This window comes from Cynocephalus volans, chromosome 1 (genome assembly GCF_027409185.1).
Source record: "Cynocephalus volans isolate mCynVol1 chromosome 1, mCynVol1.pri, whole genome shotgun sequence".
NCBI classification, from domain to species: Eukaryota; Metazoa; Chordata; class Mammalia; order Dermoptera; family Cynocephalidae; genus Cynocephalus; species Cynocephalus volans.
Window position 1 is genome coordinate 81,839,518 of NC_084460.1, and position 72,089 is coordinate 81,911,606.

The following is a 72,089-nucleotide window of genomic DNA, read 5'->3' on the forward strand; positions in this document are numbered from 1 at the left end:
TGCTTTTGCACCACCAGTGCAAATATCAACACAACTAAAAAATGCAAATGTAGTGTTATTATGGCAGTAATTTTGACCTCACGAAATTCTTGAAAGGGTCTCAAGGCCTCCCAAGCTGTCTGTAAACCACATTTTAAGAACTATTCATCCAGTGGAAAAAGCAAAAACAGAGTGAGCCTCTAACCAAGCAATACTTTCTCAAACCAGTGACACACATGTGATGTACACACATGCTTACCTGTACAAGATAATGTCATATGTGATGGACTATATGATATATAAAGTAGGTATATTAAAATCCTCTGAACATAGAAAACAGAGAAGAGCCACCCCATAGCCATGAAAAGTATGACCAATTGAAGAAAAAATTTCAAAAAAAAATCAGAACCTCTTACATTACCAGTAGGTCTTAAAACCCGTAGCAATCAAAATTCAAAAGGCTTATACAGTGAAAGACTAGAAACTGTTATACTTCATAAGGATCTTCCAGAACTCAACTTTAGCCTGAATTTTCCAAGGCCCAAGCTATTGTCAGTCAGAAATCAATTTAATATTTTAAAATTTTATTTAAAAAAATCACATGATATTTGATGTATATACAAACATGTACAGCATAGACATAAGTTGTATGGCATAATCATAATAAAATGAACTCTGATGAATCCACAATCCAGTTTAAGAGCTAGAACTTTTGCCAACGCCATTAAACCTACCTGTGTCCTCCTCTCCCATTCTATCCCTCTACCTTCCCCACCAGAAGTAGATATTGTCCTAAATTTTGGATTTATTATTCCCTTAGTTTTAAAACAAGTTTTACCCATATATATTTATCATTAAATCATGTTTGATTTGCTTTCGTGCTGTATGTAGTTTTGTAAAACCTTGTTTTTTTCCAGTTAACTTGATGTTCCTATGATTCATTTATGTGGTGTTGTGTTAGTACTTTGTTTAGGATTTTTGCATTTATGTTCATGAGTAAGATTGGCTTGTAATATTCCTTTCTCATATTGACCTTGTCTGGTTTTGATCTTGAGCTTATACTCACCTCATAGAATGGAGCAGGGGAGTACATTCACTCATTTATATCTCAAAAAAGTTATAGTATATTGGTAATATACTATAAATATATCCTATATGTATTACTAATATATATTATAAATATACTATAAAATTATAGTGGTAATAGTGGTATTTTAGTACAGTGGTAAAGAGCATGGATTCTGAAGGTGCCAGATTGTGAGTTGATGGGTCATGTGACTGTAATTCCCAGGCACAGTGAGAATAACTTGGGATGAGGCCAGGGGATTTGTATTACCCAAACTCGACTCCTTTCTGAAATCAGTATATGATGAGGTCTATTAAGTTAAAAGCTAGAAAAAATAATTTGCTTGTAAGCCTTTAAATAGGTTCTATTCGAGGCTTCTGGTCAAGATGGCGGAATAGATGGTCCCCAGTGTCACTCTCTCCCATAAACCAACCAATTCACAACTATTAAAAAGCAACGACAGGGCTGGCCCTGTGGTGCACTCGGGAGAGTGCGGTGCTTGGGAGCTCAGTGGCGCTCCTGCCGCGGGTTCGGATCCTATATAGGAGTGGCCGGTGCGCTCACTGGCTGAGTGTGGTGCGGGCGACACCAAGCCAAGGGTTGTGATCCCCTTACCGGTCACAAAAAGACAAAAAAAAAAAAAAAAAAAAAAAGCAACGACAGCCAAGCTGGGGCCGCTAGAGCTCAGGGGAAGAGGAGGAGAGACCCATGGAGTGCATGAAGGTGGGAGAAGCCAGGATGAGAGAAAGAAAAAAACCACTCCTACCATTTTGTGCCAAGGCTGCTTTAAGGCTGGAACTGCTTAGTACACAGAGCAGAAGCTGGCAAAAGCCACAGCTGTGCCCTTCAGATGAAGTTGCTTGGAAGCAGCAGGGGAGAAGAGGGCTGTGGTGGCCCCCAGGCCAGCGCTACCACCAACAGGATTCCTATGGACCCACATAGGACCAAGGAGCCACAACAACTGAAAAAAAAGGAGCCACTCAGAGGCTGGTGAGTTATTGCAAGGGACTGGAGCATGGCCCGTCCCATGAGAAGTGTTTGGAGCACAGGTGGTGGGGGAGATGGTCCCACTGGGGGAACACTGGGGCACAGCAAGGACAGCTGATCTGACCCCTAATCAGCACAGGCCTACTCAGAGGAGACTGGTCAGGAATATAGAATTGCAAGGGGTGCAATTTGATGAAAAGACTCAGGCCCAGACCAGAGTTTCTATACAACCCAGGTGCACCAGATTTCACCAGACCTGGAAGTACCTATAAAGTCAGCCATTAAAACCTGAGCTGCACAAAAAGCTTTCCCTAGGGAAACAGCAGCAAAGCAGCAATTAACTCAATCACACAGCTCAAGTACTGGTCCCCATAGGAAGTTCCTCCATTTCAGAAGTAAGCAAAGGACAACAAATTAGTTTCAGTGCAGAGTATAAGTGGTGGGAACAGCAAATAATCCAACACAGAACTGGAAGAAAAAAGGACCCACAACCAGAGACAAAGTTTGGTAACTATTAAAGGTTATATTTCACCAAAGAACACCTATAACACCTAGAAGGACTGGAAGTCCCCTGGGCTACCAAGCCCAGAATGGGTGAGGGCTGGGGGCCTCAGCCATGCCCCCCAACACCTGCAACCAGGTCCGAAGATGGGGGCCTCAGGCCTTGGCCACACCCCCAACACATGCAGCCAGCCCAGCAGAGACCACTGAGCTGCCACAGGAAGAGCCCCAGCTGGGAGTGGGGGGCCTCGGGCCTTGGCCACACCCCCTCAACAAGTGCAACCACACCAGCAACAACCACTGGGCCACTGCAGGAAATGTCCCAGGATCTCCTGAGCTGGGGCCGGGGAGCTGAGGGCCTTGTCCATGCCCGCCTGCTCCCCGCCCCCTGCACTAGCAACCAGCCCAGCAACGGCCAGCAACCCTTAGCAAGACAGGCCCCGGGTTCCTGAGCTGGGGGGGTGGGGGACAAGAGCTATTGCCACACCCCCTTTACATCTGCAAGTGGCCCAGCAATGACCAAGCCACCACTGGGAGCCCACCAGTCTCCCCTGTGGGAATGAGGGGGGTGCCACAGGCCTCAGTCTCACCCCTCCTCTTTCCTACTCCTTCCATCCCATTTCCTTCCCCTTTCCCCTCTCCCCCTCCCTCCCAACTGCTCTACAGCAATATTTTAGAATGTCAAAAACTAATATTAATAGAATTTAAAAAGAAAAATAATAAATAGGTTCTACTCAGTGTCGGATGATGGTACTACCGGCTATGATCCCAAAGTCCTAAATTTTCTGAATGTTTCCACTTTAGTCACAAATGTAGATTATTATAAACCTTAGAAATATCCGTATCAAAATGTAGACATGATCCAGTACCCTTATAAAACAGCTACAGAATGTTCAAGTGCTCATTGTAACCACTGGGTGCCCACAGGATAACCTTTCTCCCCAGGAAGCCGGATGGGAAATAAAAGGCAAATTTTTAGAGATGCAAATTAGAGAAAGAAACCCGTAGAGACATGACTCCTTCAGTTGCATGAGATTCCCCTTGGGTATGCCCTGTGTTTCTCTGGCTGTTTAAGAGAAACCAAACCTTTATTTGTTGGCAGGATTGTCCTCAGAGCTGCAGGACTAAGTCGATGTTGGGGGCACGATTGTGAGATGCTTTACGAGTGTTTCAGTGCTTCACTTTCACGCTGCCTCTTGCTCCTCTACTTTAGGGGTGACAAGTGCGACAACGGGAAACTCACTTCTCTGTTGTCAGGAACAGGTGTCGGAGTGGTCAGAACTGTAATTGTCCATTTTTTTTTTTCAGATTTCTTTTATCTTTCAATTTTGAATGATGCTGAAAGGGAAGCTTCACTATAAAGCTAAAACTTTGAAACTCAAAGATTTTAAATAGAGATATTTCTTTTTCTTTCTTCTTTTTGTGGCTGGCTGGCACGGGCATCTGAACCAGTGACCTTGGTGTTATAAGGCTATAATTTAACAAACTGAGCTAACGGGCCAGCCTACAAAAGGAGATGTTTCTTTCTTGTGTATTTATACTTTTATATTTTAGAGCCCCAAATAGTAGAACTCGTGCCATGTTCTCAAGCTCCGAGATTCTTTCCTCAGTCATGTGTAGTCTACTAATGAGCCCATCAAAGGCATTCTTTATTTCTGTGGCAATGTTTTTGGTCTTTTTGATTCTTTCTTGGAATTTCCATCCCTTTGCTTTCACTGTCCATCTGTTCTTGCATGTTGCCTACTTTTCCATTAGAGTTCTCAGCATATTGGTAACAGTTGTTTTAAATTCACAGTCTGATAATTCCAACATCCCTGCCATATCTGAGTCTGGTTCTGATGCTTGCTCTATCCTTTCACAACTGTGTTTTTTTGACTTTTAGTGTGCCTTGTAATTTTTTGTTGAAAGCCACACATGATGTACTGGGTGAAAGGAACTCCAGTAAACAGGGCTTTACTGATTGGGTGGTACGGTGTGTACAGGAAGGGAATCTTTCTGTAGTCCTATGGTTAGTTCTCAATCTTTCAGTGAGCTTTTATTGCTGGACTGTGGATGTCATACATGCTTCTTAGCCCCCCCCAACCCCATTTTAGATGAGATAGGATAGCTGGAGGGAGGTGAGTTGGGTATTTCCCTTCACCCAGGTCAGTTAGGCTCTGATAAAACTCCAGTGCATTAGGCTGTGGTAAAATATTTTCTTCTAAAAGGAACCCTCCAACATTGTTGGTGGGAGTGTAAATTGATACAGCCATTGTGGAAAACAGTATGGAGATTCCTTAACTAAAAATAGATTTACCTTATGACTCAGCTATCCCGCTACTGGGTATATACCCAAAGGAAATGAAATCAATATGTCAAAAAGACACCTGCACTCCCATGTTTATTGCAACCCTATTCACAATAGCCAAGAGATGGAATCAATCTAAATGCCCATCAACCCATGAACGGATAAAAAAACTGTGGTATATGGAATACTATTCAGCTATAAAAAGGAATGATATCCTATCATTTGCAGCAACATGGATGGAACTGAAAAACATTATGTTAAGTGAAGTAAGCCAGCACAGAAAGACAAATACCACATGATCTCACTCACATGTGGATTCTCCTTTTAGAGAGTAAGATAATGGTTACCAGAGGCCATGAGGAGAGGCGGATGGGGGAGAGAAGGAGAACTGGTGGACTAATGAGTACAAAACTGTGCTATCTACCCTAACCAAATCATTGAGCAGTATATGCATGTATTGAAATAATACACTGTACCCTACAAAAATAATATAAATAAAATTGAAAGAAAAATTTTCTTCTGAGGACAGGTCTTGTGAAGAAATCAGAATGCTCTGGTGTATTTCAAGATAGTTACTATCCCCTTAACCACCCCTTCAACCCCTCCCAGGAAGCACAGGGAGATTTTATTTATTTATTTATTTTTGATAATCACTGTGAAAACCTGGTAGGGTTCCAGGAGCTAAATTCACCAAAGTTTAAGGCCCTCCTAGAGTTTTTAACCTCATACTTGTCTCCACTGAGCCTCCAGCATTTCATCAATTACAGTTCAGGTTTCCCTGACTTGGTGCTGATTCCTGGAGAAGTTTCTGTTCCTGGGTTTCTGCTCCACTAAGTTGTGATTCTCTGTATCTGCTGGTCTCTTCAATTTTTTAGGCAGCGGTTTGCTCTGGGACCTCTCTTCGCTAAGATGAATTTAAGAGAGTTGTTGATTTTAACATTTGTTTAGGTTTTTACTTGCTAGTGGTGACTTCCAAGCTTCTTAAATGCCTGACTGGAAACCAGAAGCTGGTATGTCACAGAACTCTTTAAAGTTAAAAACTTTTAGGTTAACTCACTCCTACATTCTCAAAGCACTTTTCAGAAATAGTAAGTACTGTGCTTAGTAGTCTGGTGGAAAGATTACTTGGTATTAGGAGACAGAGGCAACATAATAGTAATTGTATTTATTAAAAGATATTGTCAAAATGACAAAACAACTGACTGCTTTTGAGTGAATTAGCCAGAGAACATGAAGCACTATGAATAGTTTGGAAGGACAGTAAGTGCGTCCAAAGTGCAAAGTATCAAGAATTTGTTGTACTAAATTTTATCTGTCGGCTTAGGCTGAGTTATGCTGTGGTAACAAACAGCCCCAAGATCTCAGTACCTTATGACAACAAAGGTGTATTTTTCACTCATGCTACATATTGATTGCAGATTAGCTGAGGCTCTGCTGCAACTCATTTTGAAGGACCTCCTCTGGGACTTGCCAGTAAGAGGAAAAGAGAAGCTTTTGTTCAAAAGAGGCACACCGCACTGCGGCTCATATTTCTTGGCCCAAAGCAGCTCATCCCACGTTCAGTAGAGTGGGGATGAATATACCACAAGGACAGGCACTATAAGTTATGGCCAAGCATGACATTAGTGTGGTGGGAGGTATTATCTTCCTACAGAACAGGGTATCAGATATTTTGAATATTAGTACAATTTGCCATATAGGTTCTACCAAGTTCCTCCCTAATTTGTTGTGATTTGGCTATTTAGAATTCTCTTATCCAAAAATTTCCAGGACTGCTACTGTGCAAAGTTTTTAGTGGTCACCTTCATACCTATTTTTAAGGTTGAGTTCCTTTACATTCACTTGCCAGAAAATAAAGAGACAAAGCCATTTCTCAGGTAAAGGTTTTTGTGAAGAGCTCTTGGGCATTTGGTGAGATTTAAGACAGCAGTTTCTCTCAAGGTAATTACAGCCTCGTTTTCTAAACAGTGCTTCTCCAGGAAGTCCTTTGTGTAAGCATATGTTTCTGGAATCTGCATTGTGAGACAGATGGCGGAAAATGACTCCTCTTTCATTACACTTCAATTTTGGTTCTTGAGAAGCATGTGGTTACCCCTGTTGTCATCGAGTAGCATTCGTGTAATAATACGAAATATGCTGATAGAATCATGGTCAGTTATTTCATCTGTACAGAGATGGGGATAAAACTGCAAAATGGGCAGGATTAGGAACAAGTATAGATAATTTATTAAATAAATGGGTAGAGAAAATGCAAAGTAATGAAAGCAAAAACTACTTTTTCTAGCAACAACTAGAGTACGAATCATCAAAAGTCAGGTCAAAATATTAAACAGAAATCCTGTGACTCAAAGGTCATAAGCTGGCAGCTCACAAGATGAGTCTGGGCTACATATAAGGTTTGTTTGGGAAACACCATGTTTTAAATATCAGGAGATGTTATGTAGGAGAGAATCCAGATATCTGGCTTCTCTTGAAAAATGGAAATATTTGTCAATTTTTCCCTGTATTCTTGAATGGCAAAGTTGGCTGGAGCTAAATTACTCTCATCTCCTTGGCAGATAGTGTGAATCTCCAGTTCTCCGCATGGAATCTAGGTGTATTAAAAATCTTAATATGAAAAATAAAACTTGAAGTTTATCGAAGAAAGTGAAAGAAGTGAAAGACAGTATCTTTGGGATGCTGTTTGAAGACAGATTTCTTAAATAAGGCTCTAAATAGTAAACACCATACAGTAAAAATTTTATTTTCATTAGAATTAAGGATTCTTATCAACAAAGTTTATCACAGACAAACAACCTACAGGAAACCAGATTGGAAAAGCTATTTTCAATGTATAAAACCAACAAGAAATTAGTATCTTGAACATTTAGGGAATTCTAGTGCATAATTTTAACTCATAGCAAGAAAAAGTCAGAAAACACAGAATACTAATAAGTAATTAATAAAAAGGGAAGCTTTTATAATAGTTAAATATCTTAAATGAATATAATAATAAAAATACAATTTAATATAAATTAACTCCATTTTCTAAGAATTTAGTTGACAAAAATTATGAAGTAAGATAATATCAAATACTGGCTAAAGATATGAGGACATGAGAATCCTCATATATTGCTAGTGGGAGTATAAACAGCCATCCCAGTGAGCTATCTTGGCAGTGCAGAGTGAAATTAAGATGGTGTAAATACCATGCCTAGGAATTCCATGCCTAGAGAAATTTTAACATCTGGAGAACCACTTGCATAGAGTTTTGCAAAAAATGTCCTCAAAAAGGCATACGAAAATGTTCATGGCAGTATTACTTCTACTAACAGACAAAGGTCAGGAATAACATAGGTGTCCATCTCTAGGGGAATGTATTAGTAAGATGTGGTACATACATTTAATGGAATACTATGCAGTAGGCAGAGTTGGATATAAATATGATTTATATATCACAATATAGATATGTATTTGAGTATATCTAAATAAATATGCATGAAAGATGGTTTGAGGATCAAACTTTAAATATACTGTGACTTGAGGACTATTCAATTCTGTAAATCTAAAGTTATAAAAGATTTCAATTAGAAAAAAAAAAAAAAAAGAGTTAACTACTCCTTTACATTTTGGCCAAAGATAACTCTATTAATTCTTCTTCTTCTTTTTTTTTAAAAATAAATTCCATGGTTTGTCCTGGCCTGAGCGGGTCCACTGTCAAGCACTTATCTAGCTGTTGCAGTTTTTTGTTACCCAGGGACACATTTGTGGTCTACTTTTTTTGTTGTTTTCAGTGTGTTAATTTATTTACACTCAATAAAGTCCTTCCACACATAACTGCTGGATAAGCTACACCTACGCAGTCTTTCTAGAAAGCCAGAGGGAAAATCTCTGTGAGTGAAACTACCCTAGTGCTGCTGGGTTTGAAGAGGTAGATGGTGGCTGGATTTTACAAGACCCCTTTGCTTTCCTTTATTTTCTGCCTGTTTTTACATTAATCCTCTCTGTGCAGATCTGACTAAGTGGGTGAAGCACCTTCCAAGTAACTGTGTTAATGATGAGCCAAAATCTGGGTTGCTAAAGAGTCACACTCTTTCATTTACAGAGTCTGGGAAGCCCCTTCTGACCTTTACCGTATTAAAGTTTTATTGCAACTGTGATATTTAGAGAAAACACATGCACAGGACGGGAACAGAAGGCTTGCCAGTCTTCTCAGCAGCAAGCCTCCCAGCAGGTTAGATTTATTGGGCTTTTCATTTTCTTTCACCATTTGGATTTCCACATACTTTTTACTAGTTCAGTCTTTAAAGCAGAAATTTCAGCCAAATTGTAACAAAACACTGCAGACTCAGTCCCCCAAAGCCAAGAACAACTGCTGAACTCTTCCAAGTTGGCTGCAAAACATCTGCTAAATCTCCTGTGTTCACCTCCCCAACCAAAGAGACATCACACCTGCAGAACTGGGATTTTGTAAAACAAATGGAAACAGTATATCTTATACTGCTTACCCCCCCCCCCAATATCTTTTGCTCCCTGTTAATGTTTCTAGTTTAGGAGTACCTGAAGTGATTTCACAATGCTTAACAGAGCATGGTTTGTTCCTTAATCATGGGTCATTCATTCATTCAATAAGTATTTGCTGAGCATATGTGTAAGATATGAGGCTCTAACTCCCACCAGGTAATTGTTGTTGTCCTTTTCTTTTTGTGATGAAATCTTGTATTTGTGTTTTTTAGACTGCTCTGATCATAGTTCTATGAAATGAATTAGTGTTGGAAATAAGTTGCCAGTCTCTTGTCAATTTGTCACATGGCTTTTCAAATTGTTCCATAGAGAACTGATGTTCTTGGAAACAGAAGACATATGGGTGCCTTACAACTCTGACTTAAATTCTCACTGGGCACTAAGATGAGCTGTTAGGTTTAAGTAAACATCACTTGTTTTTCACACCGTGCTGGGGTGAGGCATAGTACAGTACAATACAGTACAGTACAGTGAGTGGACCTTAGATTCATATAATAGCTCAAGCAGCAACCTTGCATTTTCTAGATGCATTTTAGATGCTTATTAAATGTTGCCCTCCCCTTATGACTGCCTAAGAAGAACATAAAAGATGTAGGAAGCTCAGGTCTTAGTCCTCAGGAGCTGATAGTCCAGTTAGGGAGATGAGACAGACTCTATGTAAAACCACAGGAGACAATGCCTCTGAGGAGAAACAGAAACAGTGTGAGATAACTTATTTTGTCCTCTCATCACCACCAGTTCTGGAAATGAAAGATTGACTTTTCTTTAAACAATATGCTTATGCTTGATGTTTTTACTTGATGTCCAGAAGGCTTTCTAGAAACCAACAACCCTTCTCCTTGGGGAAATCAAATGCTTTAATTTTAGATTAGGCTCAAACACACTCACACACATGCACACAAATATTACAGTGACTTTAGGCCTCCATTAGGATATTCAGCTGAAAGTTGTGTAAATATTTGATCCATCTGGTGACAGCTCATAGAACATGTTATTTCCAATGTTTGCAAATAACAATCTAAATAGAAATCTGCTTGAAGAGATTCTATTCAATGTGTATGCACTGAAAAGCAATTTCCTTGCCATATTTTATATTAAAAGAATCAATAACCTTCTCTATATTTACAATTGTATAAATGTCTTTATGCTATTTGAGGTTCAGGTTATGGCAAGAGAGCTTGAACGTATCATTTAATAGCATTAGGTCAATGCAGGTATTATCTCTAGCAGAGGCCTCTTTTTGAAGCAGTTATTTAAAATCCTCATTGGTCTTATGCCAGCAGGGTGAGTGGAAAAAGCAAGGGCTTTGAAGCTAATGAGGCTTAGGTTTTAATCCATATCCCTTAGAATGAGGCATTCAAAATTTTCTGGGATGGTGGTGATCACATTTGGACAGGGGACATGGAACATTCTGGAATCAAGGATTGAGACCTTTCCCTTCTCATGTTAACTGCTGTGAAAACATCTCTGATATTTAAATCATGCCATAATGGACATCAGTGTAAGAAAGGCCTCTTGGAACCTCCCCAAGAGGCACTTACTGGGAAGGGGAACCTCAGCCCTACACCAGTGCCTCAGTTATGTTGGGAAAGGAGTTGGTTCTGGACACAGCTTGGTCTGAAGCTGGAATATCAAGGCTTATGTTTTGGTGGTGTGCTTAGCAACACTTTGGAGGAAGTCTTAACGTCCAGCTGGGGTGTGTGCTGACTTTACATCTCATGGAGTTGTTGGCCTCATACACGGAAGCGGTATAATTGCAGGTTCTTGGGTGATCAGCTTCTGGGGCAGCTGTGCTATTCTGAAGCCTCAAGGTGGCACTGGTGAGCTTTAACTCCACTAGTGAAGTTGAGAGAGGGGGTGTGGAGGTGGGAGGGTGGAGGGTTGGGAATAAGGGAATCCAGGTGTGGTGACAGCCAGAGAAGGGAACTGACGGAGTGTTTAATGGAGTCAGGGACTGGGGACCCCTAATCACTCTTCCCTGGAGAAGCAATTAACAAATTAATCAATACTAGTGTTGGGACTTAAATGCAGGTCTTGTTCTGCCTCCATTTCTGCTTCTCTCTCCAGTCTGATCATTCCTAATGAAATGATGTATGTATGAACCTCAGAGACAGAAACAGGAATGACTTATTGGCTAGGCTTTCACTCGATGGGGGATTGCCCGTTGCTCAGGTGTCAGTGGCCACTATTCCTGAACCCATGCACAGCTCAACTGAAGTGCCCTGTAGGAACTCCTGCATCCCTCAGTGTAGTTTTTAGGAGATCAATGTATTTTGGCCTTTTCCTTGATCGCTCTCCCTGTGTTGTAGTGTTCTCAGAGGGGTAGAATTCAGAGATCCACATGGCATTGTTCACAGCTCTCTGAATGAACTTGGGCAGGCCTCAACCTTAATGGGTATTGGGGACAAAAACACGTATTTTACTTCTTTACATGTTGCTAAACTACAGTGAAAAAATGCATATGGAAGTGCACTGCAGTATGAATGGAAGAATACAAAGCATGCAGAGAGAGTTTTTAATGGTTTTTAGAAGACCAGAATGAAATTTAATATTTCCTTAAAGTAAATTGGTATTTCTGTGTTAAAGCCCACCAATGAAAGACCATCAGGAACTCAATTATGGTAGTTCAAAGAAATTAGGTTAATTTTAATTGTTGTAGCAAGACTGAAAGCACCCAAAGGAACTTGAGGAGTTGGAAGAAGCTTCTTATGGGATGTGTGTACATGATGGGTGATTGGAAGAGGGTTTAAGAAAGTGAGGACCAATTCTGAACTGGATGTTTCAGGAAGAAGGGGTAATTTTGTGATCGTGCATCTTCATCATTTTTATCTATAGGACAGAAGGACCACCGTGGGATGGGAGTTATCCTTAGTGAGGGAAAGGAGCAGCAGCCACTCATGTTGGAAAGAGGAGGGGGATGTTTCATCATTTTTTGTGGTTGCAGAGTGGCCTTATCTGCGTCTCATTCCAAATACGGGCATGGAGTGCCCATACATGTTTCTGTTCTCTGAGTGTGGTTTGTGTGCACCTGAGAACATCATGGCCAAGCTGTCAGCAGGGCTGCTTTTCACTTTCTTACCTGGTTTTAGGTATATTTATTTATCCCCATTTCTGGAAGGCAAAGAAGGAAGTCATATTCTAGAGGGGGCCAACGCCGAAGACTAGGACAGAGGGTCTCTAACTGGGTTTTGGAGATTGTGTAAAGAACAAGAGTTAAATTACAGGACCGAAACAGGGAACAACAGCAAGCAAAAGCCAAGGAGTGGAGCATAGTAAGAAAGGGGCATGAATGGGGTAAGTCTGAAGCCAGAGGCTGAGTGCGGCTCCCATGCAGGCACGTGCTTGGACATGGGTACTTATAAGAAGTACACTGGTATTTGTAAGGAGCACATCGGTACATATAAGAAGCACATGGATACATATATGGAGTGTGTAGGGACTTATAAGGAGCATGTGGGTACATGTAAGGAGCACGTGGTTACATATAAGAAGCACGCAGAACCTTATAAGGAGCATGGGGATTCATAAAAGGAGAAGCCAGGGTCACATAAGAAGCACACAGTTTCATCTAAGGAGCATGTGAGTACATATATGGAGCATGTAGGTATATAAATGGAGCACACAGGTTCATACAAGGAGACAATAAAGGGTGAACAGAATTTCTGTTTCCCGACTTCAAATCTAGCAACCAGTCTCCCCAAGACCACGGCAAAGTTATTCCTTTTACCTCACTATGTCCTTCCTTTTCCTTATAGTCCGTATCTGTATATATAATGTTCATTCTAATCCTTATTTTATCTAGGTAAAATGGGAGGGGTAAACTATTAGCAGTGGTTACTTCTGAGATGTGATATCTAAGGGTTTAGGGAGAAGTCCCCCCTCTTTCCTTTATACTCTTATATAGTATTTAAATTTGGGGGGCTAATTTATTTTTTAAATAATTTATTACACTAAAAACAAAAATAAAACAATGTAAGAAATGGTAGTGGTGCCAGAATATACAAAGAACTCAAACAACTATGCAGTAGAAAAACAAATAATCCAATTAAAAAATGGGCAAAGGAGATGAATAGACATTTTTCAAAAGAAGACATGCAGATGGCCAACTGGTACATGAAAACATACTCAGCATCACTAGTCATCAGAGAAATGCAAATCAAAACCACATTGAGGTATCATCTCACCCCAGTTAGACTGGCCATTATTAAAAAGACTAAGAATAACAAATGCTGGTGAGGATTCAGGGAGAGGGGAACACTTCTACACTGGTTGTGAGACTAAATTGTGCAGCCATTATGGAAAACAGTATGGAGGTTCTGCAAACAAATACAGATAGAGCTACCATATGATCCAGCAATCCCACTGATGGGTATATATCCAGAGGAATGGAAATCATCATGTCAAAGGGATACCTGCACTCCCATGTTCATTGCAGCTCTATTTACAATAGCTAAGATATGGAACCAACCTAAGTGTCCATTGATGGACCACCGGATAAAGAAAATGTGGTACATATTCACAATGGAATACTACTCAGCCATAAAAAAGAATGAAATTCTGCCATTTGCATCAACATGGATGAGCTTGGAGAAAATTATGTTACGTGAAATAAGCCAGAAAAAGAAACAGAAATACCGCATGTTCTCACTCACAACTGGCTGCTAGGAAGGAAAGAAGGGGCAGGGGTAGGGAAGGAGGGAAGAAGGAAGGAATGAAGGAAAGAAAGAAAGACCATAACAATAAGCTGAATTTTCAAAAGGAGAGAACAAACCTAAGGATGCTGGAGAAGGGGAGAGGAAAGGAGGGGGTTTGGGAAGTGATAGATTGGGCAAAAGAAATATCATGATTTGTAAGAATGAATATGCTAATAATAAATAAAAATTTGAAATGAAAATTTAAAAAAAGAAATAGTAGTGGTGGTAGATTGTGTGATTTGCCAGTGATGCTCCGTGAAGGATGAGTTTAGAATTATTACTTCTTTTTTTGTGAATGGAAATTCAAAATTCCTTTTTGTGAAGAGGACGGTGTAGGTGTCTTGGATCTGTTAAAAAGATAGTTTTGATGAAAAGCTAAAATCATGAATCTCATACAAACATAAAATGAAAAATGTTAATGATTTTATTTAATTCATTAACTAATGGGGATCCAGTAAGATGTACAACCAGTTCAAGAGAATTCAAAAAGCAGACACATATACAGGCAACGAGGAATGTTGAAATGAATTTGCATAATAAATGCAAAACTGGCTTCTTGGAGAGAGAGGAACATCAATTTGCACTTCTCCCTGCCAAAATTCATTTGCAGTCTATGGACAAGAGTCATTTGCATTGCCATAAGTTATGTACATTTACAGAGCTGTAAAATATCTCCAAGACAGTGACCCAAAGGCAGACACAATCCTGAAGGATAAACTGGACAGGACACCCAGTAATCTTATTTGCCCAGTTCAGAATAACATTTGTTAAAATTTAGGTGTTCCTGCCTGAGACTTATGCTTATGATTATGTGTGTTAAAAGAGAAAAGGGAGAATATTAAAAGAAATAATAAACTGGTTAGTTAATTATCATAATTTTATTCTGAGGTTTATGTTCTGGGTGATAAGTGACGAACCCAAAATGATTGTAAAAAAATTCACCAACTTAAAGAATATGTTAATGACATGATTATCAGTGAGTAGCACAGTCCTAATGGAAGAATGCTTTAAAAAATTGATCTAATTGCAACCGGGAGGGTTAAGCTGTAGAAAGAAAATAGGAATGTTGAGGAGAGGCAAGTAGGAAGAGAGTCACAAAATAACATGTGTCCAGCTGATCACTTTGAACAAACATCAAGGTATCTGATTTCTCTCACCTGCTTTTCTTGTTTCTTCCTTGTCATTTCTTTGTTATTTTTCATGTCACTGCAAAGTATGCATATTGGGTGCTCTAGTGTTTGCATTTGTAATAAAAATTAACAGAGTTTTATTTGGAAAAAAAAATAAAGATTTGGGAATGGGATGAAGAAGAGAAGAAAGGTAGAGCAGAGATTTGGCAATTTTTAAAGGGAGGAGCACTAGCCACTCTTTCCCCACACCAAAACAAACCAAACAGATGTATTACCAAACCACAGCCAGGGAAAAGAACCACAACTTCCTCCTGATTATGGAAATAAAATGGAAATTTAAAATAAAGTAAAAAGGACATATTTGAGGTGGTATCAGTTAGATTCTTCCCTTTATTTATGTGCTGCACTGGGACAGTACCCCTATGTCCCAGGAGGGGCAGGCGGAAGTACTATGATTTGGAGAAAGACATTAAAGTTTCTTTTCAAGTCCCCTTCTTTGTTTTGAAAGAGTCACCCCCCCCACCAGCCCCAGGCCAGCCGGTGGCTCACTTGGGAGAGTGTGGTGCTGACAACACCAAGTTAAGAGCTAACATCCCCTTACCAGTCATTCTTTAAAAAAAAAAAAGAGTTACCCCCAAATTTTGAAAACCTTTTGTTTATTAGATGGGATATTTTACACATTTTCTCAAATGTAGACTCTGCAAAACCAAAGAAGTGTAAATTCTGCAGACGGAGGCCCCCCAGGGGAATAGCTCTGCCTCTGGTTCTAAATGCTATGAAGTCTCATTAGCTTGGGCTTCTCACATCATTAATTCCATAGAGACTAGTCTGAGTTTTATTCTGCAAACTGGTTTTTCATAGATGGTGATAATTAATGGTAGAACCAGACTGGTAATGTCTAGGGTGGTAATGATTTATATTTACAAAGGCAACTATATTCTAGGCAACTTAGAAATATCATTTGGATATTTAGTTAAATTAGGCACGTTTATTATTTAGACTGCAAAGTTCTGTGAGGACAAAGGACAAGTGTACATTCTGGTAAGATCATTGGAGTTGCCAATCTGGCTTACTTTGAAGGTCTCTCTCAACCACGCTTTGAATAAATGAACCAATCAACAAAGAAATATTGTAGCACAATTTGAGTTACTACATGGATCTAACTAAATTAGATAAAATTTCTTTTATGTCAAAAATCTCTTCATAATGGTGGTTTCTGAAGAGTTGCATTTGGTGCAAGGTAGTTGTGAGATTGCATTTTGTAATTCCACTAACTTTTATGAGAGACCACGTCTATGAACCAGGTAAATTTATTTAGCTTGTTTCACTGAACTATGTTTGAATAACCAGATAAATTAACTTGTCAGGTTTCAAAGTGTTTCTGATGTACTCAGAAGTGACTTCGACAATTAACCCAAAGAAATCAGATATTACTGAACACTTGACAGTTGTACACAGAGAATTATATACTGATAATAGCACTTATTAATGTAAAAAAAGAGACATTTTCAATGCTAACAAAACATATAATATTAAATAGATCAATTAAAATGTGCAAATATCTTTTAATATATATCTTCTGGTTGGTTTTCAGAGGGTGTGTGTGTGTGTGTGTGTGTGTGTGTGTGTGTGTGTGTGTATGAGTGTGTATGAGTGTGTGACATAAGACTTTTTCAGGTTGATTTGAGCTATGCCCTTTTCCAGAAAGCCAGAACCCACTTTCCAAGGTCTTAATGAATTCTATCCAATGCAACATTGCCATCCAGTGTTAGGCATCTCAGCAATGCAAGGGGACCTAAAAAACTGGATGTAGAATTTTATGGCTGTTATGGGAAAACAACGGGCATTTTTTGTTTGTTTAGTGTTCCCTTTCTGCACTTGAAATTTAATAACCTGAATGAATGACTACCTTAGTAACTAAGGGACAAAGAAACACAACTAATTTCTAGTGTTGGCTAGGTACTTGATTGTGTGCCAGCAACTATGTTGAGTGCTACACCTGCTGTATCTCATTTAATTCTTTTAACAAGCTTAGTATTGTCGCTATTTTTTTACATATGAGGGACTCGAAGTGTAGAACAGTTAAGTGACTTGCCCATGGTCACACAGTAAGTGGTACAGCCAGTCTTCAAACCCTGGAGGCTGGGCCGCTGGCTGGTGCAGGGATCGAACCCTAGACCTTGATGTTATCAGCACCATTCTCTGACCAACTGAGCTAACCGGCCAGTCCCAGAACTGACATTTTTGAAATAATTACTAGTGTACTTGCGTCTTGGTAATTTTAAAAAAAAATACTTCTGTAGTCATTCTACAGTTAGAGCCAGATCATGAGGCTTTTTGTGCTCAGAAAGGGAAAAGCAGCTCCACCTGGAGCAAAGCAGCTCATGGAGTTGTTAAGAAGGAGGCTATAGCATAGGAGAGTTGTTTCTAGTAAGGAAAGGGAAAGTAAATAGAAAGTACTTCTGGTGCTGGCGGAGAGGGGTGAAAGAAGAAATGGCTCTCCTTGTCCTTAGGGTTGAACACAGGGTGGGTGTGGTTAAATGTGCAAACAGGTTTGGGGCTATCAGAGAGTGTCCAGACTGGAGAGATTGAAAGCACTTGAGGGAAGCCCTGGGTTTGTTATGGCACCTTGTTCAACATGGTGCCATTGCATGGGCTCAGTTCAGAAGTGATGTTAAAGAGAGGTGTTTCCATGAATGGGCCTAAAATAGTGCTCCTATTCCCCATGGCCTGTGCTATGCACACTGGAGAATCACAAGTACTTGCAGGCTGTGTGGGGGTGGAGAGGAATACAGAGGCCAAGGAGACTGATAGACTAGAAGAAGCCTGGAGTCATGGAGAGGAGGTCACAGTCAAGAGGCCTTGTGAATGGAGGCATGACTAGGCGTCCAGTTATTGCTGGGTACCGACATGATAGGCACAACAATGACCACATGGAGTGAGGCCAGCAAGGACCGAGTATGGCACATGGACCAGAGGCTCTTCCCCACCTTGTCATGAACTTTCCCTGGAACTCAGAGGAAGGGAGAAATGGTTGGGGATATTTGTTAAGAGGAGAAAAACCAGCATAATGGAGAGTCTAAATCTGAAATACATTGAGCCATTAACTTAAGAGAGCAATTAAAATGGAAAGACAGAGGGCCATCCCGTGGCTCACTCGGGAGAGTGCGGTGCTGATAACATCAAGGCCATGGGTTCGGATCCCTATATAGAGATAGCTGGTTAGCTCACTTGGGAGAGCGTGGTGCTGACAACACCAAGTCAAGGGTTAAGATCCCCTTACCAGTCATCTTTTAAAAATAATAAAATAAAATAGAAAGAGAGGCTGTTACCTTTCTTTGGCAAAATCAACCCCCCAACACCATTTCAATTCTAACTACATGGCCATCATGCAGCCAAACTGCAGACAAAGCAATTGGTAGAAAATAAAGTTGCATTTTGTGTACATCGGAATTGTTATAAATCTGATTCTGTTACATCCTATTGAAGTATGACACAAATATTGGAAGTCACTCTGGCAAGTTGAACAGTTACCTACCTCTCCTAAAAACAAGCTGACCAATACTAAAACATCATGTTGTATATCTTAAATATATACAATTTTAAAAAAAGCAAACAAAACAAAAGAACCAACTGACCAGCATGACCCCTATTTACTAGAAATTCCTTTAAGCAGATGTCAGTCAGCAATTTCTGGCCACATTTTCCTCTTCACTGGAAATCCCCAATGGAGTAGGGGAACTACTGGTGATGCCCCTACCTTTTGTTCTGAAAGACAGGTGGGCAGCTGAGGTATCTGTACCTCGTATAGGCCAGTCACTAAATAGAAAAGTCATCTAAGCCACTAAGGAGTTTGTGAACTAAAGAATATTGCTTAACCTATCTGAGCTCCAGGTTCTTCACATATAAAGTGTACATAATAGTAAAGTAGTATTCATTTCATGTAGTTTTTGTAAGGGTTGGTGAACAACAAGACAAATATACTGTGGAATATAAGACACTGTCATTCTCGCAATTAATACTGTCCTCATTGCTGTTACCATTGTTATTAATTGGCATATGTCAAACTCACGGTTAGAGACCTTGCTGTGGATAAATAATCTAAGCACATGCAAAGCTGTGTGTGGTTTTATGAACGACCACATATCATTCCCTTAAAACCAGAGCTATATAACTCAGCATTTTATTGCATATTGCCTCGTTTTCCAATTATTTTACTTACTTTTGTTGATTCTCACCATCTAAATGATTGTTCCTAGACAGGAACTGTGTCTTATGGCACATACATGTCTGTTCCTGCAGTAGAAGTTCTAAGATGATATGTATAACATGTACAAAAGCTATAAAAATGTAACTAGAGATTAGGAGTACTCACTTTCAACCAATTTATAAGATGAAGAAATTCTTGAAAACATGCTGAACAAATAGTACAGGAAAATCTGTACATATAAATTAGAAATTAAGAAATCAAACAACCCATTAAAACTCTTAAAAATCCCAAATCCTTTCATTATATTTTCTTATTGTTTGCTTCATTGGTTACATTTTTTTTTATTGCCTGTTCTCCCTTGCCATTATTTTAAAAACACAGCCTTAGGCTCACTGCAGATTAAAAAATCAAAACAAAAGCTATAGCATAAAGAATACCCATTATCCTATCCACTTTAATAACTTGGTAGATAGTCTTCCAGATTATTTTTTATGCATTTAAAAAAGCAATTAAACCACCACACCTATTCTTATCAGAAGTTATATAACCAATTCCATCCTGTGGACATTCAGGTTGTTTCCAACTAGTCCCTTTTGTTGAATATAGGTTGAGTATCCCTTATCTGAAATGCTTGGGACCAGAAGTGTTTTGGATTTTGAATTTTTTTGGATTTTGGAATATTTGCATTACCCTGTGGGTAGCATGTAGACCTTTTGACATTTTCATCAGTATCTTTACACCACAGAGCAGAGAACAAGCAAAAAACCACAGCGAGTAATGCACATAGGTCTTGGCCCATGTGGGACATGGTGGGGAACCTGCCGTTGGCATGCATGCACACATGCCTTTCGCTACCCTTTGTGGGCATGCTTGCAGGGGAAACTGGACTTGCAAGGAAAAGATATATCACAGCTGAAAGGGGACTGGGAGGGTCTTTTTTTCCTTGGGGATGCTGAATAAACTGTTGTGCACCTGCGTTTTGACTATGACCTGTCACGTGAGGTCATGTGTGGAATTTTCCTTTGCCATATAATGTAACATATTCCCAAGGTTCCAGAGATTAAGACATGGTTCCAGAGATTGAGAGGCCATTATTCAGCCTACAATAACCATTACAAACAGTGTGAGCAGGTGCACTTGTTTGGGAAAAATACTAGGAGAAAAGGAGGAAAATATCCTTTCCAAATCTAGGTTTTATAAAGAGTGATAAAAATGTTTAAAGACGTACAAACAATTATAAAACTGCCCAAATTTCTAATACTGCCTAAAACAATGGTGTTCATTTCAACCAGTTTGAAGTCTTGACCAACCTGTTTTCCATCAAATAACATAAAGTTCACTATGGAAGTACAAAGAGAGGCAAATAAGGTGACCTGTGGGGTTGCCTGTCTCAGGATGGGAGTGTCAGAGGTGAAAGGTCAGCTGGGATCTGGAGGAAAGCAGTGAAACTGGGATGGGCACTGGGAGAGTGCTCCTGACACAGGGAATGTGGCACTTGTGAGTGAGAAAAGACCTAGACCTGAAAGAAAGCGTCTGTCTTTAAGGAATTAAAGTAGGTTTATGTGGCTTGTAGTGCATTTTGTGGTGGCAGTGGAATGGAGGCGGGTGGCAAAAGAGGAAGCTGGTTACTTAACGAGGGGTTGGATCAAGATGGACCTTCTAAGACCTGTTGTGAATTGAGTTGATCTTAAGGAAGATGCAGAGCCCTTGAAAATGATCTGGGTCTTTTGACACTGGACTTAATATCGTTAGGATGGTAACACTCCTCAAATTGATCTACAGATTCAACACAATCCCTATCAAAATCCTAGCTGGCATATATTTTTTTTCCTCCAGAAATTTATGAGCTGATCCTAAAATTCACATGAAAATAGAAAGGACTCAGAATCACTGAAACAATTTTGAAAAAGAAAAACAAAATTGGAGGACTTACATTTCCTGACTTCAAAATTTACTACAAAACCACAGCAAGAAGACAGTAAGTATGACACTGGCATAAGGATAGACACATAGACCAATGAAATAGAATTGAGATAATAAATCCTTATACTTATTGTCAATTGATTTTTGTCAAGGTTTCACAGTAATTCAATGGGAAAAAAATAGTCTTTCCAACAAATGATGCTGGGCTGGTTGGTTATTTGTTAGCCAAAAAAAAAAAAAAAAAAAAAAGAATTTAGACCTTACCTTATATCATACACAAAAAACAACTCAAAACAGACCATAAATCTAAATGTAAGAGTTGAAATTTGCAAACACCTAGAAGAAAACATATAGCTTTCTTTGAGTTGTTAGCCATTAGTGAAATGCAAATCAAAACCACAATGAGATACCACTTCATAAGCATTAGAATGGCTGTAATAAGAAAAGATAATAACAAGTGGTGGCAGGGATGTGGAGAAATTGGAACCCTCATACATTGCTAGTGGGAATGAAAAATACTGCTCAGGAAACAGTTTGGCAGTTTCTCACAATGTCAAATATGGATTCTCATGTGACCCAGCAATTCTACTCTAGGGTATCTACCCAAGAGTATTGAAAACACAATAGACTTGTACACACAAAAGACTTGTACAAGAATGTTCATAGCAGCATTACCCATAATAGCCAAAGAGTGAAAACAACCCAAATGTCCATCAACTGATGGATGGATAAATAAAATATGGTATATCTATACAATGGAATATTGTTTGGCAATAAAAAGGAATCAATAAAAAGGAAGAAAGCACTGATACATGCTAAAACATGGGTGAACCTTGAAAACATGCTGAATAAGAAGAAGTAAAGATGACCACATGTTACATGATTTCATTTATATAAGTGTCTAGAGTAGGAAAATCTGTACCAACAGCAAGCAGATTAGTGTTATCTAGGGGGGGCAGAATAGAGTCATTGCTAACGAGTGTGGGCTTCTTTGTGGGGTGATGGAAATGTTCTAAAATTAGTCCATGGCGATGGCTGCAACCCTTCAAGTATACTAAAACCCATAAAATTGTATATTTTAAATAAGTAAATTTTGTGGCATAAAAATTATATCTTAGTAAAGAAATTAATAAATTAAGTACTAATATATATTACAACATGGATGAATCTCAAAACATGCTATGTGAAAAAAACCACACAGAAAAAAATACAAATTATATAATTTCACTTAAATACAATACCCAGAATAGGCAAAGCTACAGAGACAGAAAGTAGATTAAGTGGTTGGCTGTCTAGGGCTTGGAGGGAGGGAGGGAGGAATAGGAATGAGGTTTCCTCTTTAGGATGTTGGGAATGTTCCAAAATTAGATTGTGGTGATGGCTGTACAACTCTGCAAATATACTAAAACAATATTGAATTGTATACCTTCAGTGGGTCTGTTTTATGGAATGTAATATCTCAATAAAGCAGTAAAATCTTTAAAAAAAATGGTCTGGGGATTGACAGGCTCAACTTTCCCTCACTGTGGGAATGGATTAGGAGGGGCAAGGTTGGAGGCAGGTGGGCATGTGAAATTTTTCAGGTGAGAGTTAAAGCAAGCCAGTTTTCTTGACTTCAAAATTAATTAAAAATAGATGTTCATTCTCTACGAGCCTGTGATTATAATAGTTTCTCAGCTGCAGTCAACTGCTCTCCATCTTCACAATTTTTGGTACAGCCACAGCACACTGTGGCTACTTCCCATGAGATGCATCTGAGAGGAAGCCCTAGGTTCTCTGTGTGAGGGTCACTGCTCATCAAGTCAGACGACTGTGAGGCAGGGGATTAGTCAGGCTGTCAGACTATTTCCCTGACAACAGATGCAGCAGAAGAGGTAGTAATCTGTGGCTTTCTCCATTCAGCAAGGCAGCTGTTTAAAAATTTTTATGCCTGCAGTGTCTGAGTAACTTTCTCTTTGGCTATAATTTAAGGCTTTCTCTGTTAAGACACATAGGGGGTAAGAAATAGTACTGACGTTTTAAAAAATCCAAAAGCTTACTTCTTATGCACTTCAAGGCATAACTTACACACATCAAGTTACAAGCAATTCAAGTTATGCACATCAGTAACTTGAATCTCAAACAAACAATACACTTAGGAAAATTGATGTATCTTAGTCTTCCTTTTTTCTCATGATAGAGATACAGGCAAGTCACAATGTCACAATGTCACAAAATTCACAAGATTACAGGCAGTAATTGAAAAAAAAACTGGTGGAGATGCATTAAGAAAACTAGTATGCATTTTGTAAAGTAAAAACAGCAATTTTAACACATGTAACTAGGTGTTGTGTTCATTTCTCAACAGTTTAGAAGGACAGTTCTGCAGAGGAAATAAGAAAACGAAGTTGAGTAGAATATCCATTCACTTGCTGGTGTGGCATGCATTTATCACCTAGGACTCCACATGATTATGAAGCTAAGGGAATGACACAGAGAAATATAAAGGCCCAGTAACCGCTGACAAGCTGTGCCGGACCAAGTGAATGCAATGTAGCCGTGAGTTCACCGTGATGGTGATAAAGCTCTGGAGTCTCAGAAGCACACAGCAGTTCATCTGCAGTGGATTTGGGGTTTGAGCTTTTCCTGGAAATCAGATAACAGCTTTTAAATTCTCTTAGGCTTTGTTAATGAGATGGTTCTCAGAACCTTTAGGGGCTCAGGTGTTCTCTTTTGCTCAAAGGCAAAGACAAGTCTGGACAGATGTGTTATTTCCTGGCAGGAAGCCTGACCTTGGCCAGGGCCCTTAGAGAACTGCAAGGATCAAAAACGTCCAGGGGAGAGTGGTGAAAACATACAACTCACAGCCTCAGATCTCAGGGTCTGGGTGTGGACATATGGGATTAAATACACATAGCCATGTGCACCAACACACATCTGGTGTCTTTTGCCCAGATTAGGGCTCCTTGAAGTTAGAGCTCTGTGGAAATGGCAACAATCTCAACCATCTTTCTATAGCTAACAAAGCAACTTGCTCCTGCTTGCCCTGGCTGCATATTATTAAGCCTCCATTGAATTTGAGCTGTGGAAAGGCTCAACCAGAACCAGAACATTACTGACTTCCTACGAGCCCTTAGACTCTGAAAAAAGATAAATAGGCCAAAGCTCCCTGTTTTGGGATGATGGACCTGAGGCCTAAAGAGATGAAGAGAGGCCAGACCATGAAGGAGCTGGACCTAGAATCCACTCTCCTGGACTTGGCCACAGAAAGCACGTGGGCTTTGGTGTCTGCACTTTAGCACGTACTAGCTGCGTGGGCTCGTGTTTCCTCATTTGTAAAGTGAACAAAACCAAACCAGTCATATTTGACTGGTGTCAAAGGTGTTATGAGGACAAAATGAGGTGCTGAGCATCCATCACTGTACATCTCATGGCAGCCCTCTGCATAAGGGCATGGATATTGTTTTCCTCATTCTTTGGCCCATCTTTGATGAATTCTGCTACATGAGGGGAATGTAATCACTGTGGCCCTGGTAGAATATATATACTGTCATCCTGAGAATTACAAAAGCACTGGATACCAGATGCCGCTGCCTGAGTCAGAAGTTTCATCAATGCTGAATCTAGTCTCTGACCTAGAGGAAGAATAAGATACATGAAAACAATTTATAGAGTGTAACCTGCTGTAAAAACGGTAGTTTTCTGTTATTATTGATATAATTTAAAATAATCTATTTTAATGATGGTCTTGAGCACAGCTTTTCCCCAGAGGATTAAGACAAATCAGCTTTAGTGATAAACATACTTTCATGCAAGTGTAACCCTTGGCAACAAGAGGGGTGATTGCTCAAAACAGCTGCCTTGTGGTAAGAAAGGGAGATCAAAAATGAGTGAGGGATAGTTCCACATACTTCTCAGAAAGAGAGTAGACTAAACCCCTGCAGCTCAATAGAGTCATTCTCAGGCTGTTATTGAGGAGTGGTCTGTTAACCAAGCTGGCATTTTGTTCAGAGAAGCATATCTGCGGAGAGACTCCCCTGGGAATCAGTCTTTTCTATACTTCTTGTTAGCATCATTTTAAAAGTATGAGGGTGGAACCTGTGAGCCATCCACATTTTAGAAAACTAAGACTAGTGAGACATTTGACAGGCTGAGATGTTAGTCAGGGGCCAGTGGTGTGTCATCTGCTGGCTCCCTTGTGAAGGCAGGGTCAGCTGTGGGAAGACTGAGGCACAGCCCTACAATTTCACCAGTGAAGTGGTACTGGGAGACTCTCTTTTGGGATTCCCTAGGGTCAGGTGGAGAATACACTTAACCAGCGAGTGGCACATCCTTTAGTGAGGACGCAGTTAAGAAAATGTGCTACATGTGGAAGGGGGTTGGGACCCAGGTGGTAAATAAGGGGTGTGTATATGGGTTGGAGTGTTACAGTTGAATGAGCATGTGTGGAGGAGTTGTAAAAAGGGGAGCACTTTTCTTTCCAGTAGTATTTTTTTTTGTTCATAAAAGAAATGTAAGAAATTGTGTTATATAAAGTGGGAAAATATAGAAAAGTATAAAGAAAAAAACTGAAATCACATAATCTAACACCAAAAAGTACTGTATGGGTATCAACTTGGACTAGAAATGAACATGAAAATGATTGGTTTGTTAAGGTAGTGGGAAAGGGAATCTTTTCTCTTTTCTCTTTCTTTTGATTTCTGGTTTGCAGAGCTTTCATCTAGTCCTTTCAATGGAAACATAGGTGAAAGAGAGCTATATAATGTTAGTAAATTTTAGAAATTTGAAATGCTATTTTATATGCTATTTGATACCTGTTATCTTCACTTTAAGTGTATTGTCAACTTTTCCCTTGTGAGTAAATATTTTTTTAAAAACATTTAGATTTAAATGGCTCTTCTGGGGGGCTGGCCTGTAGCTCACTCAGGAGAGTGTGGTGCTGATAAATGGCTCTTCTGTATTCCCAATGAATAGACCATAATTGATTAAAAAATTGCCTATTGTGTACATTTTGTTTGTTCCATTTTTTACTATTATAAATAAAGCTGTGCTTAATATTCTTATACATCATGTTCATGTGGATCTTCATTGCTTCCTTGAGACCGTGTCAAGTAAAATCACATGGTCAAAGGGTATAAAATTTTTCACGCTCCTGGTGCATATTGCTGGATTGTCTTCTGAAAACAGTCTACAAATTTGCATTGCAAGGGGAGATGCTCGAGAAGCGGCAAAGAGGGAACTGGAAATCTATGGTAAGTTGACCTGGAGAAAGAGATTGGGGGATGCATCTGAGAGGGGCCTAGCAAAAAAGGGAGGAGAAGGGATTCTCAGAAAAGAATCCAGGGATATGAGCATGAACCAGCTACAAAGGCAGCTACATGAGCTGAGAGCAACACTTCACTTCGAAGTGCAGGTTAAAGAGAGTGATGCAAATGAAAAATGCCCATTGAATTCTCATGGACTTTATAAAAATTTCCTAAGGTAGTTTATTATTATCCTAGTCACTGATGAGGAAATTGAGGCATAGCATTTAAGTGACTTTCCCACAACCAAACTAAGACAAGTGGCAGAACACAGGTTAAAAATGATGTCTTCTATTTCAAATCCCATGGTTTCTCACTCAACTTTTCCTATATCCTTAAAGAAAGAGCTTGGCCTGATGTCACCTTTTTTTATCTCTTGCGATGAAGCTGTATACCCCTCTCACCTTCGGGGCTAGAGAAGCATTCACAAGGGTGGCTGAAGTGTCAATGAATGAGGCTGACACATGATAAACAAGAAAGGGACAATTTCTATGAAATGAAATGACTCTTTCAAATTTAGAACCCACTATTATGTCATTATATATTACTGCTATGCATAAAGAACTTCTTGTGAGGCTCTTCAAAAGGATTACTCCACTCCTAGTCCAGATCCATAAACTACAAATGAGCATGAAGCTCCATGATTGATTGAGACATGACAATTATGTAGCAAGTAGTGGCAAGTTGAGTCCCCTGGGATGAGGTACACACACTTACTGTAATGCTCCAACAACGTGCCTCATTAAAACTTGTATAATTTCAGTGCTGGCAATTCCCTCCAAACTCACCTTGTTAAAATGTCCAGCCAAAAGAAATGCTTGGTTCTAGGATTTCTTGCATTTTTATGGGCTGAATTGGGCATTGAAGGCAAAGACCAGAAAGAAGAACAGACCTGTCAGTTGCTGGGCAAGTTTGATTTGAATGGGTATGTTGATGCCAAAAACCACTCACTTGTTATTGGAGGACTGTTTCCTATTCATTCCAGGACCATCCCAGCAAATGAGTCTATTTTGGAGCCAGTATCAGCAAAATGTGAAGGGTAAGCCATTTTTTTAGTCTTTTTACTCTAGTTGCAGGTGTTGGGGCAGACGTGGTGGGTGTGGGGGGTCAGAGTCTGGAACTGGAGCCGTGATGCTAGCCCTGACTCTGACACTATCTGTTTGACTCAGGATAGGTACTTCCTGTTTCCAGGTCTCAGTTTCTCCAAGTGGATATTCTAGGATTGCTTAGAAACTGGAAAACCTTGGTCTCAAGTGAGTTCTTTCCCACTTCTGTATCTCAAACAAACAAACAAACAAACAAAAGCAGGTTTTGTATGATGTGGGGGTGGTCTGTGGGCCTTGCCTAAGAGTGTGTTAGAAATGCAGAATCTCCATCTGAATCCAAGACCTGGTAAATCAAAATTTGCATTTTGACAAGACCTCCTGGTGATTCACATATACATTTGTGTTTGAGAAGCATTGATGCAGAATTATATAGTGTTGCAGCTTTATTGTTAATTTTTTAAGACTAAACTCTCCTAAGTAAAAATATGCAATATGGGGACGCTGATTTACTTTTGAGGCAATGTTCATGGCGAGATTTCTTCAGCTGCTGGAAGACTTCTGCCTCAGCTCCCCTCAACCCCGAGTTGTCATGTTAGGAAATAGGATCCATGCCTGATAATCTGAATTTGCTACTAATCCATTGTAAGAAAGGCAAACGTGGATTAGATGTTTGGGCACACACACACACACACATACTCTCTCTCTCTCTTTACACAAGAAAATAATGCCAGAAATGAAAAGAAAGAGAAGCACTTATCCACTATTCTATTTCTATAACAAAGCAGCTCTTTTCACTTTCCTATATTCTTTTTCTTCTTTTAATTTATTTTTGGTCACAGAACAAGTCTTAATACATTTAAAAAGACCAAGATCATAGACAATATGTTCTCTGACCACAGTAACAGAAGGAAATTTAGAAAATTCACAAATGTGTGGAAATTAAACAACACTCCCCTAAATAACAATGGGTAAAAAGAAAAATCAGGGCCGAGTCCGTGGCGCACTCGGGAGAGTGCGGTGCTGGGATTGCAGCGACTCTCCCGCCGCGGGTTCGGATCCTATATAGGAATGGCCGGTGCACTCACTGGCTGAATGCCAATCACGAAAAAGACAAAAAGAAAAAAAAAAAAAAAGAAAAAAAAGAAAAATCATGGGGAATTAGGGAGTACTTTGCGATAAAAATCGAAGCACAACATATTAAAATTTATAGGGTGCAGGGCTCATGCAGTGCTTAGAGGAAAATGTATACTTGTAAACTCCTATATTAAAAATAAGAAAAATCTCAAATCAGTAATGCAAACTTCTACTTTAAGAAAATAGAAAAAGGAGCAAACTAAACTGAAAGCAAATATAAGTAGAAAATAACAAAGATTACAACAGAAACATATGAAATAGGGAATTTAAAAACGTTAGAGAAAATCAACAAAACCAAAAGCTGACTCTTTAAAAGATCAACAAAATTTGCAAACCTTTATCTAGATGGCCAAGAAAAAAAGAGATAGGACAGAAATCACTAAAGTCAGAAATAAAGCAGGGGCATGGTAGAGCAGTTGCTCCTTCTACTACTCCGGTGTGGGCTTTGAGGAGAGAGACATCCTCATCTCTGCTGGTGACTCTCCTTGTGTCACTGCAGTCGGGTGTCTGGTGGGCCGCCTGCATGGTGGCTGTGGCTAGTGCTGTGGTGTCAAGCCGCTTTTGCAGCAGCTGTGACTGTGGGGGTGGCTGTGCTGGGACCACCTGCATGGAAGTGTTTTCGGCTTGCTCCTTGCCTGCTTCTGGGCAGAGGAGACTGCCCTTGGCTCCTGCCTCCATTTTCCTATATTCTTTTTCAGCCCTTTACATTAATGCATCCGTAATTTTTGCATAGTTGTTACCATAGCATAGACACAATTTTATATTGGGTATTTTATATTATATAGTAAGCATTTCCATGATGCTGCATGGTAATTATAATTGTAAACAAATGTTTTAAAAATTTTAGCAACTTCTTATAACATTAGATCATCCCTGATCACAACTCCTCTCCTTTGATCATTTTTCTTGCTCCATATTTGAGATATCATCAGAGGGATGAATCAACTGTGTTGTTGTTGGCAAAGGAAAGGATCACAGTCAGCCTCTACTTAGCTCTTTCCTGGACCTTGTAATTGTTTTCCATTCTTATGGCGAAGCAAAAGGAAGAAGGATAAGAAGGGCTTTTGCTGACAGCCACATCATTGCAGAGTCAGCTCATTATGTATCACAGACGTTTTCACTTCTTCAATCATTTTTTTTGTAATATTGTGCACTAATATTTCATAAATGGAATCACTTAATCTGTTCTCCATCTCATTGGAACTTCTGAAGGTTATTTTTTAAGCAAGGTTCGATGGAAAAGCCAATATAAGTACTTTAAAATAAAAATCCACTCCCTCAGTAGAAATAATTTGGCATGTCCACGGGGTTGAAACAGTGGTGAGATGTACATCCCATTTCAAAAATAGAAATATTTTGGGATTTGCATGATCAATGCAACCAGGATTTGGGTGGCTACTTCTTGGCTTTTACATTATGCATTTGGCATAGATGCACGTGAAAGAAAAGACAACATGCTTATTTTAGGGTTAACAGACCCCAACTGAAAGCTACCTTTTCCCCTAAGGAACCACCCACTGACTAACGCCTTACAAAAGCTATTTCCTTTTCAGGTTTAACTTTCGGGGATTTCGCTGGATGAAAACCATGATCCACACGATCCAGGAGATTAACGAGAGAAGGGATATTTTGCCCAACATCACTTTGGGCTATCAGATCTTTGATAACTGTTTCACCATCTCCAAATCTGTGGAAGCGGCTTTGGTATTCCTTACAGGGCAGGAAGAAAACAAGCCCAATTTTAGAAACAGCACTGGAGCATTGCTGGCAGGGATTGTTGGAGCAGGTGGATCGTCCTTATCGGTTGCTGCTTCAAGAATTCTGGGGTTGTATTACCTACCTCAGGTATCTCAAGATATTGTGCTGGGTACTGATTTATAAAGAAACACAAACTGTGTTTGGGGAAATTGCAGCAGATAGCAAGTGCTCAGGTGAGGAGGGGGAAGGTGCAGAGGCAAGCAGGGCTGGTGATGAGGCTGCTGCCCTAATTACTATGTTCAGCTGGGCCTTTGCAAGTGTGAGCGGATGCCTACTTAGAGGTGACTTGTGTCTCTTCTACATCCCTTAGCATCCTGCTTTAATACTCAGCTTGAGGTGATCCAGTGATTTGTATGTGGACATCTCACTAGACACAACACTCTGTAGCACTGTGTGAAGCACAGTGTAGGTGATTGATAGACACCTGTGGATTGATTGATAGATGGTGCAAGGAAGTCATTTTGTTTCTTGCCTATAATAATGCTTATTATTCATGACTGTTTTTGTTCATACACTAACATACGGAAACAGGCCTAGGAATTTCATAAGATGGCTAGAGTTTGGGGATGCTAACTTTACAGATTATTTTAAATTCAGAGACAGTGACACATTTCAACATAAGAATAGATGACATTAGAAAAAATGGGTTATTAAGAAAATATAAAAGTCTATAATTTTTCTGAGGATGAGTTATTAAAGCATCAATATTCAGGACTTATTAATGTGAATGATGTTTAAGCTTATTTGTGTTACTGAAGTAATGGGAGAATTTGAAATAATTATGAAAGGTAGCATTTACATAGTATTTCTTATAAAGCTACAAGTGCAAAGGTAGGCAGCAAAGGAAAATGCCAAGAAACAGAGCCAAGAGGAGAGGCTGAGTAACACATTTCACTTCTGAGGTGTGGGCTTCATGTAGTTCAGACAAACTGCTGCTGCTGTGAGCTTGATCTTTCACCAAATACTGACTGGTCCAGCCACCCACTAGAAACCTGTAGATAGATTTTCTCATTATGTCCTTGTAGTAAACCAGCAAAGGAAGTAAAAGAAATCTATGTCACAGGTACTTTCACATTTATCTCATTTAATGTATTGAGCAACCCTAAAATGTAGATGTCATTACCCTGATTTTACTCATGAGGAAACTGAGGTTCAGAAGGTTTAAGTAACTTGTCTAAGATATTACACTGAGAAACTAGCCAGAATTAAAAATCAAGCATCTCTGCTTCTTAAACAAGATTCTTTCCTACATATGGCTTCCATGATGCTGCTGCTTGCATGATTCCAAAGAAAGATGCAGACTTTAGCCAATGGAGTAAGAATAGGACAAAAGGTAGAGGAAGGAGAAGGAAGGAATATTCTGGCACTCATGAAGGAATTGACAGTCATGGAGCTATGGAATTTTAACACAGGAGTTACCACTGGAGGTGATGTGTTAATAACATGATATGGGAATGAAAGGGGATAGGGAAGAATGTGACATAAGTCCTTAACCGTAGTCAGTGAGGTTGAGAGTAAGCTACAGCAGAAATGCATATAAGGTGGTCAGGAACTCATGGCCATCTGACCTCCATTCTTAAGTTCTCAGTTAGGGAAATACATATAAGGATCACTGGCCAGAAGAGAAAAAAAGTACATTATCTTCATTTATCTAGACAAGTGCCTATAAAATGGGGGCTTCTAGTAACTTTGTTGGAGAAAATGGCTTAGACCTGAGGTTGAAATCGTGCTTTCTACCACCTTTCTTTAGCTAAGTCTTAGGACCTACATGCTCAGAAGTCCTGGCAAAGAGAAACAAAGAAAGAGAAGAGGAGCAAAAGAGGGAAAGTGGTGGTAGGAGAGAGAGAGAGAACAGAAGGGAAGGGAAGGTGAGGGAAAGGGATGGGAGGGGAAAGGAGAGGAGAAGAGAAGAGAAAACTGGGCCTGTCAAGTGGACTGGGAGGCCACTCACTCCATAACCTGGATGCACGAGAAGTTAGACCTGAGAAAGAGCCGGGATGGCTCGACTCACCCCATCTCCAGGGAGCACAAAGGAAAGGGCAGATGACCTCCCTTTCAATGACCCCACCTGTGAGAAGTAGTGCATTGAATGTCATCATGTTAATAATTAGTTCCTCCAACTCCTTTGATATGAGGTGGGAAAAGAGTTGATAGGAGGCCCAAAGTGTTCTCTCCAACAGTCCCCACTCACTTATTAGGGAAAGGAGTAGAAGTCATTTCATCTAGGGAAGTATGTGAAAATAAAGGGAGAAGAACTGTTAAGTTCCCTTCCTCTCCAATAAAAATACTCTGAAATTGTGTAATTTGAGATTTTGCTACTGTTTCTAATAACTGTATGAATATTTTCAATTGTAGGTGGGCTATGCCTCCACCTGCTCAATTCTTAGTGACAAATACCAGTTTCCATCTTATCTTCGCACAATAGCCAGTGATAAGATCCAATCCGAGGCCATGGTAAAACTCATCCAACACTTTGGTTGGGTCTGGATAGGTACTATAGCAGCTGATGATGATTATGGAAAATATGGAGTAAAAATTTTTAAGGAAGAAATGGAGAGTGTCAACCTCTGTATTGCATTCTCTGAAATCATTCCCAAAGTCTATTCCAATGAGAAAATGCAGAAAGCTGTTCATGCTATAAAGAACTCCACTGCCAGAGTCATTGTGCTTTATGCATCTGATATTGACCTCGGTCCTTTTGTGCTGGAAATGGTTTACCATAACATAACCGACAGAACATGGATAGCGAGTGAAGCGTGGATCACCTCAGCCCTCATTGCAAAGCCTGAATATTTCCCATATTTTGGTGGAAGTATTGGGTTTGCGATCCCAAGAGCTGATATACCAGGACTGAAAGAATTTCTTTATGATATACATCCCAACAAGGATCCAAATGATGTTCTGACCATTGAATTCTGGCAAACTGCTTTTAACTGTACTTGGCCCAATAGTAGTGTCCCATACAATATTGACCATAGAGTGAATATGACTGGTAGAGAAGACAGATTACATGCCATGTCTGATAAATTCTGTACTGGAGAGGAGAAGTTGGAAGGTCTTAAAAATACCTATCTGGATGTGTCTCAGCTAAGAATTACAAACAATGTCAAACAAGCAGTGTATTCTATGGCTTATGCCCTGGATCGTCTAAGCAGATGTGAAGAGGGACGTGGCCCATATATTCCAGGAAACACCTGTGCGTATATACCTGACTTTGAGCCTTGGCAGGTAAGTTGTTGTTTGTTTTACTTCACAAACAACACTTACTTCACTTACTTTTCATAGTTTGAAAATTATAGGAATTCCTGCTATTAAAACTATCGATTTGCCTTTTTATTTAATAGACTTGATTTCTTCACATGCCCACATAAAATAATGGCTTGATTGTGTGGCCTAAGTGGGCATTTTTAAAGTTCCTGTTTGTTAACAGTTATTATTAAGTTTCTTGTGAATGATAGAAAAGTAGGGGGGTGGGGAAGAGGAATAGTGGTGGACTAATGGGTACAAAACTATGCTGCCTACCCTAAGTGAGTCACTGTGCAGAATATTCATGTGTTGAAACAACACAGTGTACCCCACAAAAATAAATTTAAATAAAATTTGGGGAAAAAAAAGAAAACCCCATAAAAGAGTGCCTTAAACCACATAGGTTGTTTCAGTCTTTCACATAAATGAAATTTAGAGATAAGCATTCCAGGACTAAAAGAGTGGTTTAGGGTCTTAGGTTTCTTCTATCATGTTGCTTCACTGTATACAATATGGGGATTCACCTCATAATTTAAGATAGCTACTTGGGCTTCAAACATCATGTCCACATTATCACCAGCAGGAAAGAAAGGACAGAGATGTGTACATTTAAGGATTTAATTACATACAATTTTCCTTACATACCATTGGCCAGAATTTGGTCATACAGTCCTATCTAGCTGCAAGGGAAAGAGGAAGGTGTAGTCTTTATGCAGAGTGGGAGGGACCACCCAAGCGCATGAATGCTAGGAAGTGGAGATCATTGGGGCCTATCTCGGAAATTGGCTCCCACCTCTCCTGTCTCAGGTCTGATGTCCCAGCAACCCATGTTGGGATAGAGTAGCCTGAGTGGTCTCACCAAGATATGCACCTAATCAGAATGCTCCTCACCTTATACCCTTCAGTTCCTCCCCTCTTACCTGTAAAAGATAAAGCACGAGCATCCCTGGTCTGGCACTGCCAGCCCTCCATGGTCTAGGCCCTGCCAGCATATCTGATATCACTTCTTCCACGACCCTCACCACTTTCCTCTCTACAATGCTAAATTGCTTGTCACAATCAACAGAGTCCACGGTACCTGGAACCATGGATCTTCATTTTTATTTTTATTTTCAAATTGGTTGCACAATGCATTAATTTTGTGTCTTCTTAATCTCCTCCAATCTGTGACAGTTCTCCTTTCTTCCCTTGTTTTTCATGATCTTGATCCTTTTGATTATTGGTCAGCTATTTTTAGAATGTTTTTCAATTTGGGTTTGTCTAATTTTTTTCCTCATGATTAAATTGAGGCTTAATTTATGTATTATTGGCAAGAATACCATAGGAATGAATGTTTTGTCCTCTTTTATGTCTCATATCTGGAGGTGCATGACATAATTATGTCTCACTTACTGGTGATATTAACTTTGGTCACTTAGTTACGGTGATGACACCATATTTTTCCACGGTGAAGGGGCTGTTTTCCTTTGTAATTAATAATTATATTTTGAGGCTCTGAGAATGTCTGTTTCTCATCATACTTTTGCCCACAAACTAGCAACTGTTGATGGTTCTTTTTGCCTGAGACAACTATTGCTGTGTTGTTTGAAAAATGCTTATTTTCTATTTCCCTCATTCCTCCTACATTTATTACCTGGAAGTCTACTCGTCCTCAATTGATTTATTTGTATTAATATGGGCTCATGGATATTTATTTCTATTCTATGAGAGACAATATATAACTATTATTATTTATTTTGTTGCCCCAAATTTCCCATATTTAACCATCGGGAGTCACTTTGAGTTGGCTCCTGTTTCCTTTTGACACAACCCTGTAATTTCTGAGCACTTGCTTACTTTCGGGAACCCCAAGACATTCCAGGCTCATCTTTTACTTTCTCTGCACCAGCTCTTTGGTCACCCATTTCTCCGAAGAGTCCTGTTTACTGAAGAATAGAATTTAGAAATCAAGTTCTGAGTGCTAGGTGTGTTCATTGGTATTGAGAAAGTTGTGATAAATACAAAATGAGATATTAAATGCCACGGGGGAGTTCCTTTATTTTAAAAGAAATCCTCTGGGTACTCCTTTTGTAATGAAGAGGACCCTTTTGTATAGTAAATAACCACCCTCTAATTTATTATTTGAACATTGCAATATTATAATTTAAATTTTCTCAAAAAGCAACACTTTTGTGTTGGGATTGCAGTAAAAGGAGTCTTTAGGAAGGGTCAGGGACCACATAATGTCGAGATGAATGTTGGTGGGTTAGCTCATAACAGGGTTTGTCCTCCTTGATACATTACCCATATGTCAGTAAGTCAAAACTGTGAAAAGCAGGATCTCACATTAGAGAGGGTTCATATGGATATTTAAGAATGCTTCATAAATATATCAAAATAAAATTTTTTATTAATTTAAAACCAAAATGTACTCTATACTCATTCTTCTCAGCTTAGCTTATTAGTAGACTTGGTCAACATATTTGAAAAACCCTTTTAATCTTATGTTTTACTTGGATATTTCTAAATTATTTTGCCATACCTGGGTGGTAGGGAATAGTATCCCAAAGATGATGAACAGGTGAAATTATAGAGAATTTGTAGAGAATGATCAGGGAGTGGAAATCTTTGAAAATTTCCTTGCTTCTGAAGATAAGAAAACAAACAAAAAAATATGCCCTTCTCCAACGGACTTGGCAATAAAAGTCACTATATTGTGAGCTCTGATGTAGATTTCATTTGGATTGGGAAGAGCAGACAGTAAAAGAGGATGAGGAAGAGCTACAAGGCAGGTGACCTGGAGTGGCCCTAATGGTGGATGGGGATTGTAATAATACTTACCCCTTACTAAAGGTTTTCAGGTCTATTACCTTGATTGATCACTGTGATAGAGGTAGGGCAGGAATAATTGTCCTCTTTTTACAGACCAGGAAGCTAATGCTTACTTAGGGTATATGCCTTGCTCAAGGTCATGACATTTGTGGAGCGAAACAAAATATGACTGCAGATCATCAGACACCATAATTCAGGCTCTTTCTACTAAGTTGTGTGGCCTTTCTGGTTTGTGGAGGGTTAGCAACTGGATTAGACCCTCTGGTTGGGGAACATAAGCCTGGCATGGGGTGCTGACAAAGACCAAGGACACAGGATATATCCATGTGCAGATTGGTTACCTTTGTACAAAGAAAACATGCTCTCCCCCCAGCTTAGGTCGACTCGGTGAGGCAAGAGTAAAAGAAGTATCATTTTCTCAGAGGTTCCCTTTTGATGTCTATGAAATCATTCTGCAGGTGCAGATCTAGCCCCATCCACCATTGTACTCTTGGCTGTGGCCTCTTACGCACGCCCCTGTTCCTGAGGCACTACACATGAAATTCAGAATGCAGGGGCAATGCTTTAGCACATGTTATTCCCTTGGCTTACAATCTCCTTGTCCCAAGCATTTGTCAGGCAAATTTCTACAAATCTTTTTAAACCCATCTCAGATGGCAACTTTTTGGGGAAACGACTTCCAATTTTCCTGAGGCAATTAGCTGCTTTCTCGCCTACACCCTTTCAACAGTTTTTCCACAACAGCAACAAAGAATACATTGAATTTTACTGTTAGCACCTGTTTATTTGATTAGTCTTTCCACTAGACCATGAGCTTTATAAGGGCAGGGAATGGATCTTGCTGATCTTCATATCTCTAGCACCTGATGTACAAGGAATACATTGGTGGAGTGAGGGATTGACATGGTACCTATAAGTGGAAGAAATCTAGGAGGAAAGTAAAAAACATTCTCCCTTCCCTTGATATAGAGGTATTAGGAAATATTAGGCACCTCTATGCTTTAGGATAAACCAGCACTATCCAATAGTAATATGCAAGCCACACAGATCAATTAAAATTTTCTAGTAGCCAAATTAAAAAAATTAAAAGAAACAGGTGAAATTGAATTTACTAATATATTTTATTTAACCCAATATATTCAAAATAATATTTTGACATGTAATAATAGTACAGTATAAAAATTATTATTAATTATTATTATCAATACAAAATTATTAATGAGATAGCTGTTTTTAATTTGGTCAGCCACCTTTCAAGTTTCAATTGCCACATGTGGCTAGAGGTTGTATTAGAGAGCAAAGGTACAGAGGAAGAGAAAAAAAAATCCAATCCTATGAGTTAGATATAGATATGAGTTTGAAATTATTTTCTTCAGAAAATGCTGCTTTTTCTAGTCAGTCACCATTTTACAAGTTGCTTTTTTTTCCTGTTGTTTTTCCCCCTTGTTTTCTAGCTAATGTTCTATTTGAAGACACTTAAGTTTACAGCCCATGATGGAAGGAGACTAGAGATCGATGAAAATGGAGATGTGACTGGATACTATGATATTCTAAATTGGCAATTAGATGATAATGGAGAAATTGCCTTTGTGAAGGTTGGAGAATATATATTCACACATTCTAAGTTTGAACTTGTGATAAATAAGAATGAGACTATATTCTGGAATACTGAATCAGCTGAGGTTAGTTATTCTGACATCTAGTTTACATAAGCAGAGAATTGTATTTCTGTATTGTTTTGGGTACTTACGGCATATCAAACACCTAGAGATGACCATTCAAATCAGTTTTCCCAAATATAGTACACACATTTCCTGTATATAGATTCAGATGTTTTATTTATGGAAAATTTTCTTGGCTTATACTTTTAAATGTTTGTTTCATTATTTTTTCTTTTTTACAGACTCCTATCATACTTATGTTTGACCTCCTTTGTCTATCTTCCATTTCATTCACTTTCTCTCTGACCATTTTTGCCTTTTTCTTTATCTCATTCTTATTTATTCCCAGGGCCAAAGAATGGGAGGTAGGATTTACAAGTTCATAATATAATTTGATGTAGGAAATACTAGTTACCAGTATGGTATATATATGGATGCATATACATGTTAATAAGCTCTAATGTGTTATTCAAAAAGTCTTATATTGAGATATTGTATGAGAAAAAGGTGACTTTCATAAGCTTCAAAATTCTTTTCAGATTATTTTCTTTTATTTATTTATTTATTTATTTTTATTTATTTATTTTAATTTTATTTTTTTAATTTTGTCGATATACAATGTGGTTGATTATTGTGGCCCTTTACTGAAACCCTCCTCCCTTCTCCCTCTCCCACTCCCACCCAACAATGTCCTTTCAGTCTGTATGTCGTACCAACTTCAAGGAATTGTAGTTGTTATGTCTTCTGCCCCCGCCCCTTGGTTTTGTTTTCTGTGTGTGTGTGAATTTATTTATTTATTTTTAGCTCCCACCAATAAGTGAGAACATGTGGTATTTCTCTTTCTCTGCCTGACTTGTTTCACTTAATATAATTCTCTCAAGGTCCATCCATGTTGCTGCAAATGGCAGTATTTCATTCGTTTTTATAGCTGAGTAGTATTCCATTGTGTAGATGTACCACATTTTCCATATCCACTCATCTGATGATGGACATTTGGGCTGGTTCCAACTCTTGGCTATTGTAAAGAGTGCTGCGATGAACATTGGGGAACAGGTATACCTTCGACTTGATGATTTCCATTCCTCTGGGTATATTCCCAACAGTGGGATGGCTGGGTCATATGGTAGATCTATCTGCAATTGTTTGAGGAACCTCCATACCATTTCCCATAGAGGCTGCACCATTTTGCAGTCCCACCAACAATGTATGAGAGTTCCTTTTTCTCTGCAACCTCACCAGCATTTATCATTCAGAGTCTTTTGGATTTTAGCCATCCTAACTGGGGTGAGATGGTATCTCAGTGTGGTTTTGATTTGCATTTCCCGGATGCTGAGTGATGTTGAGCATCTTTTCATATGTCTGTTGGCCATTTGTATATCTTCCTTAGAGAAATGCCTACTTAGCTCTTTTGCCCATTTTTTAATTGGGCTGCTTGTTTTCTTCTTGTAAAGTTGTTTGAGTTCCTTGTATATTCTGGATATTAATCCTTTGTCAGATGTATATTTTGCAAATATTTTCTCCCACTCTGTTGGTTGTCTTTTAATTCTGTTAATTGTTTCTTTTGCTGTGCAGAAGCTCTTTAGTTTGATATAATCCCATTTGTTTATTTTTCCTTTGGTTGCCCGTGCTTTTGGGGTCGTATTCATGAAGTCTGTTCTATTTCCTGAAGTGTCTCTCCTATGTTTTCTTTAAGAAGTTTTATTGTTTCAGGGTATATATTTAATTCTTTAATCCATTTTGAGTTGAGTTTAGTGTATGGTGAAAGGTATGGGTCTAGTTTCATTCTCCTGCATATTGATATCTGCTAAAGAGGCAGTCTCTTCCCCAGTGTATAAGCTTGGTGCCTTTGTCAAAGACCAGATGGTTGTAGGTGTGTGGGTTGATTTCTGGATTCTCTATTCTATTCCATTGATCAGTGTGTCTGTTTTTATGCCCGTACCATACTGTTTTGGTTATTATAGCTTTGTAGTATAGTTTAAAGTCAGGTAGTGTTATGCCTCTAGCTTTATTTTTTTTGCTCAGCGTTGCTTTGGCTATGCATGGTCTTTTGTTATTCCATATAAATGTCTGGGTAGTTCTTTCCATTTCTGAGAAAAATGTCATTGGAATTTTGATGGGGATTGCATTGAATTTGTATATCACTTTGGGTAGTATGGACATTTTCACTATGTTGATTCTTCCAGTCCAAGAGCATGAGATATCTTTCCATCTTCTTGTATCCTCTCTAATTTTTCTCAGCAGTGGTTTTTAGTTCTCATTATAGAGATTTTTCACCTCCTTGGTTAACTCAATTCCTAAGTATTTTATTTTTTTGGTGGCTATTGTAAATGGGCAGGCTTTCTTGATTTCTCTTTCTGCATGTTCACTAGTGGAGAATAGAAATGCTACTGATTTTTGTGTGTTGATTTTGTATCCTGCTACTTTGCTGAAATCATTTATCACCTCCAAGAGTTTTTTTGTAGAGGCTTTAGGCTGTTCGATATATAGGATCAGATTATTGTTTTCAAAATTTTTCTGGGAGGTAGTAGAAGTAAGGTTTGAGGATTAGATATGTTGGTTTTGGATGTAAAGTGCTTACCCCAGATAAAAAGCTATTATTTTTATTTTTATTATTGTTATTTATTATTACTATTTATTTAATTATTTATCATTAATTATTATTACAATTTTTATTCTTCTTCCTCTTATAGCAACAGGAGGGCTGTTGGCATCCAGGACTGCAGCTCTGAACATTTTACAAGGGATGTGCTTGATGACCTAGAGACTGGGTCCCCTGGGTACACAATGTAAAGACAATACCTAGAGAGAGGTGTTGAGGAAAGTTGAGCAGAAACTCCTACACATACCAGAAGTGAAGAAGAAACCCCATCAGCCAGTATAGACAGCTGAACTTTTTACCCTTTATGAATATTAGCTCAGGAAAACAGAACCATAGAGCTTTTAATAATCTAGTTTAGTGTTTATTACAGGGTGACCTGTAGAGTTACAGTAAAATGATAGGGTGGTGGAAAAGCACTGGCAATTTAATCTTCCATGTGAATCCAGAATGGAGGAACCAGGAGAAAGGAGAGAGAGATGAAAGCGGTGTCAGTGTACCCAGAGAACGCTTTTCCTTTGCTGCCATAGGGCTTATTTTTGGTGAGGGAGGGAGTATCTATTTTCATCTTATTATTTATGCATCTTCCCTCTTGACCTGAGGTTTGAGATCATCAAACAACCTTCCAAATCATGCTGGAAAGCATCTAGGAGTAAGTGACAGGGAACTCAAGATTTCTGAACTCCCATGCTGTGCCAGACACCTGTTAGATTATTTTTGTGTCATCCTATTGCTCTCTTCTTTCCGTGGTTGGCAATAAACATATATAGACTTATACACACTCACAAAATCATGCACATATGCATATATACACACTAGTTTCTTCCTTTCTTGGCCCATCCTCAAACAGCATTTGAATACATTAAAAATAGCAACTCATCAGAGTTTAGCACTGTAGGGGCTAGAGTTCTCTGCTGCATTTTATTTCTTTGACCTAGAGCTGCTCTGTCCAATCCAGTAGGCCCTAGCCACAGATAGCTTTTAAAATGTAAATTAGGCAAAATAAATAAAATGTAAAATTCAGTTTCTTAGTCACATTAGCTACATTTCAGGTGTTCAACAGCCACACATAGCGAGGGGCTACCAAACAGGACAGCATAGGTGTATAACACTCTGTCATCACAGAAAGGATGGAGCTGCACTAAGCTAAAGTAAACGTCATCATCTGTAGCCCAGAGCTCTCACACTGGATGGTAAAGTACTTAATGGATAGAGTTTGAGACTTCACTTTTGTATTCTTTGTGCTTGGTATATAGAAGGTACTCAATATACTGTTTTACATGAAAAAAAGGAAGATGTTATTTTTTCCATATACAAGGTTTATAGAATACTTATTCTACTAAAAATTCATGGAAAAATAGTAAAATGTAGTAGTAGATTTCAATTTTAATAATGTTTTAGTAGAATATAGTAATTTTGTTTTTCTTTTCTTCTGTATTAAAATTGGGTTATATCTGTATAATGAAATTACTTCAAGTGTAATTTCATACAAATTTAATAAGCATCTACTATGAATTCTGTTCTGAGTTAAGCACTACAAAAAGCCCACTGCCCTAAAATACTTACAATCTGATTAATTAATTAACTGAGCAAATATTTGTTGAGCACATATTATGTATGCATAGGAACTGGGGATACATCACTGTACAAAAGAAAATAAATCCCCACCTAAGGGAGCTAACATTTCAGTGGGAGGAAATAGGCAAAAAACAAGATAAATAGATAAATTATACAATATCTTAAAGGATGATAATGTTGGTGAGAAAGAAATAGCAGGGACTGAAATACGGAGTGCTGGGGGTGAGTCTTGTATTGTGATTTCACAGTGAGGTCAGGGAAGGTCTCACTGGGGCAACATTAAAACAAAAATTCAAAAGGAAGTGAATCCATGCATTACCCAGGGGAAGAACATTCCAGGCAGAGGGAACAGCAACTTTTAAGGCCTGAGACAGGGGTGTCCTTGGCATTTTGGAGGAACAGCAAAGAGGTCAATGTGGCTGAAAAGAGCAAAAGAGAGGGAGAGTAAGAGAGGAGGTGAGAGAAGTGAGAGAGGGTCAGGTCACGCAGGGCCTTGTTGGCCAGTGAAGGACTCTGGCTTTTACACTGAGTGAAAAGGAATGCTGCAGAAGAGTCTTGATAGAGGATAGCCATGATCTAACAGGGGTTTAAAGATCATTCTGGCTGTCATGTCATAAACAGACTGAAAAAGTTAGGGGAAAGAGGGCAAGAGTAGAACCAGGGAAACTGTTAGATGACCATAAAATCATCCAAAATAATGAAGGTAGCTTGGACCAGGATAGATGTGATGGAGTGGTAAAAAGTAGCAGATTCTGGATATCTTATAAGTAGAATTTACTGGATTTGCTGACAGATGGAACTGAAAGTGTCCTGCACCAAACCACTACCGAACAGTGTAGGTCATGATTTAAGTCATAATGGTAAACTGAGTCTGAGGTTGGTGAGCAAATGGGCCCGAGTGAAGGAGAGGGTACATACAAGCAAGTAATAGAATATAAGGTAGGAGATAATGGATGAGAATGGTGGTGTCAATGACAGAAATGGGGAATTTGGGAGGAGAAATAGGGTTAACGGGGGTAGTTTCAGACATGTTGAATTTGAGGTGAAGGTGGAATCTCAAAGTAGGGACATGTTGAAAGTTTAGAAAATGGACTTAGATAGAGGTCAGGTGGGAAAGGCTGGTGTTAGAGATCAAGATTTGAGAGTTCTTTTATAGAGACGCTCGTTGAAGAGAATAAATGACCTTCTTTACATCAAGAAACAGAAGTAGAGGATCAAGGACCAAACCCAAGAAAACACCCACAGTGATGAGGAAGGTGGAAGGAGTAGAACCAACAAAATAAATAAAAGGACCCAATGGAAGCCAGTGGAGGGGCTGATTGACAGTGTCGAATATTGAACAGAGGTGAAGGGGAATGTGGCTAGGGAAAAAGCTGCCCGACGTGGCGAGAAGAGTTCTACTGAGGTGAGTGGGCTGGAAGCTAGATCACAGAGATTGAGCAGGGAAGGGATACTGGGAAATGGAACAAAAAGGCATCATTGTTCATGGCGATTTTCCAAGAAAGGCATATGGAGAGATCTTTCCACAAGACTGGGTCAGAAGAGAGGAAATCCAATTCATTCTGTGATTTTATTATTTATCTTTCAGAATTAGTGAATGCTTTGCTGTCATTCCTTCTTGTAATAGCTACTCCTCAAAGAGCATTTAAAATATATTTTATATAGATAAAGATATATAACATAAGAAGCCTGTCTATTGTATATATATACTTCCATAATGTTACATACCATAACCTAGCTCAAAGATTTCTAATATTTTTTATGTTACCTAAGTCATATTTTTCTTGGAAAATTCAGCAAATGAAAATTCTGATTTCTAAAATAAATATAAATATGATTATTCACTTTCCAAGGTGAATCTTTGCTTAATGGAAATATGTTTTATTTCCCCTTTAAATAGGAAACTTCACAGTAGATTAAGATATAAACCAATTTATAAACACTGCATTTATCCTGGTTTTAAAGGTGCATATCCATGGAGAATGTAAAGGGAGGCCTGTGTTTACTACTGAGATTTCTAAACAAGAAAATACTTAACAAGAAAATTTAACGAGAAAGTATTCCAGTGCTGTGACTTGTCTGCTTTTCCATTTTCCCTTCCCATTTTTCCAATGGAACAGATCTTTCATTTTCCTTTTGTACCGATCCATCTTTGACTTTAAGACTATGTTGGGATGACCTTGCTCAGAAGAAACATTTTTCAGGCTCTCAAGATGATTCTTGGGGTCACAGGTCCCCCACAAACAGCAAAAGACTTGTCAAATTGTCCCATCCCCAGAGTCCCATGGGCATGGAGTCTGGTCTGGACTCCCAAGGTTAGGAAGAGCAAGTGTTAGGATTAGCTTTGCATTTCAGAATCAACCACAAGACTGTCTTTTAGCAAAATTTCTCTCCAGGTTCTCCATATTGTTATTCTCTTTGTCGGTTTTCTTCACCCAGTTATCCTGGGTTTCCCAAAGCCTCCACAAAAATTCAAACGGGAACTTTCAGTTTCCGAGTGTAAGAGACAAAGGGCTCTGTTCCACTCTCTGTTTCTGTCTTTGCTAGCTTCCCCATTCGGTGTGCACTGATCTGTGTCCTCCTGGGACCCGGAAGGGGATTCGTCAGGGGGAGCCGATATGCTGCTTTGACTGCATCCCATGTGCTGATGGACATGTGTCACATGAATCAGGTAGAGATGGTCATTTTTTCACTGATAATAAAATGCAATTAGATTACACGTGTGTTGGCAAAGAGGGCCTCGGGAGCCTTCTATATAAATAAGTGTGAACAAAAAAAATTATTATAACCCATCAAACTATTGGATGTACTGGGCAGTGTGAAAAGAATGGAATATTGAGTTTCTGTTCTAAAACTGTTATAGTTGGGAAAAGACCTACAACCATGAAGTTAAAAAAAATCCAAAGCAAAATACAGTTATGTGCTCTATAGTGACATTTTAGTCAATGATGATGGTGGTCAGAGCAATAGGCTGTCCCATACAGCCTAGGAGTGTACATACACCATCTAGGTTTGTGTAAGTTGCACTCTATGATGTTTGCACGATGATGAAATCACCTAACTGCATTTCTCAGAACGTCCCCGTTGTTAAGTGACGTGTCCCCGTCATTAAGTGAGCATGACTGTATATGAAATGTGAAATATGAATAATTGGATTCATAAAGAATATTTAAAATTATACCAGTTTCTGGGATAGATTAAACATTAGTTATGTTTTTAACTGGAAAAAATGTGGCTTACAGTCCTATGTTTTACTGAATTATCTCTAATTTGAAACTATAAGATCTAGAATTCCATCCCTAAAGACAATTGGCTTAAGGTCATAAGTTCTCAAAGTTTGTAGAACAGACGAATTCTGTAAACACTGCTGTGTGAATTCTTTAGTAGAGCCTGCTAAATTGCTGCTCTTTATGACCAGAATTTCAGTTGGACTTGGTATGCTTAGTCTTGTGAAGCTTATCGGAGCAGGTTTATTTTTATTTCTACCTCCTGTTAAAGATAATACAGATTGCACGTGTCTTTGTCAAATGGCCCTCAATAGCAATTCATTTAAAAGAGTTTTAAAAACATAAAATTTTCTCAAAATGGAAAACAAGCACAATGTAACCTGAACAACTCCCCGGACTCCAGTGGCCCAGTGAGTGCATACAGTCACATTCAGACAAGTCCAGGCTGAGAGTCAGAGGTGATTAAAGGGGAATTTACCCGTATCTTTCAAAGAACGTTAAAGAGATCATAATCTACCATAAACGCATCTCAAATAGCTCTTTCTTATATTCCAGCATTCTCCCCTAGGGCCTCCACGCAGCTGAATGCCCCAGCCTTTCTTGGCTGCAGGCAACATGGTGGGTGTTTTTGTTTTCTTTCCTATCCTCAGTCCTTCTACCTGTTCCCCAAATCTGCATCAGCATGGCAGGGAGGAGAAAAGCTGAGTGGGCAAAATTTCTCCACCATGGGGTGATACTGAACGGAAGACTGAGAACACCTGTATTTTAATCTCCTTATTCCTGTCACAATCCTCTTGATTGTTTCACCTCAGTAGCTTGAATTTTCTCATATTTTTTTTCTCATTCGTGGATTGTTCTCAGGCTTATGAGGATAAACACCTCCCTTTTAATTAGATAGCTGGAGTAAGAAGCAGGAAGCATGTTACTAGAAAAGGCTGATGCAGGAAAGGCTGAAACTGAGAAGGGAGACTGAATTTCCAAAACTGAAAATAATTCTCAGTCTGTAATATTATCTACACTCTCTAAAGCCATTGATCACTATTTCTTTTGAAATACACATACTCTATGTAAAGGGATTTTCAACAAGCCCATGTGTTAGGCCTTTGACTGGTCTGTGCTGCTCAACATTGAAGGGGACAAATGGATTTCTTTGCAGTTAGTCCTGTGCTCTTTGCTCACTAGGTCAAAGGGAGTGTGCACAATGTGGTGAAGACTATTGGTCAAATGCACAGAAGAGCGAGTGTGTGCTGAAAGAGGTGGAATTCCTTGCTTATGATGAGGCCCTGGGATTCACGCTTGCCATTCTTTCCCTGTTGGGGGCACTTGTGGTCTTGGCAGTCACAGCTGTGTATGTGATATACAGGCACACTCCCCTGGTGAGCGCCAACAACCTGGCGCTGAGCTTCCTCACTCAGCTTTCTCTTGTCATCACGCTGCTGTCGTCCTTACTTTTCATTGGCAAGCCACACAACTGGTCCTGCATGGCCCGCCAGGTCACTCTGGCACTGGGTTTCTCTCTTTGCCTATCTTGCATTCTTGGAAAGACTATTTCACTGTTTTTAGCCTACAGAATTTCCAAATCCAAAACCCGACTTACATCCATGCACCCCCTTTATCAGAAAATCATTGTGGTAGTCTCTGTTCTAGTCGAGATTGGCATATGTACAGCCTACTTGTTATTGGAACCCCCAAGGGTATACAAGAATATGGAATCTCAAAATATAAAGATCATTCTAGAATGCAAGGAAGGTTCCATAGAATTGTTGTGCTTGATGTTTGGGATTGATGTCTTCCTGGCCTTGCTATGCTTTCTTACGACCTTTGTGGCTCGCCAGTTGGCGGATAATTATTATGAAGGAAAATGCATCACCTTTGGGATGCTGGTCTTTTTCATCATCTGGATCTCTTTTGTCCCTGCTTACCTGAGCACCAAAGGCAAGTTCAAAGTGGCTGTGGAAATATTTGCAATCTTGGCATCCAGCTATGGTTTGTTGGGTTGTATATTTGCTCCCAAGTGCTTCATTATTTTACTGAGGCCACAGAGGAACACTGATGAAATTGTTAGTGGAAGAGTCCCCACTACAGATAAGAGTATCCAACTGACTTCTGCTTCTGTCAGCAGTAAGCTTAACAATACCACTGTGTCAACTGTTCTACACGACTAGAATTGTGAGTTCCACGTGTCCTTCAAAGCTGTAACAATGACGGGTTTGACATTGTCTTTCAGATTGCTCCTGCAGCAGCTGCTTGATGCTCTGGGATGATACTGAGGATGTGGGTTCTGGTGGTGTGGTTTTAGCATGGTATATGAAATCTCATATTGTAACATACCAGCTAGCATGAATTAAAATACTTTCTACCACTGAAACTGTAAACTGTTTCATTCAAACATTTAAAAATACTTTGGAATAAGGGGTGCGAAGTAGAGAATATGATAGGCAAAATTTATCTAAAACAATAGATAAAAATTTGGCTCTTTAATATGTTTTTGTTCTTATATAATGGGTGTCTGAGTTAGAAATTTACATTAAACAAAGTCACTTAGTGAGGATCAAAAGAGTCATTTTGTTCGATATCCTGTTAATGCCTCTCTGAAAGGGACAGCTCCTTTCTGATTGAGGTAAGAATTAAAGCTCATAAACTTTCTGTAGGAGTTTGGAAGTATTTGGTTTGGAAGATAATTTATCTTTTAAAGGACTCTGTGGAATACAGAAAATATTAAAAGAATTGGGATGTCAACAAAACTTGGTTCCTTCCTGAATTCATAATGAGACTATACAAGTTTTTCCAGAGGGAAGGCAAGGCCTACCTGCTCCAGATTTTGCTGGAGGAGAATAAATGGTGAAGTATCTGAATTTCAAAACATTCCTCTGCTTGGAAAAGAAAAACAAAGGGAATTAATATGTCAACAAAGCAGTTATCAAGTAGATTACATAGCGAAGACCTGGATGGCAAAATAAGCAAATGTTTACCTACAGCAGGTATTAGCATGCAAGATTTTCTAGGATAAATTGAATGACAGATATTTGCCCTCTGATTGTAGAGTTAACTGGAATTTAATTCCCACATGGAAACATAATGAAAATATTTTCAATCTTTTTCTAGATATGAAACTTTGAAAATTACCTATATATATCTGTGCATATGAGTTTAAATATGCAGAAAACAGAATTTGTAGAAATGCTGATAAACCAAAAATGTATGTGTATATTGGACTCTAGAAATCCAACAGAATCAGAAAGAGTTCTCTCTCTCTTCAGGAGAACTTAATTATGTTTGTAATCTCAATTAACCAAACTGGACAGAGTTTCATGCAGGCTTGTGGGAACAGAAAGTGGAACAGTGACAAGTAGTTCAGCAGGACAAGTCTGTCAGGAACTTATTTACTGATTTTTAAATAATAATCATTCCAGACTAGACAAAGGGGATGAGCTTATTGTAATTTCAATAGGAAGTTTACATCAAGTTTCAGCAAAGTTCAAAAGTGACTGCATTTGCTGGAGGGCCAGTGCTTCCTTGTGCTTTCTGGACAAGCATCTGTTTACCTGTCCACCACCTAACATTTGCACAGGTGCTTTGCACCTCACCTTAGCATCTTTAGAGGAGAACCTACATCACAGTGTGGGGAGTGGGAAAGACACTTTCTTTGGCCCTTCATTTGACCCAAGGATGTACTTTGGGAAGGAGAGGATGGTTTGTCAAAGTATAGAGCAATAGGACAATGAGAATCTGTGAATCCATTTCTTACTCAATGATACATACAGCTTGAGTATTCTCAATGATGCATCTTGAGATTTTTTTAAAAAGCTGAAAGATGGGTCACGTCTAGTGACTTTGTTTACTTTTATATTCAAACTGTTTCCATCTCAGTGTAATCCATTTCTCTTCTGAGATGTTGATTATTGAACGTACAGACTCCAAAAAGATAAACTGGGTAATATCAAAGACTCTATCATCTGGGTAATATCAAAGACTCTATCATCTCTTTTCATATCAAGTGGCTCAGTAATACTGTCTCATCAGACTGGTGTTTTTTTGCAATTATTTTTCTGATCAGCAATAGGTTTGGGAAATTAGAGAAAAGTGTTATTAAAAACAAAACATCAACTGAACTTGTATGTTTAACGTTAATGTTTACTTATACAATGTTACAATTTTAAAATACAACTTTTATCTAAAATAGTCTGAAGTTAATACTTGTTGATTTGGTACACATGAATTGTTATAGAAACTGGCTTATGGCACTTAAAATGCATAATATATGATTGTCATAGGATAATGATCTAGTTTGTAGTGTGATTTTATTCTTTGTAATGAAACACTCATCAAGTATTAAAATAGTTCTCATAACATTGCAAGATAATTTATTTTTAGATTAATGCGTCATTTAAAAATTGTTTCTAACGAAAAAAAATGACTGTGATCTCTATCAGCACATGTGCTTTGTAAGAGAATGTCTTCTAGAAGTTGCTAGTGACACTTCCTGCACTTGCTGGTAACTACATACTGGACCTTGGGGAGCAGCTCAGAATTAATTTCAGGGTACTGCATCAAAATTATGTGGTTTCTGGCTTGGGGAGTAGTGTAAAGACTCACTGCTTGAAACAAAAAAAGCTGCAAAACAACATTTTACTCAGAGCTGACCTACACACATGCAGGACTGAGCTCTTTTTTAAAAAGAAATGTTTATCAGGGCTGCTCATACCCGTAGTATAAGATGAATTCCTTGCATCAAGGCAAAGATAATTCCTATTAGAAAACGAATATCTCATCAAAAGTGGTAAGATATTCTAACGCCAGATTAAACTCCTTAGACATAGCTCTGATCTCATCTCTTCCCGCCTATCAACTCCCAGTGGCTGGCTCTCCTTCATCTGTAGCTTGAGTCCAGCTGCCCTAGCCTGATATTTGAAACCCTGAAAACTGTTTCCATCTTCTGTTTTCAACACTTGTCACCTGCCACCTTCCTGCTCACATTCTTTTAACACAATCCAACTGCACTTCTGTAATTCCTGGAACCCACCTTCTATTTTCTTGATTCCATGTTTTCTCTAATGCTCAATAGTACTTCCATCCATCTACCCATCCATTCATCCATCCATCGATCCATCCATCGATCCATCAATCCATCCATCGATCCATCAATCCATCGATCCATCCATCCACCCACCCATTCACCCATTCATCCATCCATCAATCCATCCATTCATTCACCCATCCATCCATCCATTTATCCATCCATCAATCCATCTATCGTTCCATCCATCCATCCATTGATCCATCCATCCACCCACCCATTCACCCATTCATCCATCCATCGATCCATCTATTCATCCATCCATCCATCCATCCATCCATCCATCCATCCATCCATCCGTCCAATCATCCTTGCATTCCTGAGGCTTGACGTGCACCAGGCTCAGAGTTAGGCATGGAAGATGTACAAAGACAATGCATTGTCCTCCACCTCCAGGCGCTTGTTATCTTTTGGGGTGATAGGTAAATAAACCAACAATTACCTTGTGATGTGATAAAGCTGTGATGGTGGTGGCATAGAGGAAGGGAAGGGTGAGTCAGGGTCAAGGAAGGCTTCCTGGGTAAGGTGACACTCAAACAAATTCTTGAAGGACAAGAAGAAATTAGCTATATGAAAGAAAGGTGAATTAATGCTTGCACTCTACCTAGCCTGCTGCTTGGAGCATGGTAAGTGCTAGCTTCCCTTCCTTTTTGAAAAATAAAGTCTTGTAGGACTTTATCTGTGCCTCTTTTATGTCACTGGCCATTTTCTGCCTTATACTAGGGTTATATACTTTCATGTCCTCCCTTTATCACTATATTATAATTTTTTGTGTGTGAAGGGAACTTGAGATCTATCTGTCTATCTATCATCTATCTATCTATCATCTATCTTTGTAACCTTATCATCTAGAATATATCTTGCACTTAATTGGCACCCAATTTTTGTTAATGGATTGATGAATAAATTTATCAAAATAGCTAACCATTCACCTAGCAAGGCACGGGGGCAGTGTTTCAATGTAAGGGAAGGAGGGAAGGCTTGGGGTCTGGAGCACAGCAAGGGTGGGGGAAGGTGGAAAGAGCCTGCTGGGGAAACTTCTAAGACAGTAGGGGCCAGCTAGAGAAATGGGCCCTTCAACTGGGGAGGGGGCTAGAGAGTGGGACTGAAAAGAAGGACATAAGTTGAAAAGAATGTTTCCATGATATTTATTTGACTCTTTTCCTTTAGTATTTTCTCTTCCTCATATTCACATTTTTTTAAAAAAAAGTAGAAATATTTTCTTGTGTCCCCTTTCCCCCAACACATTTTGAGCTGCCAGTGTAAACAGCAGCTATTTGGAACATTTAAAGGCAGAATAAGTACTTACATTCTCAAGGTAAAAAAATCTTTGGTGAAATTTACTTATTAACATCATAGAAGATTGTTTTATATTTCTTGTGACATTTTTGGAAAACCAATTTGGATATAAAAGGCATAATGTGAGGACTGGCTTGTTAGCTCAGCTGGATAAAGCGTGGTGCTGATAACACCAAGGTCCAGGGTTCGATCCCTGTATGGTCACCTGCCAAAACCAAAACCAAAACCAAAACCAAAACCAAAAACGAAAAAGACATAATGTGAAAATCTGAGTAGACCAGATATATTGGAGTAGGTAAACTGCTGGAACAAACAGTTTAAATCTTAGAGGCTTCATAGATCGGAGCATAACACACACAAAGGCTGACGTAGGTGCTACTGGTCAGGTTTCTCTCCTGAATGCCCCCTTCAGGCAGTGACTAAGGGATGCTGCTGGATGTTCTGTTTGCCCATTCTCCACTTTCCCCACTCTGCTCTGTGACCTCTGTGGACTGCACCAAATAAGCTCTCTTGCATGTTTTGTCCACTCGGTTTTGCCAATGGGAGGCTTGAGGTGAGAGGAGAGGTCAGGGTCTTTGCTGTTTGGGCCATGGCTCATTCCTTGCCCATGGCTGCAGCTCTCACCAGGTGCACATGTACTGGTCTCTCCCCTTCTCCTTTCAGATGTGGGTGTGATAAAAACTTCCCCCTGGTCCCTAGCCCCAGGCACTTCACCATCCTCTGTTAGAACCCTTAACTTTGCCCACTCACGTCAACGGTCCCTTCTTTAAACTCTCATCTCTTTTCAGTGTGCCAGCTATTTCCTGCTGGGATCCTGACTCATATAATGATCCAAATTCTTTTTATTTTATAATGCTGCCTTCTTCGGTGCAAGCCACACAAGTTCCTGCAGAAGAGGAAGAGGGCCTGTGGGGGCAGGTACACCAGAGACTCAGTCATCAAGGCCCGTAAAGTGACACATTCTGTTGTCTGGAAGTCATCGCATGGCTCCATCTGAGGGCAAGAGAACTGGGAAATGTGGCCCCACGGTTGGGAAGCCATAATTGTCAACAACTCTACATTATGGAAAGGAAGCTTGAGTCTTTGGTGATCAGCTAGCCATCTTTACCACTCCAGAGAATAAAATCAAATGGCCTAAAATAGACAGAGGTGTCCATAGAGAGCTTCAAATAATGTACGTTAAAAATGAACACATTATTAGATATATAGAAGATTTTTGAAAGATGGCAGCAGTTTTGTGGTTTTTGAACCTACCTAAACACTGCTCTTCTAATAGAGTAACCAGGATAGCAAGGCCAAAACCCCATGGAAGATATCTACAACAGAACTAGGTGACATGGTATTCCCATGGACACCAAAATATTACCAGATAGGAGCAAACAATCCGTAGTTACAAGATCCATGTGATATTAGAAATGATGTGGGAGGAAGCGGGAAGAAGACAGATGCACTCCAGCTGGCCGTGAGGACTGGGGACAGCTGCCATCTGGCCATCACTGGAAGCTCAGTGGGTCGTTCTGAGCACAGCAGCAGAAACTTAGAGAGTACTTTGCAGGCTCCAATTCATGGATGAATGTAAGTAGACTGTGGGAAGATCTGATGGTGGCTTGTCTGGGGTGTGGGCCCTAGGAACTCTTGAAATTATTAAGCAAGCCTCTGTGGACCAATCCTCCACTGAGGAGAAAGTGCTGGCAGTTCTATCCAAGCTGGGCAGAACAAAGAAAATAGGGACAAAAGAAAGAAAGAAAGGGCTTACATCCAATTGATCAAAGTAAACTTTACTGATTTAAACCTGTGTCATCGTGAAACATGGTAGAGCCGCATGAATGAGAACAAAGGTTTTAGATGCTCTAGGACAATATCTTAACTATCATGATCATGATCGGTTACTTTTGCTAATGGATTGAATCAACGGCAAAGATAATCTCAAATTATACATGAGATATTTCTGTCATGTGACTGATTTTATCAATAAGCGTTTCAGGTCTATCTAGAGCATTTGATACAAAATGATGTGGCCTGTGGCTGCCCATTTTCCTATCAGTGCACCATCACTCAGATCATGTCGGAGTGCCTTATGGATGCATTTGGAGTTTGAAATATTCTCAATTATGAAAAATCCTTATTTTTTTCAGAATGATTGGATTACCTTTTTACATTTTAATTTATTGTTAAACATTAAAAGAAAAATGTAAGAAAAAAACAGAAGATGTGTAAAAGAATAAGAAATGGAATAAAGTAAAATGAAAACACAATGTCAATTACCACTGTGGAAAATGATTTATGGTATCCACCGAAGTTGGTTATATCCATACTTACAAGTCAACAAATCCACTCCCAGGAATTTGCCTAACTAAAGTACGTCTGTCTGCTTACTGAGAAGATGAATGCCAGAAGATCTGCAGCAGCGTTCGTTATAATTACCCAGATAAGACACTGCTGAAATGTTCATCAACAGAAAAGGGGTAAATAAATTGAGATGTACTTGCTCAATGGGACACTTTACAGCAGTGAGAATGCATGGGCTGTTTTGTGGAGAAAGGACTGCAGGGTGGTCAGATGGAAAACTGGGGAGCGATTTGGAATTTTGAAAGGATTATAGTCATCCAAGCAAGAGCTCATGCTGGCTTGGGCCAGGAACAGAGATCTCAACCATTTGGGGCAAGTTGAATAACATCACATGAGATTTGTTGAGGTACTTCAGACATTTGACAGCAGCACATTTGAAGTACATGTTCAAAAGAAAAGGGGACACATTACGAAGCCATAGTTTAAGCACCTAGCACCACTTCCATCTTAGTCCTATATGTTATACTAGCTTGTACTGCCGTTCAAAATTCTGATTAATAAGGGAATCATTTAAGCTGATAAAGTCACATGGGTAGAAAGTGATTTTCTCAAAATGGTTCCCAGAGTTCACTAGTAATTAAAAAACATGAATGAAAAATTTCCTGCTTCTTCCTCCCGTTTAGAAGTTTAGATATCTATGAGTAAACACAGACCTTTTCTCCTTTCTGTGTTTATTTGGTGTAGTAGTTATTTTATAAGTGCTGTTAAGAGAAGACAGCCCTGTTCCAGGTGGTGTTAAGAGGGTGAGAATGGATGTGGGAGGCACATGTTCGTTCTGTTCTTTAAAAAGTGGCTGGTTCACACAGAAGCCACTGCTAGGTACAAATGTGTGTGAAACAGAAAGACACAACATCTTTGAGTCCCTTGTAGATTTGGTTATATGTAAAGAAATAAGAGCTACAGCTTAGCCAGCACATGACTTTTTTCCTTCCTCCCAAAGACGTCAATGTTGATTTCTACCTTTCTCTTTGAAGCTTCGCTCCACAGGGTCTCCCTTTTTTGGGCTGGAGTATATTGATTTGTAGGTCAAGCACAAGGGTTTTTTAAAGCACAGCGCAAATCATTTACTACTTCTTTATTAGCTTTTTTTTCTTTTTTTTTTGTCTTTGCCTTTCCAACTTCAGTTTGAAAGTAAATCTTCCCACAGCATTAAGTAGACTGACAGAGGGGCCAGCATCCTCAGTGAAGGCCATGCCTGGGGAAGACAAAGACACCGTGATTTACTTTGGTGCCCCAGTGTCAGAACTGCTTAGAAACAGCAGAGCAAAATGACTAAAAGCCAGGACCTTAGAAAAACATGGTTTGGGATCATTCACTTTTTGCTGTGCAATCCTAGGGGAGTTACCTTAGCTCTCTAAGCACAAAGCCTGGCACATAGTTCCCATTCAATAACTGTTGGTAGCTACAGTAATTTCTGTAACAGAAAGAATTTAACTGTCAGCTATTAGTATTATAATTAGCGAGCTGCCTCCTATTTCTATATGGTCCCAGCCACATTTCAGTTCCTGAAATCAGCTGGGAACCATCATCAACATTTCCTTTTCCTTCCACTGTCACTTCTGTTCTCCTTCCAAGCCCCATATATGGGACACACACCAGCCAGCCAATTATCCACTAATTCCTGTCAACTCCAACCTCAGTATGGCTCTCAAACCAGTCCTTTCCTCTTTATTCACACAATCCATCAGCATCCCTTGGCCCCAGCACTTGCTACCCCTTACCTTGCTTCTCTCTATAACACTATCTCTACCAGAAATATTATACATTAATTTTCTGTCTCCCCACTGCTTACTACTATATCCCCTGTACCTAGAACAGTGCCTGACAAATATTAAATGCACTCAGATAATATTTGTTGAATGAATGAATGAATTCAGAGTGAGTGAAGGAATTAAAGTATAAACGCCCAGACTACCATGCCCTTGTAGGCCAACATCACATGTACCTGGATTGCTGGCCCTCTCCCAGTGGGCTGCCTGTCTTTAGGCTTGCTTGCTGCCTGTTATTTCCTGCACTGCAGCAAATTTTGCCACTTCAAATTCCCTAGAAGGGCTTAAATGCCCTCAGCCATTCTGTCCTTGTTCCTGTTTATCTTTCTTTCCTGACACTCCTCTCTGACCCCTTGTGGCCTCCCTTCCCTCCAGCTAGATTATTCAAAATTCCCTGAATTCATGTCCTCAGAGAAAAGGTGGCTCCTCCTTCCTGGAATATTCCTTCCTTTCTCTGTCCCTCTCTTTTCAGCTATCTTCCTCCAACCCATGAAGACTCAAGTCTTCATTTCTCTGTGGGAGCTTTCTGATCAATCCTTCTCCACTCAGTTGGCATTCGGTGCCTTTCTCAGTGCTGTCGTGGCACCCCTGGCTGCTTTGATGGTAGCATTAGCCATCTTGTGTTGTAATGTTCTTCGGAAGAACACCTTGAGCTCAGGGTGCTGTGTACTGTTCATCTCTGTATTTCTTGTTCTTAGTAGAGAATCTGACACATGATAGGTGCTTAATAAATGCTTTCTGAATATCACTATACAGTATCAGATGGCTGCTGAACTGGGAGGCTGGTGTAATCTAGATACAGAGGGAAATATAAATAATTAGCTCTTCTTAATCAGTGCTGGCATCAAGTTGTATTTTAATCCACGGTTGTGGCTATATTGAACCTTCCTCAAATATGGCCCTGCTCTCTAAGAAGTGGCATATTAAAGGGTACTCTAAACACTGTTGCAGAATCTGAGATTATCTGCCTATGGAGGAACAGTCTCCTAGCCTATGGAGCCACCATAAGCCACAGTCACCCATGAAGGTCAATGTTGGGAAAACAGAATAATTTAATCAGGTCCCCTTGCCACAGGGAGGGTTGGGGGTGGTGTGGTGCTCTCTTTGTAAGCCAATTGTGTGTGTGTGGGTGGAGTTAGTGCATCTGCACAGCACTGTTACTTGGCTGGCATCTGCCTCGGGCACCCACTCTGCACAGCCATGCTCTCCAACCCATGGCTTCCAAGGACCTTTTTCCCAGTCACCTAGCTCATAGACCTGCATGGGAGGGGTCTGATGACCCAGCCTGGCATGTGAGGGGTCTGGGGATCCAGCCTGGTGTGTGAAGAGTTTGTGACCCAGTGTGGACAATGTGCTTGAGGGGTCTGTGAGTACCAGACCCAGCCCTAGCTCGACAATTGGCCCAGTTGGTGCAGGATTATGGGCAGGTAAAAAAGGACAACAATCAACCTGGCATGTTGCCAGTTCAGAGCCTTCCGTCCATTTGCCCAGATCACAACAGATAAAGCTGGCTTAATATAAACCTCTACAAACCACCAAGACCAAAATGCCTTGCCTACTTACTACAGTGCAAGCTCACAACTACATTTCTTAGCCCTACTGAAGCTTTTCTGCATAAATAGTTTGTCCTTCCCCAGTTTGACACATTTCCTTAATTTTTGGTGTGGGAATTTTTAATTACAAGCCCACGAAATGTTGCAGTCATTGTGAATGCACCAAACAAATTATATTCTTTTTTTCTTTCTGGGTTTATAACAAAATAGGACGTAAGTCAAAGAGTTGCAAATGGGAGGCCAAAATGCCATCTTTACTATGATAAACACTGAGTTGAAGCTGTCACTTATTGTGAGAGTCAAGTTTCCTAAATCTAATCCTGAGAACTAAGTAGACTTAATTCTTCCAGTTACAGGCAATGCAGGACTGGTGCAAGCCTCCCCATAATGAAGAACTGCCCAGGTAAGACCCAGGTCATGCGGAAGCAAGGGAAAACTCCCAGGCCCTGTGGGCAGCTCACTACCAGAGAAAATGACAGTATGGTGCCTGAGCTCAGGTGTGTCACTCCACTTGCCATCAGGAGTGAGTAAAGCAGTGGAGAGAGGCCAAGGGTGTCACCCTAACCCAGCTTCCTCAGTATGGAAGGGTCAGGAGTAGGGAAGAAGCGTTCCCACCCAGCACCATGCACGTAATAGGGGCTCATATTGCTTTTGTAATTTAATCAATAAACACACATATTAGGAGGTGCTACTGTTCCACATTAGTATTTTCCTCCTTTTGAGTTTCTGTTGCCTGCTATACTGGAATATACATGGATAAAAATATGGTAATTTTGCAGTAGTAAAGAGAAGACTGCATCTATCGCTTCTGGATGGCTTATGAATTCTATCAATGGTCACATAAAATGTTGGCTGTATTTCTTCCTTGTGTTGTAATGCTACCCATCACAATGCAAACTGAAGAAATTTCTAAGCCTTGATGCATGGAAAAAATAATAATGACCTTTTTTTTTTTTTTTCATGATCTCTTTGCACTCTTTATTTTCAACCTCAAAAAAAGTAAAACAGCTGTAAGAACAAGGTGACTCAAATTATTTTCAAACTGTAACCTCCTTTCAGACTTCTAATTTAAAGACTAGTAATGGATACATAGCTTTGACCTTAACACATTAATGTTGCATTTTAAAAGCAGGATAATATGGGCCCATGTGATGTTTGTCAGATTTAGAAGCTCGATCACTTAATAATGTCATGGTCCCTATCACTACACAGTATCAAGTGGCCTGCTGAACTGGAGGCTGGTGTTTTGGGTCAGTGTAACCAAGATACAGAGGGAGCTGGTGAGGATTTCTGACCTTTCAGAATGTGTGAGGATCTATGATGTAAAAATGTGACAGCTGACAGTTTTATCTACTCACGCATTCCAAGGAAAGTACAGGGGTGGTGAAAAGGATGGAGACACTGTGCCTCTCCGTTTGCCTATCCGTGGCAGTGGCATTTCCCTTGCAGAGAGGGATTTAAAGTCTGGGATTGGACCAGGTGACTCATGAGGTTCTTTCTGTCTGTTAATGCCAAGGGTTAGGATTTCATTGCTCAGTCTGAAAAATCAAGTACTTGCTCCTCTCTTGCTGTGTCCCAATGGTGAAGTCTATTATCAGTGAGGGCAAAGGAGCATGGAGAGATGAGGGGAGACTGTGGAAGAATGAAGACATGGCTCCGTCTTGAGGGGCTGACAGTCTAGTTGGGGAATCAGACAGATGCACACAGCCACCTGACAAATGCCAGAAGTTTGGTCGGTGAAAGAGACTGTTTAAGGACATATAAAATACCTTGGTCATAACACTTACCATCTCTGAGACCTCTATCCTTTCTGCATCTCAGTTTCCTCAATTGTTGTAAGTACCTGTCTTATAGAGTTAAGAGAGGGTTATATGACATAGTGCTTATAAGGTGTTTAGCACAGTGGCTGGCCCATACCTCTGTGAATGTTGGCTTTAAAAATATTATTACTAAATGTTAGACTTGTGCTATTAAATCATTGTAAAGAAATGTGTCTGATCACATTTTCTCTAGTTTGTACAGAAAAGTTTTATTGAGTTAACATTGAAGGTTACAGCTTTTTGTACAGGGTTGACACAAGAAACATTTACTTCTGCCATAACCAGGGTTTTGCATTATCCATTATATGACTCTTCCATAAACACCTGAGTGATAAATCCTTCCAATTCTACAAGTAAAATGAGAAGACGACATGACAAGAAAATTCACAAAAGAGGAAATACAAACAGTAGTGAATATTGAAAAAAATAAAGATGCTCAACGTCATTAGTAATGAAATAAACAATAAAACTTCAATGAGGCATTACTTCCATGAATCCATTGTAAAGATAAAAATAGTAATGTTCAGTTTAAAATTTAAAAAATGGCCTTTCTCATACTGGTGTAGGTCAGTATAATATGGAGAAATGGCCTTTCTCTTACTGGAAGGAAACTTAACAATATGTATCAAATAGCCTAAAGTTTTTTTCTGGTTTTAACTCAATAATTCCACTTATAGAAATTTATCCTTAGAAATTAGTCATGGATGTGTGAAAGATTTTAGCCTCAGCATTGTTTTTATTTGCTATTTCCTCTTCCAAAACATTCTTATTCTACAATAGGAAGTTGGTTAAATAAATTGTGGTATAGAAATACAGTGACATGCTGTATATTTAATTATTTAATCCATTTTGAGTTGATTTTGGTATATGGTGAGAAGTACTGGTCTAGTTTCATTCTTCTACATATGGATGTCCAATTTTCCCAGCACCATTTATTGAAGAGGCAGTTTCTTCCCCAGTGTATGTTCTTGATGCCTTTGTAGAGATCAGATGGCTGTAGGTGTGTGAGTTGATTTCTGGATTCTCTATTCTGTTCCATTGGTCTGTGTGTCTGTTTTTATGCCAGTTACATGCTGTTTTGGTTACTACAGCTTTGTAGCATAGTTTAAAGTCAGGTAGTGTTATGCCTCCAGCTTTATTTATTTATTTATTTTTGCTCAGGATTGCTTGGGTATTTATGGTCTTTGGGTCTTCCATATGAATGCTAGAATTGTTTTTTCCATTTCTGAGAAGAATGTCATTGGAATTTTGATGGGGAGTGTGTTGAATCTGTAGATCACTTTGGGTAGTATGGACATTTTCATAATGTTGATTCTTCCAATCCAAGAGCATGGTATATCTTTACATCTTCTTGTGTCCTCTTTAATTTCTCTCAACAGTGGTTTGTAGTTCTTGTTGCAGAGATTTTTCACATCCTTGGTTAACTTTATTCCAACATATTTTATTTTTTGGTGACTATTGTAAATGGGCTAGCTTTCTTGATTTCTGTTTCTACAAGTTCATTGTTGGAGTATAGAAATGCTACTGATTTTTGCATGTTGATTTTGTATCCTGCAACTTTTATGAAATCATTTATCAACTCTAAGAGTTTTTTGGTATAGTCTTTAGGCTGTTTTATACATAGGATCATATCATCTGCAAACAGGGACAGTTTGACGTCATCTTTTCCAATCTGGATGCCCTTTATTTCCTTCTCTTCCCTGATTGCTCTGGTTAGTGCTTCCAACACTATGTTGAATAGGAGTGGTGAGAGTGGGCATCCTTATCTAGTTCCTGTCCTTAAGGGAAAAGCTTTCAATTTTTCCCCATTCAGGATGATATTGGCAGTGGGTTTGTCATATACGGCTTTAATTGTGTTGAGAGACTTTCCTTCTATACCCAATTTATAGACAGTGTTTATCATGAATGAATGTTAAATTTTGTCAGTTGCTTTTCAGCATCTATAGAGATGATCATATGAGAATTAAATATACATCCTGAAACAATAAAACTCCTTAAAGAAAACATAGGGGAAACACTTCATGAAGTAGGATTGGGTACAGACTTCATGAATACAAACCCCAAAGCACAGGCAACCAAAGGAAAAATAAACAAATGGGATTATATGAAACTAAAAAGCTTCTGCACAGCCAAAGAAGCAACAGAGGGAAAAGTCAATGAACACAGTGGGAGAAAATACTTGCAAAATACACATCTGACAAAGGATTAATATCCAGAATATACAAGGAACTCAAACAACCTTATAGCAAAAAAAACCAAGTAACACAATTAAAAAATGGGTAAAGGAGATGCATAGGCACTTCTCAAAGGAAGATATATGAATGGCCAACAGACACATGAAAAAATGCTCAACATCACTCAACATTCAGGAAATGAAATCAAAACCACTTTGAGCTACCATCTCACTCCCATTATGATGGCTAATATCCAAAAGACTGAGAATGATAAATGCTGGTGAGGATGTGGAGAAAAAGGAACCCTCCTACACTTTTGGTGGGACTGCAAAATGGTGCAACCTTTATGGAAAATGGTATGGAGGTTCTTCAAATAATTACAGATAGATCTACTGTAATTATTCCACTGCTGGGTATATACCCAGAGGAATGGAAATCATCATGTTGAAGGGTTACCTGTACTCCCATGTTTATTGCAGTGCTACAATAGCCAAGAGTTGGAATCAGTCTAAATGTCTATCATCAGATGAGTGGTTAAGGAAAATGTGGTATATCTACACAATGGAATACTACTCTGCTGTAAAAAAAATGAATACTATCATTTACAGCAACATGGATGGACTTAGAGAAAATTATATTAAGTGAAATAAGCCAGGCACAGAACGAGAAATATGTCATGCCCTCACTTATTTGTGGGTGCTAATAAAAATAAATAAATAAATATACAACTATATAAATGGGGGGGCAGAAAGAAGACAAAACAATCACAAATTCCTTGAACTTGTTAAGACAAGTGAACAGATATGATGTTGATGGGGGGGTGTTGGGAGAGAGGGAGGGAGGAAAAGGAGGAATTGGTAAAGGGACATGAAAATCAACTACATTGTATATTGATAAATTAAAAGAATAAATAAATAAATAAATTTCTGTGCCTAGGATAACCCCTATGTACAGATGGGTGATCATGTTATGGCAATAAGAAATTTACTTTAAAATCTTTAGGTGTCCAGTTTAGCACCCCTTCTTGAAATTTAAAAAAAAATTATATAAAGGATTTTTGTTTCTCTTAGGCAATACAATGCATTTAGCTGAAAAATCTTACCTTCTTATAATTTCCAAAGGGTTAAACCAAATCTTTTTTTTTTTTTAACACATTACAATTTAATAAAAGTAGAGTACTAAAAAATTTCACAAAAAAAAAAAGAAAGAAAAATAAATATAGTGACATGCTGCACACAGCTATTTTAAGAACTATTCAATGAGGAAATGCTTTCTTGATGTGTTGCATGGATGAAGTACAGGGTCATTGAGTTCTTATTAAACGTTTATATTGAAAAATGACATTTATAATTATCATGATTTCAGTTATATGGGAAAATGTTCATGATATAACATGTAGTGAAGAAAAAATAATATTAGATTATTACAAAAGAATGATTACAAAATGTAAACAATGATTACAAAACAAGATTAGAAAACTTCCTGGGAGTTCCTCTGACCCCTTCTACCCTTCCCTCCCCTCCCCTTTACTGACCCTGAGAACTCAGTATTGTGTCTGTTTCTTCTCTCTTCCTCCTCCTCTCAGTCAGAAATACTTCCAACTCCTCCTTAATGGATATTAACTCCTGAGTTTTCTTTACCTTTGGGTTTTGAAAATTTTATAATTGGCTGGCCGAGACTTGATTTATAAGGAATTTTTTAAAATAATGGAATTCATTCTCAATAAGTCTTGGTTTTCACAATCCAAGACATTAGCCTGGGCAAAAAATTTTATGGTAAAGATATCTAAAGCACAGGCAACAAAAGCAGCAAAAATAGCAAATGAGATTACATCAAACTAAAAAGCTTCTGCACAGCAAAAGAAACAATTGACGGAGTGAAGAAGTAACCAGCAGAATGGGAGAAAATATTTGCAAACTATGCATCCAAGGGATTGATATCCAGAATATACAAGGAACTTAATTCAAGAGCAAAAAGCCAAATAATTTGATTAAAAAATGGGCAAATGAATAGACATTTCTCAAAAGAAGACACACAAATGGCCCACAAGTATATGAAAAATGTTGAACATTGCTAATCATCAGGGAAATGCAAATAGAAACCACAATGAGATGTCATCTCACCCCAGTTAGACTGGCTATTATCAAAAAGACAGAAAATAACAAATGCTGACAAGGACACAGAGAAAGGGGAACTCTTATACACTGTTGGTGGGACTGTACATTAGCACAGCCATTATGGAAAACTATGTGGGGGTTCCTCAAAAAACTAAAAATAGAACTACCATATGATCCAGCAAGTCCACTGCAAGTATTTATCTGAAGGAGAGGAAATTAGCAAAGCAAAGAGATATCTGCACCCCATGTTTATTGCAGCACTAGTCACAATCGCCAAGGTATGAAATCAACCTAGTTGTTCATCCATGATGAATGGATAAAAGAAAACGTGGTATATATACACAATGGAACACTACACAGCCATAAAAAAGAATGAAATCATGTCGTTCATGGCAACATGGATGAGCCTGGAAGACATTATGTTAAGTGAAATAAGTCAGGCACAGAAAGAGGAATACCACATGTTCTCACTCATATGTGGGAGCTAAAAAGAAAAGCTGACCATTTGGAAGTAGAGAGTACAACTGTGATTACTAGAGTCTGGGAAGGGGGATGGGAGGGGGTAATGAGAGGTTGATTAATGTATACAAAATTACTCTAAACAGGAAAAATAAGTTCTAGTGGTGCACAGTTGTGCTACACATCTATAATTAATAATAATTTGTTATATGTCCTCAAATAGCTAGAAGAGAGAAGCTCAAATGTTCTCATCACAAAGACAATACATTTTTGAGGTGATGAATTTGCTAGCTACCTTGATCTGATCACTGCACATCGTACACATGTATTGAAATATAACTCTGGACCCCGCCAATATGTACAATCAATACATGTTGGTTAAAACAAACAAACAAACAAATAAATAAATATTTTAAAAATAAGAAAAATCTTGGCTTTCAGGATTTTCCCCTCCTCTCCCCTCCCCTCCTTTCCTTCCTTCCTTCCTCTCTTTCTGCTAGACTAGAACATTCTCATTTATAAGTCCTCTGCTTAACAATGACTCCTTCTTTAATTTTGTATTTTTGCTAAAACAGTCCTCTGCTAAACCAAATATAAGGACAGGGAAAGAAAGAAAAGCATAATAACGTATTTCAAAAAAAAATTCTTATCTGAGTATAGAGTTAAAGAAGGTTATACTGTGCATACAAATGTTTAAGGTTATGTTTACTGAAGTCTAATTTACAGATAGTAAAATTTACCCTTTTTAGGTGTGTAGTTGATGAGCTTACAACATACGGCGGTATATCAAGATCACAACAAAGATACAGAACATTTTCATCACCCCAAACAGTTTCTTGTGCCCCTCTGCAGTCAATGTCTTCCCCTAATCCTCAGCCTCTGGCAACCATTGATGTGATCTACAGTTTTGCCATTTCTAGAATGTTATATAAATTACAGTATGTAATTTTTTGAATCTGGCTTCTTTCACGTAGCATAATGCTTTCAAGATTTATCCATGTTGTGTATCAGTAGTTCAATCCTTTATTACTAATCTTTTAGTTTTACATTTTGGGGATGTACAACTATTTGTTCATTCATTCACCAGCCATTGGACATTTGGGTTGTTTCCAGTTTGGGGGGAATTTGAATAAACCTACTATAAATATTCACATATAGTTCTTTCTGTAGATATATACTAGTATTTTCATTTCTCTTAAGTGAATACTTAGAAGTGGGATTGCTGGGTAGTTTAAGTGTATGGTCAACTTTAAAAGAAATACTAAAATGTTTTCCATAGTGATTGTACCATTTGCATTACCACCAGCAACGTATGAGAGTTCCAGTTACTCTACATCCACACCAGCATTTGGTATTGTCCATTATTTTTTCTTTCTTCTTTTTCCTTTCTTTTTATAAAAAATCTTAGCTTTTCTAGCAGGTGTGTAGTGGGATCTTATTGTGGTTTTAATTTGAATTTCTCTAATTTCTAATGATATCGAGCATCTTTTTGTGTACTTATCTACCATTGATATCTCTTCTTCAGTGACGCGTCTGTTTAAATCATTTGCCCACTTTAAAAAATTGGGTTCTTTGTTTCTTATTATTAAATTGGAAGAGTTCCTTATATACTTTACGTACAAGTCCTCCATGTGTTTTGTGAGTATTTTCTCCCAGTCTGTGATTTGTCTTTCATTTTCTTAGCAATGTCTTTCAAAGAACAGTAATTCTTAGTTTCGATGAAGTCCATTTTATTGGTTTTCTTTTGTTCTGTGGCTTGTGCTTTTTGTATCATATCTAAAAAGCTTTGCCTAACTCAAGCATTGTGAATGAGTTTTTCTCTGTTTTATTCTAAAAAATTTTTAAGTTTTAGGTTCTACATTTAGGCATATGATTCATTTTGAGTTTATTTTTGTATATGGTATGTGGTAAGGTTTGCCGTTCATAGTTTTGCATATGAAGGACTGATTGTTCCAGCACCATTTATTGAAAAGGCTATCTTTTCTCCATTGTATTTATTACCTTGATATCTTTGTCAAAAATCAATTGATCATATACATATAGGTTTATTTCTTTACTCTTTACTCTGTTCTGTTAATCTATATGCCTTTCCTTATGCCAATACCCCATTCTCTTGATTATTGTAGCTTTATAGCACACCTTGAAATCAGGTAGTGTGAGTGTTCCAACTTTGTTTTTCTAAAATTGTTTTGGCTATTCTAAATTCTTTGCTTTTTTATACAAATTTTATAGTCATCTAGTCAATTTCTACAAAGACGCAGGCCAGAATTTTTATTAGAATTGCCCTGAATTGATAGATCATATTGGGGAGAACTGATATTTTAACAATAGTGGGTCTTCCCATCCATAAGCACAGTACCTCTATCCATTTATGTAGGTCTTCTTTAATTTCTCTTCTCATTGTTTTGTGGCTTTTAGCATTCATCATGAACGTGTTTTATTAAATATATTCCTAAGTATTTTATGATTTTTGACGCTAGTATAAATGGCACTTTATTTACAATTTTAATTTCCAATTTTTCATTGCTAATTTATAGAAACAATTGACTTTTGTATACTGACGTATTTTGTAGCTTTGCTAAACTCACTTATTAGGAATTTTGTAGGTTCTTTGGGACTTCCTTTATAGACAGTTTTATTTCTTCATTTACAATATTTATTTATTTATTTATTTATTTATTTATTTATTTTTGCCTTTTCACATTGGCTAAATCCTCCAGTACAATATTCAAAAAGACTGATAAAGTAAACGTCCTTGACATGAGTTAATTCCATACTTTTAAATTATCATCACTTTAGTGAATGGAAATTATGCATCATTTTTAAAATTTGCATTTCCCTGGTTACTAGTGAAGTTGAATATCTTTTAATATATTTATTGACTATGTTTCTTTTGAGAATTGCTTCTGTACATCCTTTCTAAATTTTTCCTTTGATTGTTTAGCTTTCTTTATTTGATTTTTAAGTAATCCCTAGGTGATATGGTTAATAATCCCATGTATGTTTCAAATATTTTCTGCCAGTATGTTGCTCATCATAATTTAATATGGTGGGCTTTAGGGAATAGAAATTTTAGATGTGTGAAATTAAGTGTGTTAGTCTTTTTTCCTTTTAGGATTTCTGGGTTTGTAGCTCACTTAAGAGGGCCTTTTCCACTCCAAGATAATACAAATACAAGGGTACTTCAAAAAGTTTGTGGAAAAATACAAAGCACACTCCAGAGTAACAGAAGAAGCATCTGCTTTACAATAATAGGGGAGGACTTGATCACACCTGTCTCAGTGCTGGACAGATCATCTGGGCAACAAAACAACAGAGGAGCAGTTTATCAGATGGAGAGAACAAATCTGTGGTTATTGAGCAGGGAGGGAAAGGGGAAAGGGGGAGGAGGAAGGGGAGAGGGGAGAGATTGGGAAAGGGGCATAAAGAATAATTATGGTATGTAACAATGAATATACTAATAAAAAAATAAAATAATCCCTAGACTACAAGCAAAAAAAAAAAGTTGGTTGAAAAATAGAATTAAAAGATTGTACAAATCTTTCCACGAACTTTTTGAAGTATGCTTATGTTATCTTAATATTTATTCTATACTTGCAAAGTTGTACTTTTTAACATTTAGTTTTTTAATCCATCTGGAATCGCTTTTTCCATGTGTTGTGTGAAACATGTAGCTTTACAGTTACATAAACGGCTAACCAGTTGTTCCAACACCTTATTGAATATCTCATACTTTTCCACTGCTCTGAAGTGCCATACTCGCCTTTTGCTAAATGTTCATATATTGATGAGCATCCTTCTGAATACTGACTTTTGTCCCTTTAAGGGACAAAAGTTCCTCTTGTAGAGGAATTCCACTGTGGAACGTTATGTGGGGGGCTGACTCAATGTCCAATCCAGTCCCTTTCAAGAGTGGGAAGGCTGCCTGCTACCCTGCACAGCTCATCTCACAGTTACAGTTCTGTTCGAAATTTAATATTTAGAAGTCAAAAAAGGAATTCAGTGTTTTGGAGGCTTCTCTTTGCAATCTTTGCTGGCAAGCATAGAGGAGGATGCATTTGGGTTTTCCACAGCAGTTGCAGCAGAGGTGCCATCGTCTGGCTTCACTGTGGTGCAGGTTGTGACGAATGCAGGGCATTAAGTAATTGCCCGAGTCTGTCAGTAGCAGCCACTGTCTTGGTGGTCTGAGGCTTTGGGAGATTTTCCTGGAAACTCAGCCTGAGCTCTGTTTTGTTCACCTTTGTGATGGTTCTGGAACATTTCTTAATATCTAGAATGATTTTCCTTGTGTTAATTAGATAGATCTTGCCTTCTGAAAATGAGCCTCAACACAATACATCTGCCATCATATCTAGTCTTTATCAAAAATTCTCGTTATTCTAAAGTTTTTCTAAGCTGATATATTTTTAAATTGTATTAGGTTTTATTTCAACAAAATCCTATGTGTCTAAATGCGATTGCATTGAACGGATAATTAAATTTGTGGAAGTTAGACCCTTCTAATATCAAAACTCTTCACCCAAAATATGGTATGCCTGTTTATAAATGTCTCTTTACAAGTTCTTCAATAAAACATTATAGCTTTCTTCATTTATGTCTTGCACATTTTATGTCAGGTTTATTACTAATCATGTTAAAGTTCTGGCTATTGTGAATAGAATTTTTTTTCTCATATTGTTTTCTAAATAATTGTTGTTAGTATATTGATGGAGTTTAAATGTGTTGTCCCCTCCAAAACTCATGTGGAAATTTGATCTCCAATGTGGCAGTGCTGGAAACTGATTGAGTCATGGGGGCGGATCCCTCATGAATGGATTAATGCTCTCCCTGGGGGAGGGGGGAGTAATGAGTGAGTTCTGGCTCAGTTAGTTCCTGTGAGAGCTTGTTGTTTATAGGACCCTGACACCTCCTTCTCTCCTCTCTCTTCCTCTCTCTCTTGCTTCCTCTCTCACCATGTGATCTGCTTGTACCCACCCCCTACCTGCCACTTTCCGCCATGAATAGAAGCAGCCTGAGGCCTGTGTCAGATGCAGCTGTCCCAGAATCATAAGCCAAATAAACCTCTGTTCTTTATAAATTACCCAGTCTCAGGTAATTCTGTTATAGCAACACAAAACTGACTAATACATATATTAATCAAAGTAAAGGTTAAGTTGGTATAATAAAGAGACCCCAAATAGAATGGAATCAAATAAGGTGGAAGTTTGCTGCTTTTTCACAAACATTCCAGCTGGTCCATGACTGCTGTGCTCTATGAAGTTATTCATGGGCCCAGGTGTCTTCCATTGTGTTGCTTGGTCATTTTTTAGGGTGCTAGTCTCATTTGCATGGCCAGATCTGAGTTGCTGCTATGAAATACTGTGTGCATTTCTTCTTCTTTTTTTTTTTTTTTGTCGTTTTTTCATGACCGGCACTCAGCCAGTGAGTGCACAGGTCAGTCCTATATAGGATCCGAACCCGCGGCGGGAGCGTCGCCGCGCTGCCAGCGCAGCACTCTACCAGGTGCGCCACGGGCTCGGCCCTACTGTGTGCATTTCAACCCCAGGTTAGGGAAAGAGAAAAAAGTCTAGGGCTGGACATATCTTTTTAAGCAAGTGAGACAGAAGTAGTTTATATAATTTCCTCTAAGATTCCATCAGTGAGAACTTAATCACATGGCCTTTGCTAGCTACAAGAGATTTTGGAAAATGTCGTCTCTAGCTGGTTTGCTCTGAGCATAGTTAAAATTCTATTACTAGGGGAAAAACAAAGGATTTGGATGGCAACCCAACCTAAAAGCAATCCCTGAGACTAGAACTTGGGTGGGGGAGAGGAACTTACTTGGGAGATGGTTTTAGGAAGCACTGTGAAGCAATAGGAAAGATACTGAAAGGAGAAAACTAATAAAGGTGCCTCTGTGAGTGGGACACCACTTAGACAACTGTGACTCAACTCTCCTGGGCACACTCCGGGAAACTGTAGAATACATCCAAGGATTGACATACAAGGGAGAAAAGAAGCTGGGGTATTTTTCCACCAAGTACCATCTTCTCAAATTTGCATAGAAAGGCAGAGCCTTTGTGATTAAAGGAAGCCAAGTGATTAGCTTTCTCAGGATGTATCAATGCCAATTTTTAAAATGTTGCTTTGCTCTGTGACGTTGGGGCTGGGACTGCAAGCTGTGTTTCTGCTTAGCTAGTTGGCTGCCTACTAGACTGTGTCAATAGGGGGTGCTAGAGGAAGGCTGGTGGTTGGAGGAAGGAGAAAAACTTGCTTTCTGCTTGCCTTCTTATTCTGAGAGCATCATCCCAGCAATGTTTCTTTACCCTGGCCAGGTAAATGAACCTAAAGCGGTAATGAACCCTGGCAGTTCCATCGCTTTATAGCAGTTGAGTCCAGTTTGCAGTTTTTCTAATACATGCAAAACCAGCTTCATTGCGTGCACCCTCAAGAGACACGAGTACCAGCTGGCCGATGTCCTATACCTCCAGGTCTGAGTCTCATGGGCCTCACCTCTGAACTCAGGGACACCAGCATCAGTCAGCAGCACCTCCTCCTCAAAGGTCTGAGACTCAGCTCTGAGGGGCCCCTTCTCCAAGTGTCACATCTCAATAATTCCAGCCAACTCCCTTTGTACTCCCAAGCTCACCAGGTTGTAGATGCTTCCTGCACTTGCTTCCTTTAAGAGTACTTGCTTTCTCAAAAATACACAATGGGACAACATCAAACTAAAATGCTTCTGTACATCAAGTGACACTATCAACAAAGTGAAGAGACAATCTACAGAACAGGAGAAAGTGTTTGCAAACTACACATCAGACAAGGGGCTAATATTCAGAATATATAAGGAACTCAAACAACTCAATAGCAAACAAATACCTCAATTAAAAAATGGGCAAAGTACCTGAACAGACATTTCTCAAAAGAAGACATACAAATGGCCAACAAGTACATGAAAAAATGCTCAAAATCACTAATCATCAGGGAATTGCAAATTAAAACCACAATGAGATACTATCTCATCCCAGTTAGAATGGCTATTATCAACAAGGCAGAAAATAACAAATGCTGGTGAGGATGTGGAGAAAAAGGAACTCTCCTACATTGTTGATGGGAATGTAAATTGGTACAGCCACTGTGGAAAACAGTATGGAGGTTCTTTAGAGAACTAAAAATAGATCTACTTTTTGACCCAGCTATCCCACTGCTGGGTATAAACCCAAAAGAAATGAAATCAATATATCAAAAAGACATCTGTGAGGCTGGCCAGTTACTCAGTTGGTTAGAGCATGGTGCTGATAACAGCAAGGTCCCGGATTTGATCCCTGTACCAGCCAGCTGCAAACAACAGCAACAACAACAAGATAATAATACACCTGCACTCCCATATTCATCACAGCATTATTTACAATTGTCAAGAGATGGAATCAACCTAAATGCCCATCAATGAGTGAATAGATTAAAAAAACACTGTGGTATATACATAATAGAACACTATTCAGCTATAAAAAGAAATGAAATCCTGTCATTTGCAGCAACATGGATGGAACTGGAAACCATCATGTTAAGTGAAGTAAGTCAGGCACAGAAAGACAAATATCACATGGTCTCGCTCATCTGTGGAATCTAAAACAGTGGTTGTCCTAGAAGTAGAGAGCAGAACAATGGTTACAGGAGGCTGGGAGAGGAAAGGGGTTGGGGGAGGGGAAGTGGTGGACTTAACCGGTACAAAACTGTGCTATCTATCCTAAGTGTGAATCACTGTGCAGTATTCTTGTATTGAAGTGTCACACTGTACCCCACAAATATGTACAAGTAAATGCTAAAGTAAAAAAAATAAAATATTAAGAAAAGAGGAGCTAACAGCTACAACA

At 38.9% G+C, this 72,089-nt stretch overlaps 1 protein-coding gene across 1 annotated transcript; it reads left to right on the plus strand.

Moving 5' to 3' along the window:
• Positions 1–27,359: 27,359 nt before the first annotated feature.
• Positions 27,360–47,784, plus strand: LOC134363075 (vomeronasal type-2 receptor 1-like). Its single transcript, XM_063078621.1, has 6 exons — positions 27,360–27,601; positions 30,296–30,587; positions 32,856–33,728; positions 38,012–38,239; positions 44,940–45,063; positions 46,802–47,784. The coding sequence occupies exons 1-6, from the start codon at positions 27,360–27,362 to the stop codon at positions 47,782–47,784; spliced, it is 2,742 nt and encodes a 913-aa protein (XP_062934691.1).
• The last annotated feature ends 24,305 nt before the right edge of the window (positions 47,785–72,089 follow it).

Bases quoted from the DNA above. Each gene is read 5' to 3' on its own strand.
- LOC134363075 (XM_063078621.1), top strand. From the start codon at position 27,360: ATGTCCAGCCAAAAGAAATGCTTGGTTCTAGGATTTCTTGCATTTTTA. The intron at 30,588-32,855 runs GTATCTCAAGAT...TTTCAATTGTAG, and splicing joins GGTTGTATTACCTACCTCAG to GTGGGCTATGCCTCCACCTG. The intron at 45,064-46,801 runs GTAGAGATGGTC...TTTGCTCACTAG, and splicing joins ACATGTGTCACATGAATCAG to GTCAAAGGGAGTGTGCACAA.